Genomic DNA, 72,089 nt, shown 5'->3' with positions numbered 1-72,089 from the left:
AGTAAATCAGCCAGGGTTCCTGAGCTTAGTTAAAATGTAATAATTGCTCCTGAAATGTGTGGAGCTGCATATGCCTCCAAATACATCTAATGGCTATCTAGGCTCCCAATACCCTTGGGACCTTCCAACCACATGGCGTTAACATTGATTTCACCAGTTTCCTCATCTCCCCTCTCCCCTCCCCCCACCTCATCCCAGATCCCACCCTCCACTGGGCACTGCCCTGTTGAACTGTCCTACATATCCATCTTCCTTCCCACCTATCCGCTCCACCCTCCACTCCTCGGATGCTGCCTGACCGGCTGTGCTTTTCCGGCACCACACGTTTTGACTCCCAATACATTAGGTCACCAGAAACTGAAAGCTCAGGATTCCTTTTTAAGTAAGAAAATATCCCGTTGAAGTTCTATATGATTTGCAACATTCTTCAAATGTTCTGATGAAACACTGATGAAGGGTCATTGGACTGAAAGCTTCACTTTTCTCTCCACAGCTACAGTCAGATTTGCTGAGTTTCTCCAGCATTTTCTGGTTTTGTTTTAGATCTCTAGCTTTATTTTTGTTTATTCTCTCTATCTACTCTGTCCATGATTTTGAGACTTTATATCGGATCTCCTCTCAGCCTTCTCCTCCTCAGGGAGAACAGTCTCAATTTCTTCAATCTCTCCTGAGCACTGAAAGTCCATGATGAAAGAATGTTGTAGGACATAGGTGTAGAACATATTGTTTCAGCCAATTCTCTCAAAACTATGGATTATGATCTTAAAAGATTATGACAGAATGAATTGGTCCATGTGTTTCTCTGCATTGAATTGGCGCTGAATCCCAGACAAAATCCAGTGTACCTTGTCCTTGGTCTCTCAATGTTGGTTTCTCTCACTCTCGGTCTCTCCTTCCAGCCCCACTGACTCCTGCTTTATGAGTGTGTCAGCACCACTCTGATCATGAAACCCAAGACGATGCCTCTGAAGTGGATCTGCAGCTTAATTTTTATTTTTTAATTCATTTGGCTATCCAGCATTTATTGTCCATCCCTAGTTGCCCTTGAGAACGTGGTGGTGAGCTGCCTTCTTGAAGCACTGCAGTCCACCTACTGCGGGTTGACCCACAACACCGTTAGGGAGGGAATTCCAGGATGTGGACCCAGAGACAGTGAAAGAACAGCGATATATTTCCAAGTCGAGAGTGTGGTGCTGGAAAAGCACAGGATGTCAGAAACATCAGGTGAGCAGGAGAATCGACGTTTCGGACATAAGCCCTTCATCAGGAATGAGGTTTGTGGGCTGGGTGGCTGACAGATAAATGGGAGGGGGGGTATGGGACTGCGGGGCAAGTAACTGAGAATGCAATAGGTAGATGAAAGTAAGGGAGAAGGTGATAGATCGGAGAGGAGGATGGAGCAGAGAGATAGGAATATTGATGGACCGGTCAGGAGGGCGGTGCTGAGTTGGAAGTTTGGAACTGGGATAATGTGGGGGGAGGGGAAATGAGGAAACTGGTGAAACCCACAGTGATCCCACGTGGTTGTAGGGTCCCAAGATGGAATATGAGGCATTCTTCCTCCAGGGAAGGGATTGGCGATGGAGGAAGCCTGGAGGGGGTCTCCCTTATTCGAAGGGTCAACAACCAGGAGGCACAGCCTTAATGCCAGGGGCCGGAGTTTCAGAAGGCATGCAAAGAAAGCCTTATTCTCCCAGAGGATTTGGGGTATCTCGAACTCAATGCCTAAAAAGGTGTTACAAACGGGAAACCTTGAGCTACTTAAGAATGAGTTAAATGAGCCTTGCGAAAGCAAGAATACCGGCCAAGAGCTGGAAACTGGAATTGAAATACATTGATGCTTAATAATTAGAGTGGCTATGAGGGCTGGACAGCCTTCTACCTTTTCTCAATGGCACACCCAAGAATCATGTCAAAGAGTTTAGGACACATGCTCTCTCTAAATCTGATCTCTGCTATTTGACTGAAGCAGCTAGCCTGCTTAATAGGGTTGTAGTGTCATACAGACCCTTCAATCCAAATCTTCTGTGCCGACAGGTTTTCTAAACTGACCTAGCCCTATTTGCTTGGATTTGGTCCACATTCCTCGAAACCTTTCTTCTCCATGTACCATTCCAAATGTGTTTTAACTGTTGTAATTGTTCTTGTATCTACCATTTCCTTCGGCAGTTTACTCTATATTCACATCACCCTCTGCGTGAAAAAAGCTGCCCCTCAGGTCCCTTTTGAATGTTTCCCCTCTCACCTTAAACCTATGCTCTCTGGTTTTGGAATCCCCTATCCTAGGGAAAATACCTTGACTATTCACCCGATCTATGCCCATCAGGTCTCCCTTCAGCCTCCTATGCTCCAGGGATAGAAATCCCAGCCTATTCAGCCTCTCCTTACAACTCAAACTCTAGAGTCTCAGTAACATTATAGGTAATCTTTTTTGTACCATTTCTAGTTTATTAACACCTTCCTATAGCAGGACAACCAGAATTGTACAGAGTACTCCAAATGCCTTAACAATGTCTTGTACAGTTGTAACATGACATGCCAACCCCTGTACTCAGTGCTCTGACCAATGAAGGCAAGCATGTCAAATGTCTTCTTCACCACCCTGTCTACCTGTGATGCCACTTTCAAAGAAATATGAACCTGTACCCCTCGGTCTTCCACAACATTCCCAGGGCCCCAACACAAACAATGTTAAGTCCTGTCCTAGTTTGGCTTACCCAAATGCAACACCTTGTATGTATCTAAGTTAAACTGCATCTGCCACTCCCCAGACCATTGGCCTAATCAGTTAAGACCCCATTCTTGCAGGGAAATCTTGCCGAGGCTACTGAGTGGCTTAAAGTAGCACAAGTGGATCTGATCGAAGTGGATGGGAACATTCGCGTGGAAACGGGTCATTGGAGCAAGTAATCTTTGAGACTGAAAGAGATGGGGACACAGAGGAAAAGAAAACCCTTAATGCTCCAAACCTAACCAAACTTCCACCATCTATTACCATTTTGCTTCAAGGTCAGATGTCACACGACCCTAGCTTAGAGTCCAATAGGTTTATTTGAACTCACAAGCTTTCAGAGCGCATCTCCTTCATTAGGTGAAGACTTCAAATTTCAAGTAAACCTGTTGGACCATAACCTGGTTTCATGTGACTTCTGGGAGAAAGTGGGGATTGCAGATGCTGGAGATCAGAGCTGAAAATGTGTGGCTGGAAAAGCGCAGCATCCAAGGAGCAGGAGAATCGACGTTTCGGGCATGAGCTGAGGAAGGGCCTGACCTGCTGCGCTTTTCCAGCAACACATTTTCAGTTCATGTGACTTCTGTCCTTGTCCACCCCAGTCCAAAACCGGCACCTCCACCTCATTTTGCTTCAATATCAGGTCTGCGCTGTGGTCTCATCCTGCAGTGAACTGCACTACCATTCATGTGGGGGGGGGGGTATTATTTTTGCCTACTTTAGAGCAACATGGTGGCAGTGAAATACTCATCCTTAGTGGTCTGGACCGTGTCTTCCCTTTGTTCATTTCCCATGCATCTGTTTGCATAATAGATTCCAACAGCAGGGTGCAGTAATTACTGCAATCAGTCTTTGAAAGCTTTAATCTGATTGAAACCATGGGGAGCCAAATGAAGCAGAAACGCATCAAACTGAGAAATATCACTCTGTGTGCAGAGTGTGTCTCATGCATTGCCCAAGAATGCTGTGAGGTTGACACGTAATGTACGAGAAGGTGGCAGACGGATCTGCATTGGACCATTCTCGGCATTTCCTTGCAATGGACTGTTACGTTGAACAGCATTTTGACCTTTCCATCGATTGGTGTGAAAGAAGATGCCAGATAAAATCAGAGAAATGTGGTGAGGGGACTGAGATAGTCAGTCGGCCATACATCAGCACTTTATTCGTCCATAAGTCACCAAAATCTATTTGACATTGTCATATTCATGACTTTTGCTACAATGTACAAGCTGTTGAATTCAAACCGTGCAACACTGAATGTTTTTTCCTCGGTTTACAGCTATGACTATTGTTATGTCGAACTTTCCTGTTTCCTTTAAGCGCCTACCTTTCCAGCCTTGAAGAACCTGCCATTCAATGACTGCTTTTTCCTGTTTGATCATGGTATTTGAGAACTGCTGGCGAGATCAGCATTTATTACACATCCCCAAAAGACCTTGAGAAATAGATGGCGAGCTGCCTTATTGAAATGGGAGCAAATTACCGCAAATGCTGGAATCTGTACTGAAACCAAAGCAATGCTGGAAATCACGGCCTGTCAGGCAGCATCCATGGAGAGAGAAAGTGAGGACTGCAAATGCTGGAGATCAGAGCTTAAAAATGTGTTGCTGGAAAAGCGCAGCAGGTCAGGCAGCATCAAAGGAACAGGAGAATCGACGTTTCGGGCATAAGCCCTTCTTCAGGAATGAGGAGGGTGTCCCAAGCAGGCTGAGATAAAAGGTACGGAGGAGGGACTTGGGGGAGGGGCGCTCGGAATACGATAGGTGGAAGGAGGTTAAGGTGAGGGCGATAGGCCGGAGACGGGGTGGGGCGGAGAGGTCGAGAAGAAGATTGCAGGTCAAGAGGGCAGTGCTGAATCTGAGGGTTGGAACTGAGAAAACGTGGGGGAGGGGAAATAAGGAAGCTGGAGAAATCTGCATTCATCCCTTGTGGTTGGAGGGTTCCTAGGCGGAAGATGAGGCGCTCTTCCTCCAGGTGTCGTGTTGCCATGGTCTGGCGATGGAGGAGGCCAAGGACCTGCATGTGCTCGGCGGAGTGGGAGGGGGAGTTAAAGTATTCAGCCACGGGGCGGTTGGGTTGGTTGGTGCAGGTGTCCCAGAGGTGTTCTCTGAAATGTTCCGCAACTAGGCAGCCTGTCTCCCCAATGTATAGGAGGCCACATCGGGTGCAGCTGATGCAGTAAATGATGTGTGTGGAGGTGCAGGTGAAGTTCTGACGGATATTAGATTAGATTAGATTAGATTACTTACAGTGTGGTAACAGGCCCTTCGGCCCAACAAGTCCACACCGCCCCACCGAAGCGCAACCCACCCATACCCCTAACCTAACACTACGGGCAATTTAGCATGGCAAATTCACCTGACCTGCACATCTTTGGACTGTGGGAGGAAACCGGAGCACCCGGAGGAAACCCACGCAGACACGGGGAGAATGTGCAAACTCCACACAGTCAGTCACCTGAGGCGGGAATTGAACCCAGGTCTCTGGCGCTGTGAGGCAGCAGTGCTAACCACTGTGCCACCGTGCCATGCCGTTATGGAAGGATCCCTTGGGGCCTTGGAGGGAAGTAAGGGGGGAAGTGTGGGCACAAGTTTTGCATTTCTTGCGGTTGCAAGGGAAGGTGCTGGGAGTGGAGGTTGGGTTGGTGGGGGGTGTGGATCTGACGAGGGAGTCACGGAGGGAGTGGTCTTTCCGGAACGCTGATAGGGGAGGGGAGGGAAATATATCCTTGGTGGTGAGGTCTGTTTGGAGGTGGCGGAAATGACGAAGGATGATACGATGTATCTGGAGGTTGGTTGGGTGGTAGGTGAGGACCAGTGGGGTTCTGTCCTGGTGGCGGTTGGAGGGACGGGGTTCAAGGGCAGAGGAGCGGGAAGTGGAGGAGATGCAGTGGAGAGCATCGGCAACCATGTCTGAGGGGAAATTGCAGTCTTTGAAGAAGGAGGCCATCTGGGGAGTTCTTGGACTAAGGGGGACTGGACTGTGTCAAGGTATGCAGAAATGAGTTCGGTGGGGCAGGAGCAGGCTGAGACAATGGGTCGGCCGGGGCAGTCAGGTACCTTGACACGGTCCTGTCCCCCTTAGTCGAAGAACTCCCCACCCACATTCGGGACACCACCCATGTCCTCCATCTCCTCCATGATTTTCACTTCCCTGGCCCCCAACGCCTTATCTTCACCATGGACATCTAGTCCCTATACACCTCCATCCCCTATCACGAAGGCCTCAAAGCCCTCCGCTTCTTCCTTTCCCGCCGAACCAACCTTCCACTGGCACCCTCCTTCGACTGACTGAACTGGTCTCACTCTGAACAACTTCTCCTTCCAATCCTCCCACTTCCTCCAAACCAAAGGAGTAGCCATGGGCGCCCGCATGGGCCCTAGCTATGCTTGCCTCTTCGTTGGATATGTGAAACTGTCCGTCTTCTGCAGCTACACTGGCACCACCCCCCACCTTTTCCTCCGCTATATTGATGACTGTATCGGTGCTACCTTGTGCTCCCATGAGGAGGTTGAACAGTTCATCCACTTTACTAACACCTGCCACCCCGACTTCAAATTTACCTGGACTGTCTCAGACTCCTCTCTCCCCTTCCTAGACCTCTCCATTTCTATCTCAGACGACCGACTCAACATAGACGTTTACTATAAACTGACTGACTCCCACAGCTACCTAGATTACACCTCCTCCCACCCTGCCCCCTGTAAAAATGCCATCCCATATTCCCAATTCCTTCGCCTTCGCCGCATCTGCTCCCAGGAGGACCAATTCCAATACCGAACAACCCAGAACAACCTGGCCTTCAAAACCTATTACACCATTCACCATGATCACGGTTGATCATCCAACTCACTCCTCTGTTTGATCAATGGTTGAGAAAAAGCAAGAACAGGTAGAGGAAAAAGTGGATATTTTTTCATTCAGAGAAATTACAATGGAGACATGAAAAACTGATGCAGTTGTATCGAAGAAGAATCTGAGTATATCCCAGAAGGTTATTGTCTTAAAAACAAAGTTTTGATGAGGAAATATACCAAACCATTTGATCTATTTTACCCTAAGAAAAATACTGGAATCCTTGAAAACATTCAATGCTTTGATCCCAACCTCTTTCCGTAGCTGGGAATTCCACAATGTCATCATTCTCTCAGTGAATATATTTCTCTTCATCTCAATCCGAAATGGCCTACCCAGTGGTAAGAACTGTTGCCTCACATCGCCAGGAACCTGGGTTCAATTCTAGCCTCAGGTGACTGCCTGTGTGGAGTTTGCACGTTCTCTCTGAGTCTGTATGTGTTTCCTCCAGTTTCCTCCCATAGTCCAAAGTTGTGCATGTTAGGTGAAGCGGCCATGCTAAATTGTCCCATAGTGTTCAGGGATGTGTCGGTTAGGTGCATTAGTCAGGGATAAATGTAGAGTAATAAGGTAGGGGAATGGGTTTATGCGGGTTACTCTTTGCTGAGTCAGTGTGGACTTGTTGGGCCAAAGGGCCTGTTTCCACATGGTAAATATGCTATTCTTTGTGTTTCATATCCTTAAACTGGACTCAACAGTCTTTGGACCATCCTTTTTGCATTCACCTTGTCTAGACCTGTTAGAATCTTGTAGGTCTCTATGTGATACCCCCTCATTCTTCCAAGCTTCAGTGAATATACTCCTAACCAATGTTGTATGCTTCCATGAGAACCCCTCCCCCAATGGGAGACCTGCTTTGTGCATTTTTGGGGAAATCTTTGAAAATGTAAGAATACGTTAACAATGCAGTTGACAAAGGACACAAGATTATGGGTGTTAAAAATTGACACATAGAGTGCAAAAGGGAGGAATTTATGCTATACAGTTATACAATTCAAGTTTGGCCTCCAGTTGGTGTCCAGTTTTGGACACTAAGTTTCAGGAAGGACATCAGTGCTTTGGAGAGGGTGCAGAAAAGATTTCTTTGAATGATTCAGGAGCAAATTACTGCAGGTGCTAGAGGAGGTGCCTCCATCCTGCTTACCATCCAAGTGCAGAAACAGTCTTTCCAGATGAAACAACATATCACTTGTTCCTCCTCCAATTTTGGGTCTTGTATTTGCTGCACCCAATGTGGCCTACTCTACACTGGAGAAAGTAAACGCAGACTGGGTGACTGCTTTGCGGAAATTCTCCGGTCTGTTTGTAAGCAGGATCCTGGCCTTCTCATGGCTAGGTCATTCTAACCCAGTATTCAGCTCGCATGCCCACGTGTCTATCCTCGGCATGCTGCAGTGCTCCAGGGAATCACAGTGCAAACTGGAAGGACAAGATCTCATCTTCAAAACTAGGTACTTAACACCCTTCTGGGTTCAATATTGAGTTCAGCACCTGCAAATTGTGAATCCTTTCCTTCCTTTTCTTTTAACTTTGCTCGTTACATTCTCTGTCACCCTGTCACTCCCTCCCCTCACCCCAGTGGGACTGTTTGAACTTTCCAGTCTTGTTGTTAGACACATCATTGTTTTGCCATTCTCACATTCCTGTCATTTAATCTGAACTATCAGCATCTTTTGCCCCCCCTCCCAGCAATCAAACAAACCCTCCCCCCCCCCCCAAGCTATTGCACAAATGGCTGCCCCCTCACACTTCACCAGCTCTGATGAAGGGTCACCTAGACTCCAAGCGTTAGCTTCCTCTGTCTCCATGGATGCTGCCTGACCTGCTGTGATCACCAGCATTGTTTTATTTTCAGTACTATTAGAATGATTCAACGGATTGGAGGTTGACCATACAAACTGGGATTTTCCTTGGAGCATGAAGAGGCAAAGGGAGATTTTCACGGTGGTGTTTAAAATTGTTTATGATCTAGACAAAGTATATGAAGATAATTTTTTAAAATTTCCTAATAGCTGAAATATCATTAATCAGAGGGCAGAGATTTAGGTTGAATGGGAAAACAGCCAGAGACGCCATGAGGAAAATAATTCCCATGCAGCAAGTCACTTGTGATTTGGAATGAATTGCTGAGTGATGGAAACACGTGGAATAGCTTTTAAAAGCAACTGGTTAAATCCTTGAAAAGAGAAAAAATAAAGCATGGTTATGGGAATAAAGTTAGTGTGGGATATAATTGAACAGCTCTTGAAATGAAACTGACACAAACTTAATGGTCTGAATGCATTGCTGGAGTACTATACTGTTACAACATGAGGTAAACCCCTCTGCTAATTTAAACCTGGCACACACAGAAGCTCACCTCACACCATAATCTGTTAAATTTTCGAGAGGCAAAGAATTATCCCAGAGGTCACTATTTAAAGTAAAAATTAACAATTTTATTCCTTAAGTCCAACAGAGTGCATTAGAACATCAGCTATTTACAACTCCTTTCTCTTAAACCTATCTTTTACCTCCCATTCTACAATACAGGACTGATAAAAATAAATGAATTAGATTTCCAAAAACAAAATTCAACTTTCAAAACCAGCTAGCTGTCAAATTTTCTCTTTGTATCTTGTCGTGCAGATTTTCCTCTGTTGTCTTTTCTTCAATATTCTGCTTCACGGGTCTTTCATATGAACAGGTACCTTTCAGAGAGCTATCTATCTAGCAGTCTGTACTTGTTGGTGCTTGGCAGTTCTCCCCCTAACTGTTCAAAATGTCTGGTTTATACCCCAAAACATCGGATCATTTTATTGGTTTTGATATCATCAAAAACACTATATGCCAAATACAATTGTGTTTTGGTATCTTGGGGCATAATTTAAACTGATTGGCCGAATCTGAATTCGCTTTTGTTTCATAGCAACACAAGTCCAGTTATTTACTTCAACCAAGTGTTACATTTTTACTTGTTCAGGACACTCGGTGCTTTCAGTCAGTCCTTGTAAGCTTTTCAACTCTCTTAAAGGTACAGTACACTCCTACACTTTCATAACCAGTACCATTCCATGATTCTACAATACTTTGAATTATATAAAGTACAGTATTTAAAATTGGGCATAAGATTAACTTCTGAGAGAAGAGAGGCCTTTACATCTTAAGTGGAGAATGGTTGCCCATTGGGACCTTCCATAATAAGGACTCCTTTATGTAGGAATATACTGTTCATACACAGAAGAGCCGTGGCTTATAATGCATCCCGCAGTGCTGTACAAAAGTGTTAGTCATCGAGGTTGGAGACCAAACCAGAGAAGGAGATATGAGGATTACAGAGGAAAAAGCAGGAAAGTAGAGTTGAGGACTATCAAATAAGCCATGATCTCACTGAAAGTGGCAGAGCAGACTCAATGGGCTGAATGGCCTACTTCAGTTCCTATATCTTATGATCTTGTAGGAGAAAGTGAGGACTGCAGATGCTGGAGATTAGATTCCAAAAGTGTGACGTTGGAAAAGCACAGCAGGTCAGACAGCTTCCAAGGAGCAGGAGAGTTGACATTTTGGGCATAAGCCCATCATCAGGAATGTGGTGGGGGTGTGGGAGGAGATGATGGGGGCTGCAAGAAAAATAAAAGGGGAGGTGTGGCTGGGGAGAAAGTAACTGGGTAGGTGATAGGTAGATTAAGGTGGAGGGTGATGGTGATAGATCATAGCAGAGGGTGGAGCAGATAGGTGGGAAGAAAGATGGACAGGTAGGACAATTCAAGAGGGCGGTGCCGAGTTGCAGGGTTGGATTTGGTATGAAGTGGAGGGAGGGGACATGAGGAAACTGGTGAAATTGGCATTGATGTCATGTGGTTGGAGCGTCCCAATGTGGAAGATGAGGCATTCTTCCTCCAGACATAGGGTGGCTAAGATTTGGTGGTGGAGGAGGCCCAGGGCTTGTATGTCCTTGGCGGAGCCGGAGTGGGCGTTGAAATGATCGGCCATAGGGTGGTGGGGTTGTTTGGTATGTGTGTCTTGGAGATGTTCTCTGAAATGTTCCACGAGTTGGGATCCTGTCTCCCTAGCGTAGAGGAGACCACATTGACAGCAACGGACACAGTATATGAGGTGTTTGGACGTGCAGAGAAATCTCTGCTGAATGTAGAAAGCTCCTTTGGGGCCTTGGATGGAGGTGAGGGGGAAGATGAAATGTATGTTTTACTCCTCTTGCAGTGACAAGGGACCACAAGCAACCATTCACTCTGTGACTCCTTCATTAGGTCCACACCCCACCCCCTCACCAATCCACCCTCCAATCCCACAACTTCCCTTGCCACCTCAAGAGGTGTAAAATCTTTGCCTACACCTCCCCCTTCACCTGCATCCAAGGCCCCAAAGGATTCTTCTACATCCAGCAGAGACTTTCCTGTACATCTAAACACCTCATCTACTGTGTCCGTTGCTCTCGATGTGGTCTCCTCTGCATTGGGGAGATAGGACATCAACTCGTAGAGGTTTTCAGTAAGCATCTCTAGGATACATGCATCAAACAACCCCACTGTCCTGTGGCCGACCACTTCAACTCCCCCACTTACTCTTCCAAGGACATGCAAATCCTGAGCCTCCTCTACCGCCAAATTCTAGCTACCCAACCTCTGGAGGAAGGATCCCTCATCTTCTGCCTTGGGACTCTCCAACCACATGGCATCAACGTCAATTTCACCAGTTTCCTAATGTCCCCTCCCCCCACCAGATCCAACCCACCAACTCGGCACTGCCCTCTTGAACTGTCCTACATGTCCATCTTCCTTCCCACCTTCTGCTCCGATCTATCACCTTTACCCCACCCCCCCCACCCCCCAGCCACCTGCATGTAACTATTGTCTTCTTTGTCAGCTTACTTCCCCCCAGCTCCACTTCCCCCTCTTATTTATCTCTCAGATCCCTTTCCCCCTGCCCCCCAACATTCCTGATGAAGGGCCTATGCCCAAAATGTCAACTCTCATGCTCCTCAGATACTGCTATGCTTTTCCAACGCCACACTTTTCGATTTATGATCTTGTAGTCGATTGCTGTGTTTTTCTCCATCTCAGTGTGAAATAATGTTCTCAGTTTATGTTGGAGCTAACTTGGAAGATAAACTACAAACCAGATGTATCATTGCCTCACATAGACCTCTGTAGTGATAAAACAATTCATCTGGGGATGAGTGAATGTTATAATTACAGACCTTTGCCTCATTAAAGTGCAATCATGGTTACTTTGTGCTCTATTACTGAGAGAATGCCTGTTTTCCCATGGAACACTCAGAGTTTGAGTCATATAGTAAAGATAGAAGCTTTTAAGCAGCTGCAGAGTTGCGGTGGGGATCTGAGATAATATCTGAATTTTATGCATCGTCCGAATATCAATTTGTTTTTTATATTTCATCCTCTCCATCTTAGAGGTTTTTAAGCTCTCTAAAGGAACCAGCCTTCAAAATGTTTACTGATGCTGAAGGAAGTGATTTGTTTCATTATCACAAGGGGCCCACGAGGTGTGGAACATATTGCTTGCTCGTCAGTTCACAGAGAGTTTAAGCGTTAATAGACCTGCATTTATAGTGCTGCTGTGGCTGCAGGTTCATCACTACGCCAAACCATCTGCATTTGTTCAGTGCTGAGAGTGGTGCAGCAGATCTGTCAAAAGCAGCAGAAAGATCGACCACAGTCAGAAATGAGGGCATTTCCTAAGTGGAGAGAAACTAAGACATTTGGAGGAGCAGAGGTATTTATAGTTCAGAAAATACTGAAGGCTAATGGACAGGTACAGAAGTAACATTATTTTTTAAAGTTAATGGAACATTGACCTTTATCACAAAGACACTTCAAACAAAAATGTGGAAGATTAAGTGATAGTTGAACAGAACTTATGGTTAGAAATCATTCAGGGCATTGTATTCTGTCTGGACACCACCTCAGGAAGGTTATACTGGTCTCCAATAGAACTGGTAAGAAGTCTGATGGGTTAAAGGGTGACAACAGTGCAGGTTTCAGTTATTCAGTGTTTGGTGGTGTATGCCTGCTGATTGCACACTGTGTGTGATTTTTTTAAGGCTTCGTCTGGTCATTTAGAGAGTCAGAGGCTGAACTGAGGCTGGCTGTTATAAATAAGGGAGCAGATATTTTAAAGTGTTGGAAATACAGCCACTGTATATTAAGGAATTTGAGTATATCACTCCATATGCCCAATATCTGATCCTAACAAACAAACTGCACATATAGGGCTTGCATTCTTTTCAGTATAAGAATGTTTAAGGAAGGATGTAAATCTGAGGCATTAAAGGTATTTAATAAGGTAGATCAAAGATAGCTAGTTCCTCAAATGGCGAGTCCAGAACAAGGGGTCAGAACCTTTAACCTGGACCATTTCCTTTGGTTAATTTTCCCTCACTTCATCATATTTGGTTTGACTGAATTTCCGTTTTGTCAACCCCAAACCACACCGTGGACAGACATTTCAGTTTACACTTTGCTTATCTTTCAGGGTTATGGAGATAGGGTGGGGCAGGGGGTGCTCTTCGGAGGATCAGTGTGGAATCGATGGGCCGAATGGCCTGTTTTTAAAATGTAGCAATTCAATAATTCATTGTTCTACTAACTGTTCTACTTATTCCATGAAGATAGCGCTTAACATTTTTAACGGTTTTCTTACTACTTTGTACTTACATTTTTTGTTCCTTTGTACCTAAGATGGCAGTGTGTGGTGACAGTATACACTTTTCACCGTACTCCTATACTTTTAAACTTGAGTACACATGATAATAAAATCTAACTCTTAATCAAGTTTTAATGTCCTCCTCATCACGGTAATTAGCAGTTTTGCATTTATGAAGCTCCTTTCAGGACCTCAGGTCATCTCAGGGTGATACACATCCAATGAAACACTTTTTAGAACTCAAAGAGCACTGAATGTTTGCACATTCTCCCGGTGTCTGTGTGGGTTTCCTCTGAGTGCTCTGGCTTTCTCCCACAGTCCAAAGATGTGTACATTAGGTGGATTGGCCATGCTAAATTGCCCATAGTGTCCAGGATGTGCAGGCTAGGTGGATCAGGGTGGCGTGGTGGCTCAGTGGTTAGCACTGCTGCCTCACAGCACCAGGGTCCCAGGTTTGATTCTGGCCTCGGTGACCGTCTGTGTGGAGTTTGCACATTCTCTCCCTGTCTGCGCAGGTGTGCTCCAGTTTTCTCCCACAGCCCAAAGATATGCAGGTCAGGTGAATTGGCCATGCTAAATTGCCCATAGTGTAAGGTGCATTAGTGAGAGGGAAATGGGTCTGGGTGGGTTACTCATCAGAGGGTCTGTGTGGACTGGTTGGGCCAAAGGCCTCTCTTGCTCAGTTAGTAGTATTATATAAACACATTCTTTTAATATTAAGAACATAAGAAATAGGAGCAGGAGTTGGTCATCTGACCCATTGAGCTTGCTATACCATTTGATTGACTTTTTAATGGTCTCAGCTCCACTTACCTATCCACTCTTCATAACCCTTAATTCTTTTACTATTCAAAAACTATCTCTCTTTGCCTTAAAAACATTTAAGCCTCAACAGCTTCACTGAGCAGGGAATTCCACAGATTCACAACCCTTTGACTAAAGGAGTTCCTCCTCAATCAGGTCTAAAACTGCTTCCCCTTATTTTGAGGCCATGCCCCCTAGGTCCAGGTTCACCTGTTAGTGGAAACAACTTCTCTGGTTATAACTTATGTATTCCCTTCAAAATGTTATATGTTTCTACAAGATTCCCCCTCATTCTTCTAGTCTCAGTCTACTCAGTTTCTCCTCATCAGCCAACCCTCTCAACCCTCCTCTGCACCTCCTTCAGTGTCAGTACATCCTTTCACAAGTCAGGAGACCAAAACGGTACACAGGTGTGACCTCACCAGCACCTTCTACAGCTTTGGTATAATCTCCTTGTTCTAAAACTCCACCCTTCTAGCAATGAAGGAGAGTATTCTATTTGCCTTCTTAATTACATTCCTGATGAAGAGCTTATGCTCAAAACATTGACTCTCCTGCTCCTCGGATGCTGCCTGACCGGCTGTGCTTTTCCAGCACCACACTTTTTGACTCTGATCTCCAGCATTTTGTTATTACTTGCAACATTTTTCACAGAGTTCCCCTGATCTCCTGATAAAGTTCAGGTGTGCTCTAATGGAAGTAACTGATGAATACTTTTTACCAATAACAAGATAACAGGATATGACAACGAGGTGTTCTCTAAAGTATGTAGCAAACAATGGAGTGTGCCAGTTAGATTATCACGAGAGATGTTCACATGTGGGAGGCAATGGCCTAGTGATATTATAACTGGCCTGTAAATCCAGAGATCCAGGTAATGACTGGATTAGATTTCTTACAGTATGGAAACAGGCCCTTCCACCCAACAAGTCCACGCTGACCTTCTGAAGAGCAACTCATCCAGACCCATTTCCTTTTGACTAATGCACCTAACACTATGGGTAATTTAGCTTGGCCAATTCACCCTAACCTGCACACCTTTGGACTGTGGTTGGAAACCAGCGCACCCAGAAGAAACCCACACAGACACAGGGACAATGTACAAACTCGACGCAGACAGAGGTTGGAATTGAACCCGGGACCCTGGTGCTGTGAGGCAGCAGTGCTAACCACTGAGCCACTGTGCCAACCCCTCTCTGGAGGTTTGAATCCCACCATGGCAGATAGTGTCATTTGAACTCAGTAAAATCTGGGAGTAAGTGTCTAGTGATGACCGTGAATCCATTGTTGATTGATGGAAACTGCAATCCTTACCAGGTTTGGCCTACATGTGACTCCAGACCCACAGCAATGTGGTTAACTCCTAACTGGCCTTTGCGCATTTAGGGATGGGCAATAAATGCTGGCTAGGTCAGCAACACCCTCATCCTGTGAATGAATAAAACAAAAGTCCCATTTGATCCTATCCTTTTCCATTACCAACCCTCCCAGCTGTTAGTGACAGCACTGAGTTGGTTGTTAAATGAGCTCCAGCTCCTGCTTTGAAGCATATTCCTCAGAAGCCCGTTTCAACTCTTGGTCTTCCTGGATCTAGTAAGATACAGAGATAGAGATTTCCCTTTGGAGTGAATGTCAACAGAAAAATAGACCTTTGACACTTGTCTGAATATTTTACAAAATCATAGTGAAAAATCTGAAATACTCACCCACCTCACCTCCCCTCCCCACCAAGCCCGTTTCCACCCACCCCCACCATCCCCTCCCACCATGAGGGCTGATAAGTCATTTGAATTATTCAAGACTGAGATCTTCAGTTTTATGTTTGGAAGCTGTTTCATAACAAAGAAGTCAAGGAACATCCAAGCAAGAACCTGTACTCGTAAATTTAACTACACTGCTTGACATTGAAATAGTTAAAACCTTTACTAACCTGTCCTTTGAAATATAGCTGCTAGAAACCCAGATAATGTATTTTTAAAACATTCAGTAAGGATGCTTGATTGAGGTAAGCTGGTCAATCAGTATTACTGTAGCTTTGAACAATATTGTGCCTCTTAGAGAAATTAGCCTTTTGAGTTAAGCCACTCATGACTGAACGGCATTGTCTTGCTCCAGGCTAAACAGCAATAACCAACAAAATTCATCCCCTCTGCCTTGTAATGTTGGAATAAAAACATCTCTATTGATTAGAAGGTAAGTATTGGGGATTGTAAGAGATCAGTTGTAACATAGAATGACAGAGACAAAGAGGATATTGGTCAGATTAGGACTCGATGCAAGAAGCGAATGAGGTAATATCACATGTTCTATCGATTATTGGAATTGCTGTTATTAGTGATCGCATTAATGTAAAAGACAAATTGTCGCTGTCAATAAGGTTTGAGTTAATGGAGGGCTATAAAATGATATGGAGGAGAATGACTGTAAAAGGATTTGAGGAACAGATCAGTCAGATGTCTTGTAGTGCAATAGGTAGCATCTCTGCCTCTGAGCCAGAAGCTCTGACTTCAAGTTCTAATCCAGAACTTGATGGCCATTGGAGGTGTGTTCATTATGTGACCAAACAGGTTTAGTATCAACTTGCAAGTCCTTCCAACATACACCAGTGGCAGGAGGGAAGAATGCAGGATAGATTCCTGGTCAGTTATGTAATTCCATGAAAGTACAGTCTCAACCTTCACTGTACTGTGTTCCAGACTACACCATGTATGCTAAATTGCATGTTAACACAGCAACGTAAGACCATAAGACATAGGAGTGGAAGTAAGGCCATTCGGCCCATCGAGTCCACTCCACCATTCAATCACGGCTGATGGGCATTTCAACTCCACTTACCTGCACTCTCCCCATAACCCTTCATTCCTTGCGAGATCAAGAATTTATCAATCTCTGCCTTGAAGACATCCACTACGCTTCGTGGCAATGAATTCCACAGGCCCACCACTCTCTGGCTGAAGAAATGTCTCCTCATTTGTAACATGATAATACTTTTGTTCTTTAGAACTATCTAAGATGTTTTGGATAGATTCAGTCTGACTGATCCTTTAGCAGTACCATAAATTCCCCGGTAACCGGCACAACAGAGAATGGTGAGTGCTGGTAACACGATGTGCAGCCAGTACTACTCCTAAAGACCATCAGTGAAGGTTGATCAGATGGAAAGAGAGAGAGATGACAAATTGATCAGTTCCCAGAGTGATGAACCTTACTCCCACCAATTGCTGGTTGCATGCGAATACCAGAAAATGGGACATTGAACATAGAACATAGAACATAGAACAATACAGCACAGAACAGGCCCTTCGGCCCACGATGTTGTGCCGAACTTCTAACCTAGATTAAGCACCCATCCATGTACCTATCCAAATGCCGCTTAAAGGTCGCCAATGATTCTGACTCTACCACTCCCACGGGCAGCGCATTCCATGCCCCCACCACTCTCTGGGTAAAGAACCCACCCCTGACATCTCCCCTATACCTTCCACCCTTCACCTTAAATTTATGTCCCCTTGTAACACTCTGTTGTACCCGGGGAAAAAGTTTCTGACTGTCTACTCTATCTATTCCTCTGATCATCTTATAAACCTCTATCAAGTCACCCCTCATCCTTCGCCGTTCCAACGAGAAAAGGCCGAGAACTCTCAACCTATCCTCATACGACCTACTCTCCATTCCAGGCAACATCCTGGTAAATCTTCTCTGCACCCTCTCCAAAGCTTCCACATCTTTCCTAAAGTGAGGCGACCAGAACTGCACACAGTACTCCAACTGTGGCCTAACCAAAGTCCTGTACAGCTGCAACATCACTTCACGACTCTTGAATTCAATCCCTCTGCTAATGAACGATAATACTCCATAGGCCTTCTTACAAACTCTATCCACCTGAGTGGCAACCTTCAAAGATCTATGTACATAGACCCCAAGATCCCTCTGTTCCTCCACCTGACTAAGAACCCTACCATTAACCCTGTATTCCACATTCTTATTTGTTCTTCCAAAATGGACAACCTCACACTTGGCAGGGTTGAACTCCATCTGCCACTCCTCAGCCCAACTCTGCATCATATCTAAGTCCCTCTGCAGCCGACAACAGCCCTCCTCACTGTCCACAACTCCACCTATCTTCGTATCATCTGCAAATTTACTGACCCACCCTTCGACTCCCTCATCTAAGTCATTAATAAAAATTACAAACAGCAGAGGACCCAGAACTGAACCCTGCGGAACTCCACTTGTAACTGGGTTCCAGGCTGAATATTTACCATCTACCACCACTCTCTGCCTTCGACCGGTTAGCCAGTTTTCTATCCAATTGACCAAATTTCCCTCTCTCCCATGCCTCCTGACTTTCCGCATAAGCCTACCATGGGGAACCTTATCAAATGCCTTACTAAAATCCATGTACACTATATCCACTGCTCTACCCTCATCCACATGCTTGGTCACCTCCTCGAAGAATTCAATAAGACTTGTAAGGCAAGACCTACCCTTCACAAATCCGTGCTGGCTGTCCCTAATCAAGCAGTGTCTTTCCAGATACTCGTAAATCCTATCCCTCAGTACCCTTTCCATTACTTTGCCTACCACAGAAGTAAGACTAACTGGCCTGTAATTCCCGGGGTTATCCCTATTCCCTTTTTTGAACAGGGGCACAACATTCGCTACTCTCCAGTCCCCTGGTACCACTCCCGTTGCCAGTGAAGACGAGAAGATCATTGCCAACGGTACTGCAATTTCCTCTCTTGCTTCCCACAAGAGATAGCTGAACTTTCCTGTGTTTGACTTAGTTATTGATACCAAATGGGAGAAAACGAGGACTGCAGACGTTGGAGAATCAGCGTCAAAAAATGTGACCCTGGAAAAGAACAGCAGGTAGGACAAGTAGGGGGCAGGTAGGTGACATCCACTATCACCTTCCCAGCTACCTTCCCCCCAGCTCCACCCCCACCCCCCTCTTTATCTCTCAATCTCCTTCCCCCTCCTCATTCCTGATGAAGGGCTTATGCCTCAAACATCGACTCTCCTGCTCCTCGGATGCTGCCTAACCTGCTGTGCTTTTCCAGTGCCCCACTTTTCATCTGATACCACGTGGGGATGGATGCCCATACAAAGTTTTCAGCAAAGGTAGGCTCAATATTGAGGGCAGTATGTGGGTAAATTACACCGTGTTAGAGAACAAAGGGATCTAAGGGTACAGGTTCATTGCTTCTTGAAAATGGAGTCACAGGTCGATAGGAAGGTGAATGCTGGCTTTCATTGATCAGAGGATTGAGTACAGGGGATGGAATGTTTTGATGCAGCTGTACAAGATGTTTGGAGTACTCCATGCAGTTCTGGTCGCCCGACTATAGAAAGAATGTTATTAAACGAGAAAGAGTGCAGAAAGGATTTACAGGGATGTTACCTGGGCTGGAAGGTTTGTGTTATACAAAGAGATTGGATAAACTGGGACTTTTTCACTGAAGTGTAGGCGATTGAGGGGTGACCACATAGAAGTATATAAAATCATGAGAGGCATAGATAAGGTAGATAGTGGACAGCTTTACACCATGGTAGGGGAATCCAAACTAGAGGCCATGAGAAATGAGAGTGGCAATTTTTTCACACTGAGTGTAGTGAGTGTCTGGACTGGGCTGCCAGAGGTAATGGGTGAAGCAGGTACCATTGTACCATTTAAGAATCATTTAGACAGATACATGAATGGGATAGGTGCAGAGGAATATGGACCAAACTCAGGCAAATGGGACTAGTTTAAAATTGTGAAAACTAGGATGGCATGAGCAAGTTAGGCCAAAGGGCCTGGTTTCATGCTGTAGGCCTCTTCAACTCTACGACTCTAAGACTCGATTACTTAATAGTTAGTTATATTATATCTGAGACATGATTTTTTTTTGCCAGAAACCAGACTCAATCTCAGAGGAAGTTCGCATTACAACTACTGAAACATTTTGACACACGCAAGGTTACACTGGACACTTATCTTTGAACAAGCACAGAACTGATTATAGCTCCTCCTGGGAGAATTTCTATATAACCTGATAGGTGGAGTTTATCTCCTGCTATTAGTTAACCCTTTTGGGTACTACTGTCTTATAAAATAAGCAATTACAGCTCAGTCATGTTCTAACTAGTGAACAGCATGAGGGGCTGTTCCTCTTCCTGTGTATTCCATGTGGAGTCTTAATATTAGTTAATTTTTATCAAGTGTTATTTGTGTCAAAAAATGATAAAGCTGATTGAACAATATAAGAGCAGCAGAAAAGCTAAAATGTTCCAAAATAGCAGTAGATTATGCACTATGCCTATTCCTGGGCAAATATAATTGAATGGTAAATAGAATTATGACCTACTGTGAAAAAAAATTATCTATTATTGCAGAACAATTTTATTCAGTATTAACAATTCAATGAGCAATTGCCTTGAACATTTGAATGTGTAATCTATAAAGTCATTTGTTCGATTTAGGAAGCCAAAATTAATTAATGCGGGTACTCTTCAGTATTTGTTCTTGGATTATGTTGCCAATGTTGTAATTACTGACATTTTTTGTCATTCATAATGGGGATGACAGGATATTCTCCCTGTAAGTTATTGAAATGCTTGTTTTGATAGACCTCCCTCAATGGTGTGAGATTGAGAATTCCTTGATGTTTACACAGCAGCGATTAAAGAATGCTGACAATGATCTAATCGTGGTTTGAAGGAAGATTGGAGACTCACATTGTGTACTCACATTGTAGCCTCTGGCCTTCATGGGAAGGAGAGGTAAGGGTAAACATGCTAAACCATTTGACTGGATTTTTTGAATGCTGGCAGGGTCACGATTAGGTTAAAAACAATGACTGCAGATGCTGGAAACCAGATTCTGGATTAGTGGTGCTGGAAGAGCACAGCAGTTCAGGCAGCATCCGAGGAGCAGTAAACTCACGATTAGTTTGGGATATGATTTAAAAATTGTAATCAGAGAGGGGATCCCTGGATCTCAGAGGCTCTTGCGTTTTGATCTGTCACAATGGAGTACATGAATCATACTGCATCCTACCCAGTAAGCCAAAAGTTGCAGACTGCATTAAGCTGCACCCAATGTCAACCTGACTGAGGTTTGAACATTTTCAGATCTCATGGAGAGCAGACCTGTAGCCTCAAGTCTTCTCATGGCCTTAGTAGCCATGTCTAATAACAAATATAACAAATACAGTAGAACCTCGATTATTCAAACGAGATGGATGGGGAGCATTTTGTTTGGATGCGGGCATAAGAGATATAATTAGTAAGTTTGCAGATGACACCAACATTGGCGGTGTAGTGGACAGCAATGAAGGTTACCTCAGATTACAACAGGATCTTGATCAGATTTGCCAATGGGCTAAGGAGTGGCAGATGGACTTTAGTTTAGATAAATGCGAGGTGTTGCATTGTGGTAAAGCAAATCAGGGCAGGACTTATACACTTAATGGTAAGGTCCTCGGGAGTGTTACTGAACAAAGAGACCTTGGAGTGCAGGTTCATAGCTCCTTGAAGGTGGAGTTGCAGGTAGATAGGATAGTGAAGAAGCTGTTTGGTATGCTTTCCTTTATTGGTCAGAGTATTGAGTACAGGAGTTGGGAGGTCATGTTGTGGCTGTACAGGACATTGGTTAGGCCACTATTGGAATATTGTGTGCAATTCTGGTTTCCTTCCTACTGGAAGGATGTTGTAAAACTCGAAAGGGTTCAGAAAAGATTTACAAGGATGTCGCCAGGGTTGGAGGATCTGAGCTACAGGGAGAGGCTCAACAGGCTGGGGTGTTTTCCCTGGAGCGTCGGAGGTTGAGGGGTGACCTTATAGAGGGTTATAAAATCATGAGGGGCATGGATAGGGTAAATAGACAAGGTCTTTTCCCTGGGGTCGGGAGTCCAGTACTAAAGGGCATAGGTTTAGGGTGAGAGGGGGAAGATATAAAAGGGACCTAAGAGGCTACGTTTTCATGCAGAGGGTGGTACATGTATGAAATGAGCTGCCATAGGATGTGGTGGAGGCTGGTACAATTGCAACATTTAAGAGGCATTTGGATGGGTATATGAATAGCGCTGAAAATGTGTTGCTGGAAAAACGCAACAGGTCAGGCAGCATCCAAGGAGCAGGTGAATCGATATTTCGGGCATGAGCCCTTATTCAGAATCATACCCAAAACGTCGATTCTCCAGCACCTTGGATGCTGCCTGACCTGCTGCGCTTTTCCAGCAACACATTTTCAGCTCTGATCTCCAGCATCTGCAGTCCTCACTTTCTCCTGGGTATATGAATAGGAAGGGTTTAGAGGAATATGGGCCAGGTGCTGGCAGGAGGGACTAGATTGGATTGGGATATCTGGTCGGCATGGTTGGGTTGGACCGAAGGGTCTGTTTCCAGCTCTATGACTCTATGATTCTAAGTGATCGTTTGGATAATCAATCTGATTGTAAACAAGCAGTAATTTATGACTGCCGGTTATCCGAATATTTTTTGGTTATCTGGCAATGCCATTTAACTGATAACTGCATTGTCTAATGCTGTTTTTACAGGATCTTGTTCGGATAATCTGAAATTTGGATAATTGATGTTCGAATAATCGAGGTTATACTGTACCTAATTGTTATCATGTAATAAATCACATTTTGTTAAGACAAGAGCCTCTTCTTGTTAAGACTCAGTAGCGGTCAGTCCTATACAACAAACTAATTTTTAAAAATTCATTCATGGGATGGAGCATCACTAGGTGGGCCAGTGTTTATTACCCATCACCTTGAGAAGGTGTGCTGCCTTTTTGAACCACTGCAGTCTATCATCATCAGTACATCCACATTGCAATTAGGAAGGAATTCCAGAATTTTGACCCAACAACAGAATGGTGACATATTTGAAGACAAATGATGAATCACTTGGAAAGGAATTTGCAACTGATGGTGTTCTCATTAATTCCTTGTCCTTTTAGATAGAAAGGGTCACGCATTTGGAAGGTGCTGTATAATGAGCCTTGATGAATTTCTACAGTGTATCTTATAGACAGTACAAATATCTGCAACTGAGCATTGGTGGTGGCGAGAATGAATGTTTGTGGATGTATTGTCAATCAAATTAGGTTTTGACACACTGTCAATGAAAATAGGATTGATGTCAGCATCCTTCTATCCATGTATGTTACATGGTAATATATATTGGGAAATGTTGCTTAATACCGTATAGTAATTTAATAATCCATTGAAGCCAGGAGGTGAAATTTCTGTGTAGTTATATGTAATCATTTATAAAATTGGAATATTTAAAAGAAGGAAAATAATAATAGATATCAAGGCTGGACATGTTGGAGAAAACAATTCTTAAGACAGAGAATTGTTTCAAATTTAAATACTAAATCACAGGCTAAACAAGTAAGTATGTTATTGCGTTCAATAAAACCTACAGCTGATGTTGCAAATTCCAAAAAAATACATAGATTATTTTGAAGAAGTTCTATCAGCTTTTGAACAATAAATTATCCTGAGAATATACAGCACTTTTAAACGAACATGGTAAAACAAAACAATTCTGCATCTAGTAGAATCCATAGTAATTGCATTAATAATCTTTATAGATTAGTAGAAAACAGTAGTGGGTTTAGGGTTGATGATGGAGCTTTTTTAATCAGAAATTAAAATGATACAGAATTATTTTTTAGATTGCAATTCCTATATTGTGGAAACAGACTCTTCAGCCCAACAAGTCCACAACCCTCCAAAGAGTAACCCACACAGACCCATTTCCCTCTGACTAATGCACCTGACACTATGGGCAATTTAGAATGGCCAATTCACCTGACCTGCACATCTTTGGACCGTGGGAGGAAAACCACACAGACACATGGAGAATGTGCAAATTCCACACAAACAGTCGCCCAAGGCTGGGATTGAACCTGGATCCCTGGTGCTGTGAGGCAGCAGGGCTAACCACTGAGCCACCATGTTGTTGTTGAAGTTTCCAATTCTTTGTCAGATTGATTATAATCATAAAAGAATTAACTTTGGAGAAAACTTTTCAGCATGTGTGGGAAGTCAACATGAGGAATGCTTAAAGACAAAATCTCAGAGGACAAGAACAACCACATCACAGGAGAGCAGCAAAGCCTATCAACTTTATAAGATGTGGACACTAGAAAGAGCCATATGACATGCCACCAGAAAGAGTGGGCCAGATAGTAGATAGTAAAAGTGAGAATAAATACTGTGGAATGAAATAATCTCAGAAGCATGAGCATTGCCTAGCTGTTAAATGAATAAAGAAACATCTATAACACGGTTGTTAACTTACAGAGGATTTTAGAAATAGATTAGAGTTTTCAAGCAGCACAAAGTCCAATGTCTGATCACACAAAGATGTTAATGTGATCGAATCATCATCATTAGAAAAGACACCTCATTCAACAGGAATAAAGTCTTCAGAAAATGACATGCAAGGGAAGTCCTCCAGTGCAGAGAGATTTTACAAGCCAGGTATGTCAAGAAATGAGTCAAGGTTAATAGTCCTCAAGTCAAAGACCAGCCAATATTTCAAGTCTGAAGAGAACACATTCTGGAAGAATTGTGAAATCTTCAGGCAACCTGAATTTGCAAAGCTAGAGACTTGAGGAAAAGTGGGGAGGTGAGGTAGTGGTAAACATAATTATACTCTTGAATGTGTAAACATAAAGAATGGGATAAATAGCTGGTGGAGATGGAGGTTGGGGCTAACGTTGTCTGAGGCAATGGTTTTGAGAGGGTTTATGCTGGAGATCACATAAAGCTCCACTCAATTCAGTAATTCTCATGATGCACAGGCCTATATCTTCAGATGATCTCACAGTTTTTGTGAAATGTCTAATGAATATGAATGTCTAATGAATATGAATAAATTATTCACGATAGTAGTGGAGGTTAGTACAATTGCAACATTTAAAATATGAGTATATGAATAGGAAAGGTTTGGAGGGATATGGGCTGGGTGCTGGCAAGTGGGACTAGATTAAGTTGGGATATCTGGTCAGCATGGACGAGTTGGAGCGAGGGGTCTGTTGCCATGCTGTACATCTCTATGACTCCATGACTCTATGCACAGTGTCTTGGATGACAGCCTTTTTTTGTTCAGTCTAAGTTATGATTGTTTGTCTATCATTCTAAATCAATTAGACCCTGACACCCAGTGAAAGAAAAGGGGATTGGCAGCAGCAATGTTCTACTCATAAAACAACACTGTGATGGATTCAAGAGTTAATGCTTCAGATCCAGTGATCTTTCCTCAGAACTCAACTTTTTTTTGTTCTTCACTCATTCTCACTCGTGGGCCTCATTAGCATGGCTGGCATGTGTTGTCCACCCTTTAATAATGTTTTGAGTATAGTCACCCTTCTTCAGAACATGGGAATTAATATATTCTTTAATGTGTTTCCACTGATGTATTAACACAATTGTAGATGGTATTAAAGTGATCCATGGAATTGTGTTTTTCTGTCCTCATGTATCGTGTCTATCTTGTGTGTTGTGTGTCTGCACTCTATTCTTTTGACTATTTTAGTTTTCGCTAGACTGTCAGCACTCTGAATCTGAATCTCAGTCTCAACTTTATTGAGGGGTGATGATTGCCTAATCCTCAGGAGTTTCAATAAACTCTTCTACTTAGATTAAAACTCACTCGTGCAGTTTAGAGTCTCAATATCGTGTCTTTGACTGCCATCTTCGTTAACATATTCATTTTCTTGACACTACGCTAGATGAGTACATATTTTTCTAAAAGCGTCTGGAAGGGAGGGAATGGGGAATCTGCTCACTTCCAATTAAGGGCGAGTCAGAGGCTGAATATTATGCAACAAGTAACTCAATTATTAGACTCCCCAGAGTTCCTCCACCATCTGCAAGGCACTGTCAAAGTATGATACAATAATCCTTCTTGCCTGGATGATTACATCTTCAACAACACTCAAGAAACCCCACAGGAAGGAACAGATAACTCTGCCTCCAAAACTCTGTATCATCAAAAAATTCCTTGGCTTGTGTTTGACCCTGATGTAGACTGAGTGACCACTATGATTGGTCAATAAGTCCAAAATTGGTGTATCATGCAGGTCCTAATAAATTGAATCATAGAAATGCAGAGGCTGGAAATCTGAGACAAACCAGAAGTTGCTGGAGAAGCTCAGCAAGTCTGGCAGCATTTGTGGAGAGAAGTCAGAGTTAATGCTTCGGGTCCAGTAACCCTTCCTCAGAACTCAACTTTTTTTTGTTATTCACTCATTCTCATTCGTGGGCAATGTTGGCAAGACTGGGATGTGTTGTGCATTCTTTATCAATGCTTTGAGTCCAGTCATCCTCCTTCAGAACACTAGAATGAATATATATTTAATGTGCTTCCGCTGATGTTTTAACACAGCTGTAGATTGTGTTTAAGTGACCCAGAGAATTCTTCTCAATTTCTGGGGCACAGGAGAGAGAGTCAAGGATACTTGATCTGAGAATACTCAATGCTGATGGAGTGTGTGGTCCAAATACACATAGAGTACAGAGATTAAATGTAATTGTTGTAGCCCATCTGTACATGTGCAGTTGCACCTGTGATGTAATGCCATTTATCTAAAAGCTCTTGATGGTAAACAGAAACTATCCAAAGTCACTTCAAACAAAATATTTCTGATTTAAAGTAAGAATTACAATCATTATAGGCTCTTTAACTCAAACATGCAATGGTTGCCTCGTACCATCTGTGATTACAGTGTTTTATGTTTTAATTGAAAGTAAAATATATAATGGGTTCAAATTGGATTAATATTCTAATTCATATTAGATTCACAGCAAGGTGTTTCAGAAACAGATAAGCTGGCAACCTTTCCTTCCCAGACTTCTCCCCATAACTGAAAACCAAATCACCTCTCAGCAAAACACTGTCTAAACACGACAAGCATGAAATACAGGCTGTGCTTTCTAAGAGGCAAATCCAAGCAATGAATTAATTTCCTGTGATGTTCTATTTGTGTTTAATTTAAAAACTATGTGTGTTTTCATCTACCCTTTTAAAAGAAAAGTCCAGGTAAAGCAGGATTTGAAATAAGGTTAGAGTGTTGCTGGAAAAGCACAGCAAGTCAGGCAGCATCCGAGGAATTGGAAAATCAATGTTTTGGGCAAAAGCCCTTCATCAGGCTTTTGCCTGAAACGTCGATTTTCCTGCTCCTCGGATGCTGTCTGACCTGCTGTGCTTTTCCAGCACCACTCTAATCTTGACTCTAGTCTCCAGCATCTGCAGTACCTACTTTTGCTTAGAATTTGAAGTAAGTCAATTTCTGACAATTCTTTAAAATTCAAATCCTCCGAAAAGTCCTTTAGATTCATTAATGTTTCTTAGGGAAGGAAGCTGCCACCCTTAACTGGTCTGATCTATATGTCACTCCAGACCCACAGCAATGTGGTTGACCCATAACTACCCTCTGGGAAATGAGGCATGAGTAATAAATGTTGGTCTAGGCAATGACACCCTCATCTCGTGAATGAATAACACAATAACAAATTAAATATAAGGCCATCAGAGCAATTGTGATAGCAATCAGGTTATTGGTTTTATTGATGTTGGTTGAGGGATAAGTATTGAACAGGACACAGGTACCTCTACTCTTCAAAATTTCATTAAAAATCTTTCAGCTGAGAGGGCAGATATTTTGAGTTCAACAACCTGTCGACATAACAGCACTATCAGATTTTATTAATTTAATTGCAATCTGTCATAGAACTGATTTTGGAAGGTCTGAGCACATACAGTTCAGGAGAGCATTTGGATAAGAAACTCACCTGGACTCACTACATAAGCACAGTGGCTAAAACAGCAGGTCAGAGACGAGGGATACTGTGGCAACTAACTCACCTCCTGACACCCCAAAGTCTGTCTATCATCTAAAAGGCATAAGTCTGGAGAGTAATGGAATATTCCTCATTTGTCTGGATGAGTGCAGCTCTAACAGCACACAAGAAGTTTGACATCATCCAGGACAAAGCAACCTGCTTGATTGGCAAAGCATCTACAAACACTCAATCCCTCCACCACTGGCACTCAGTAGGAGCAGTATGTACTATCTACAAGATGCACTTCAGAAATTCACCAAAGCTCCTTCGACAGCACCTTCCAAACCCACAGCCACTTCCACCTAGAAGGACAAGGGCAGCAGGTAATTGAGAACACCACCACCTGCATGTTCCTCTCCAAGCCACTCACCACCTTGACTTGGAAATATACCATCGTTCCTTCACAGTCGTTGAGTCAAAATGCTGGAATTCCCTCCCTTCCGGCATTGTGGACGGCAGCAATTCAAGAAGGCAGCTCACCACCACCTTCTCATAGGGATGGGCTATCAATACTGGCCAGCCAGCTACGCCCAAGTCCCACAAATGAATAATTTAAAAAAGAATAAAAACGTCAACAGGCAGAGCCAATATGTTCTTGTCAAGGGGAAATCATGGTAAACTAATTGATTGGAGGTCCTTGAAGAAGTAACCAGTGTATGCATTTGATTTAGATTTCCAGAGGCATTTTGATAAGGTGCCTTATTAAAGGTTATCATGAAAAATAAAACTTGTGGTGTAGGAAATAACATATTGGCATGGATAGAAAGTTGACCAGCTAATAGGACACAGATAGGAACAATAAGTAGGTCTTTTTCAGGTTGGCAGGATGTCATGAGCGACGTGCGACAGGGGTCAGTGCTAGGGCTTAATTCTTTACAATTTGTATGAATGGTTTGACTGAAGGAATCAAAGATATGACAGCTAAAGTTACTGTTGACACAAACATAAGTAAGAAAGTGAGTTGTGAAGATAACACAAGGAGTTTACAGAGGCATATAACTATGTGATGGGCAAAGATCTGGGAAATGGAGTACAATGTGGGGAAGTGTGAAAATGTCCACTTTGAAAGAATGAATAAGAGCAAACTTTATTACCGAAATGGTGAGTAATGCTGAAATGCTGAGAGATCTGGATTTTATAGTACATGATTTACAGAAGGTTAGCATGCAGATACAGCAAATGGGTGAAGAGTGTGGCGCTGGAAAAGCACAGCAGGTCAGGTAGCATCTGAGGAGAAGGAGAATCAATATTTTGGGCATAAACCCTTCATAAGGGCTACCTGATGAAGGGCTTATAGCCGAAACGTCGAACCTCTTCCTCCTTGGATGTTGCATGACCTGCTGTGCTTTTTCAGTGCCCACTTTTTGACTCTGATCTCTAGAACCTGCAGTCCTTGCTTTCTCCTAGATACTGCAAATAATTAGGAAAACTGAGAGAATGTGATGGTTTATTGCAAAGGCAATTGAATGCAAGGGTAGTGAGGTTACACTTCAGTTATCCAGGGAATTGGAGAGAATGCATCTGGACATCTGTGTACAGTACAGAGAAACCTCAATTATTCAAAGGACACGAGCAGGGAGTATTTCATTTATTATTGAATTCCAGATAATTGAATGCCGGATGACATAGTTTAGCCAAGCATCTTGCCAGATAATCCGATATTCAGATAATCAAAGGCCGGATAATGGAGGTTCCTCTGTACTTGTCACTATACTTACAGAAGGATGTTAATGTGTTGGATGTTGTTCAGAGATGGATTACTCAAATATCAAGAATGAGTGATTTGCCTGATAGAGAAAGGCTCCATAGGCCATGCCTGTTTAAGGATGCTGTTGCTTTAAGAGGTGTATTTTGTTCTGGTTTCTTTTGGAGAGAGAGAGAGAGAGACAGAGACAGAGACAGAGATTAAGGGACAGGTGATGAGTAGTCCATGAGAAGATATACAACTTATGTGACTTTGGGTTGTTTATTGAAAGTTGGAACAATAGAAGCTGCCCGAGTGGGTGCGATGAAGCTCTCACAGATCCAGGGCTTTTAGTTAGCTTTCGGCAGTTATTGCTGGGGTCTCAGCAGGATTGGAAGGCAGTGAATCTCTCCCCGCTGCTACACTATCTCTGAAAATTGTATTTTGATATTCTTTCCTCCTGGATTGGAGAACTGCTTGTGAGACAATCTGTTTTGTGAATTTGCCTTTTTGTCACAGGCGTGTTTATGGATGCTGCTATGTTGGAACAGTTCCGCTTGGTAGTAAAATAACCTGTTATTCTGTTAATTTTTCTAATAGAACTAAGCTATCCAAGTCAGAAGAAGTGGTGGAGGCTCATACAATTAGAGCATTTGAAAGACATCTGGATGAGCAATGAATAGGAAGGATTTAGAGGGATATGGGCCAAGTGCTGATAAATAGGACTAGATTTATTTAGGCTATCTGGTCGGCATGGACAAGTTGGACCAAAGGGTCTGTTTCTTTGATGTATATTTTTATGACTCTAAATTCCTCTTTCTTTTGTTCTATTTTAGTCATTGTGTTTGATTAAATTGTATTTTGCTTAATATCAAGTAGTTTGACCAAACAAATTGCACCTGGAACAAAGCACCTCACATTTGCCTTTAAAATAAGAAAAAGTTAGGGTTGAGGCTACCTTTTTAATCGATTTTGAGGGGATCTGGTCTGGTCCATAACCCTGTATTCTCTAACTGAACCATTTAAGGTACTGAGGGGACTTGAACAGGTGAATTGGAAAAAGGATAATTCCTCTCGTGGGAGAGATCAGAGTTTAGAAATAAATGGGCGCCATTTCAAACAGATATAAGGAAACTTTTTTTATTCACCCAGAAGATTGGGAGACTTTGCAATTCCTTTCCTCAAGAGGCAGTGGATTTTTTTTTGTTCATTTATTCATTCACAGGATGATGGCGTTGCTGGCCAGACCAGCATTTATTGCCCCTCCCTATTTGCCCAGAGGGCAGTTAAGCATCAACCACATTGCTGTGGGTCTGAAGTCACACATAGGCCAGACCAAGTAAGGATGGCAGTTTCCTTCCCTAAAGGGCAATAGTGAAGCAGCTGGGTTTTTCCCCAACAATGGTCATCATTCAACTCTGAATTGAGGACATTTATAAATTCAAATCCCTCTATCTATCATGTCGGGATTCAAACTCAGGTCCCCAGAACATTACCTGGGTCTCTGAATTAATAGGCCAGTGACAATACCAGTAGGCCATTGCCTCCCCAGTGGAGACAGAAGCTTTAAAATATTTTTAAGGCAGAGGTACATAGATTCTTGATTATCAAGCGAATGAAAGACTATTTGGATGTGCCGGAATGTGGAGTTGAGGTTAAAAATCAGATGAGGTATGGTTTTATTGAACAGGAAAGCAAGCTTGAAAGGCCAAAAGGGCTGTTCTAGCACCTTGTTCGTATCTATATAAGAATTTAAATTCCACCAGCGAGAGTGAGGATTTAAATCCATGGCCTCAGAGATGGGGCAAGGTCTCCACTCGTGGTAATAATTCATAGCCCTAGAATCCCTACAGTATGGAAACAGGCCCTTCGGCCCAACAAGTCCACACTGACCCTCTGAAGAGTAACCCACCCAGAACTTTTCCCCTACCCCCTAATCTATTATTCTACATCTCCCCTGATTAATGCACCTAACCGACATGTCCCTGAATACTATGGAATAATTTAGCATGGCCAATTCACCTAACCTGCACATGTTTGGATTGTGGGGAGAAATCAGATTACCTGGAGGAAACCTGCGCAGACACGGGGAAAATGTGCAAACTCCACACAGATAGTTGCCCGAGGCGGGAATCGAACCCAGATCCCTGGCGCTGCAAACCACCAGTGCTAACAACTAAGCGACCTTGTTGCGCCTCAACTTCTGTTGCTAGAAGGTACACTTCTAATTTAAAGATTTCATAGGAAATATATGTCACAGTCTATCCCTAGGAATACAACCACTTACAAGATCCCCTTTAATAAAACATCATACTGACTTGGAAATTTCCTTCACTTCCATTGGGCCAAAATCCTGGAACCCCCTCCTCAGCAACATGGTGGGTATCTCTGCACCCCAATGACCACCGTGGGCGGCATGGTGGCACAGTGGTTAGCGCTGCTGCCTCACAGCGCCAGAGACCCGGGTTCAATTCCCGCCTCAGGCGACTGACTGTGTGGAGTTTGCACGTTCTCCCCGTGTCTGCGTGAGTTTCCTCCGGGTACTCCGGTTTCCTCCCACAGTCCAAAGATGTGCAGGCCAGGTGAATTGGCCATGCTAAATTGCCCGTAGTGTTAGGTAAGGAGTAGATGTAGGGGTATGGGTGGGTTGCGCTTCGGCGGGGCGGTGTAGACTTGTTGGGCCGAAGGGCCTGTTTCCACACTGTAAGTAATCTAATCTAAAAGGTAGCTCGACACAACTACTCCAGGGACAAATGGTGATCTCACCAGTGACGTCCACATCTCATGAATGGATATTTTTTGTTAAAATTTGAGTTGTTCTTGAACTGCCATTGTAGAGGACCTTGCTGTGTATAAATGTTGCAGATTTCCTTCCTGACAGGGCATTCGTGTCTCAGATGGATGACTGAAGAGTATTATCCAGAGACCCAGGTAATTTTCTGGGGAGCCAGGTTCGAATCTCAGCATGGCAAATTCACCTGACCTGCACATCTTTGGATTGTGGCAGGAAACCAGAGCACCAGAAGGAAACCCACAGGGAGAATATGCAAACTCCACACAGACAGCCGCCCTGTGGGAATTTGAATTCAATACAAATGTGGATTCAAGAGTCTAATCATGACCATGAAACTATTGATGATTGTAAGAAAAATCTATCTGGTCACTAATGTCCTTGCGGTAAGGAAAGTGTCATTCTTACCCAACATGTGACTCCAGATCCATAACAATGTGGTTGACTCTTAACTGCCCTCTGCACAATTAGGGATGGGCAATAAATGCTGGCCTAGTCAGTGACACCGTCATCCCATAAATGAATTAAAACAAAACTCAACACTACTGGTCATGGTCAATATAATTGATACTGGCTTTGGATTTGAGATTTCATCAGTGAACTGAAACCCCACTAGCTGCCATTGTGGAATCCAGATCTGCAGAGCATTAAGAATTAGGGTGAATCAGACTGAAATGCACTGGCTCATATGATAAGGCTGGTGGCATCTGCAAGGAACTGGAAGCCAGGTTAAAGTAATACCTTGAACAGGTAATCACAGCAAAGTTAAACCTGCAGACTTCAAGAGAATGATCTATGGAGGAGTCGGAAAAACTGGGGAACTACAGAAGTTGTGGGCACGCAGCGATTTGCCCCTGGGGTGAGGTGCCCCTGCTCCGAGGTGTGATTTGCCTCAGTCTCACAAGGATTCTGGGTAATCCAAGATGGAGGATGGGGCAGATTTCTGGCTGTAACAGCTACTCCTTTTATGAAGCGTTTTAGGTGCTGGAGGTGATTTCCTCGAATTCCAGGAGCAGCAATTACTGTTTTATATGCCGTTGCATTGTTTTGGAACTTTCGGAAATAAAAAGTCAAAGCAACAGCAGTTTTAAAAGGGAGAAGAAGAGACAAAGGAAGCACATGGTGAGGTCAGTACAGGAGAGAAAGCGAGAAAGAAACTGACACTGCCTTTGCTGTTTGAATTCATGTATTGCTGGACATCAGAGTGCATCTGGGAAAATTAACAAACAGTGGAATTTGCAACTGATCATGGAGGAACTGTTGGGTGAAGTTCACAACACAGAAGCAGATAAGTGTATTGTTGTTTTAAATGTGACCTACGGAAAGTCTGCAGTAGCGAGTAGAATGGGTTCTTTCCTGATTACATGTTTTTGCAGCTATGTCTTTTGATTAAACTTAAAATATAAGCCATAACTATGAAATTAACCTGGGGCAGTGTTTGTAGAGGAATAAGACGGTGTTATTTTCTGGGTCTGTAGATTGTGAAGCAGCAAAAACTCTACTTTAGTAGAGTGATTTGTGATTCTTGTCAGATGTGGGAGTTTAAAGAGAGTTTAAGGATTACAGCAGATTATATCTGCCATAAATGCTGTTGGCTGTGAATCTTATCAGATCGAATAGATCAGTTGGAGAGACAGTTAGAAGCAGTAAGGAATTTGCAACAACAATGGTATGTGATGGATGGCACTTATAGGAAGGGGGGAAAGTCTCAGATACAGTCACATAGATGGGTTAACTTCAGGAAAGATAAGAGAGGTAGGCAGCTGGTGCAGGAGTCTTTTGTGGATATACACATTTCAAACAAGTATGCTGTTTTGTAAAATGTAAGGGGGGATGGATTCTCAGGGGAACGTAGCGCGAACAGCCAAGTTTCTGGTATTGAGACTGGCTCTAATGCACCGAGGGGTACGTCGGGTTCCAAGAGATCAATTGTGTTGGTGGATTCTGTAGTCTGAGGTATAGACTGATGTTTCTGTGGCCAGCAGAGAAAAATCAGAATGGTGTGTTGTTTCCCTGGTGCCAGAATCAAGGATGTCTCAGAGAGGATGCAGAATGTTCTCACGGGGGAGAGCGGCCACATTGTCCACATTGGAACCAATGACATAGGAAGGGAAAAGGTTGAGATACTGAAGGGAGATTACAGAGAGTTAGGCAGGAATTTAAAAAGGAGGTCCTTGAGAGTAGTAATATCTGGATTACTCCCAGTGCTACGAGCCAGTGAGGCCAGGAATAGGAGGATAGAGCAGATGAATGCATGGCTGAGGAGCTGATGTATGGGAGAAGGATTCACATTTTTGGATCATTGGAATCTCTTTTGGGGTAGAAGTGACCTGTACAAGGGCGGATCGCACCTAAATTGGAAGGGGACTCATATACTGGCAGGGAAATTTGCTAGAGCTCAGGAGGATTTAAACTAGTAAGGTGGGGGGGACCCTGGGAAATAGTGAGGAAAGAGGTCAATCTGAGACTGATACAGTTGAGAACAGAAGTGAGTCAAACAGTCAGGGCAGGCAGGGACAAAGTAGGACTAATAAATTAAACTGCATTTATTTCAATGCAAGGGGCCTAACAGGGAAGGCAGATGAACTCAGGGCATGTTTAGAAACATGGGACTGGGATATCATAGCAATTACAGAAACATGGCTCAGGGATGGGCAGGAATGGCAGCTCAATGTTCCAGTATACAAATGTGACAGGAAGGATAGAAAGGGGGGCAAGAGAGGAGGGGGAGTGGTGTTTTTGATAAGGAATAATATTACAGCTGTGCTGAGGGAAGATATTCCTGGAAATACATCCAGGGAAGTTATTTGGGTGGAACTGAGAAATAAGAAAGGGATGAGCACCTTATACGGATTGTATTATAGACCCCCTAATACTCAGAGGGAAATTCAGAAACAAACAGACTGGGACTGCCATAGTGTTAAGGGTTTAGATGCAGAGGAATTTCTTAAGTGTGTACAAGAAAATTTTCTAATTCAGTATGGGGATGTACCTATGAGAGGAGGTGCAAAACTTGACCTACTCTTGGGAAATAAGGCAGGGCAGGTGACTGAGGTGTCAGTGGGGGAGCACTTTGGGGTCAGCGACCATAGTTCTATTAGATTTAAATAGTGATGGAAAAAGATAGACCAGATCTAAAAGTTGAAGTTCTAAATTGGAGAAAGACCAATTTTGACAGTATTAGGCAAGGACTTTCGAAAATTGATTGGGGGCAGATGTTCACAGGTAAAAGTACGGCTAGGAAAATGGGAAGCCTTCAGAAATGAGATAACGAGAATCCAGAGGAAGCATATTCCTGTCAGGGTGAAAGGAAAGGCTGGTAGGTATAGGGAATGCTGGATGACTAAAGAAATTGAAGGTTTGGTTAAGAAAAAGAAGGAAGCATATGTAAGGTATAGACAGGATAGATCAAGTGAATCCTTAGAAGAGTATAAAGGCAGTAGGAGTATACTTAAGAGGGAAATCAGGAGAGCAAAAAGGGGACAAGAGATAGCTTTGGCAAATAGAATTAATGAGAATCCAAACAGTTTTTACAAGCACGTTAAGGACAAAAGGGTAACTAGGGGGAAAATAGGGTTGATCAAAGATCAGCAAGGCGGCCTTGTGTGGAGCCATAGAAAATGGGTGAGATACTAAACAAGTTTTTTGCATCAGTATTGACTGGGGAAAAGGATATGGAAGATATAGACTGTAGGGAAATAGATGGTAACACCTTGCAAAATGTCCAAATTACAGAGGAGGAAATGCTAAATGTCTTGAAATGCATAAAGGTGGATAAATCCCCAGGACCTGATCAGGTATACTCTAGAACTCTGTGGGAAGCTAGAGGAGTGGTTGCTGGACCTCTTGCTGAGATATTTGTATCATCGATAGTCACAGGTGAGGTGCCGGAAGACTGGAGATTGGCTAACGTGGTGTCACTGTTTAAGAAGGGTGGTAAGGATAAGCCAGGGAACTATAGACCAGTGAGCGTGACCTCGGTGGCGGACAAGTTGTTGGAAGTAATCCTGAGGCACAGGAGGTAAATGTATTTGGAAAGGCAAGGACTGATTAGGGATAGCCAATATGGCTTTGTGCGTGGGAAATCATGTCTCACAAATTTGATTGAGTTATTTGAGGAAGTAACAAAGAGGATTGATGAGGGCAGAGTGGTAGATGTGATCTATATGGACTTCAGTAAAGCATTCAACAAGGTTTCCCATGGGAGACTGGTTAGCAAGGTTAGATCTCATGGATTACTAGGAGAGCTAGCGATTTGGATACAGAACTGGCTCAAAGGTAGAAGACAGAGGGTGGTGGTGGAGGGTTGTTTTTCAGACTGGAAGCCTGTGACCAGTGGAGTGTCATAAGGATCTGTGCTGGGTCCTCTATTTTTTGTCATTTACATAAATGATTTGGATGCGAGCATAAGAGGTACAATTAGTAAGTTTGCAGATGACACCAACATTGGAGGTGTAGTGGACAGCGAAGAAGGTTTCCTCAGATTACAACAAGATCTTGACCAGATGGGTCAATGGGCTGAGAAGTGGCAGATGGAGTTTAATTCAGATAAATGTGAGGTGCTGCATTTTGGGAAAGCAAATCTTAGCAGAACTTATACACTTAATGGTAAGGTCCTCGGGAGTGTTGCTGAACAAAGAGACCTTGGACTGCAGGTTCATAGCTCCTTGAAAGTGGAGTCACAGGTAGATAGGATAGTGAAGAAGGCGTTTGGTATGCTTTCTTTTATTGGTCAGAATAGTGAGTACAGGAGTTGGGAGGTCATGTTGCAGCTGTACAGGCCATTGTTTAGGCCACTGTTGGAATACTGTGTGCAATTCTGGTTTCCTTCCTATTGGAAAGATGTTGTGAAATTTGAAAGGGTTCAGAAAAGATTTGCAAGGATGTTGCCAGAGTTGGAGGACTTGAGCTATAGGGAGATGCTAAACAGGCTGGGGCTGTTTTCCCTGGATCGTCGGAGGCTGAGGGGTGATCTTATAGAGGTTTACAAAATTATGAGGGGCATGGATAGGGTAAATAGACAAAGTCTTTTCCCTGGGGTAGGGGAGTCCAGAACTAGAGGGCATAGGTTTATGGTGAGAGGGGAAAGATATAAAAGAGACCTAAGGGTCAACCTTTTCACGCAGAGAGTGGTGCATGTATGGAATGAGCTGCCAGAGGATGTGATGGAGGCTGGTACAATTGAAACATTTAAGAGGCATTTGGATGGGTGTATGAATAGGAAGGGTTTGGAGGGATATGGGCCGGGTGCTGGCAGGTGGGACTAGATTGGGTTGGGATATCTGGTCGGCATGGACAGGTTGGACCAAAGGGTCTGTTTACATGCTGTACGTCTCTATGACTCTATGACTCACATCCTCCCCAGGGATGGTTATGAGTCTTGGATTCTCGATTAACTAGTCCAGTGACATTATCAACACACCTCAGTTACCCCCATACCTGCTTGTAGCTTCCTCAATCAGACAGATCTACATGTTTCGTTGATGACTGGAAATGAACAACATGAGATGTTCATTGACCTTTAACTTGACATTTTATTCTTGCATTGGAGGTTCAATGCTTATCCCAGGTCAAGGACAGACACCCAAAGCCACTGTAAACTAATGATAGAAAGTGAGTCTACAGAAGATCTAATCAATTGAAAGACATTAGAACCATCACTAGGGTAATAAGAGTAAAGAACATTCAAAGGTTCACTTCCTACGCAGGTACTACAAAATAAAATTAAATTGCAGAACTGTTATTGACAAACAATATTAAATTCAGTGGAAATAATTCTCTAAGCTATTTCTTTTACTGGTCCTATTTCTTCATGATTGTCTATATTGACCCTGTCTTATGGGACAAGAAATCATGTACAAAGTCATATTGTTGTGCTAGTTAAGAAGAAAAAATCTGATTAGACATAACTTGCAAGATCAGGGACCACAAGCAGTAGAATATTTGCATAGCACAATTGATAAAGGACATAAGAATGCCCTTCTTATATTCGGTATGACAAGAGTTTTACTTTGTCCTGTGTTAATGATTCAATGTGTAGAGGCTATTGTTGTCCAATTCGGATGTGGCAGATTGATGAATTACCCAAGAACATAGCAGAAAGGATTACTTCTGTCTTTATGCCAAAATTCTTTTGAGCAGAAAGGAAATATTTTGATCACTTAGCTGACATTTAATAATTCACGTGATTTCACTGGCTCAGCTCACATTTCTAAGACATTTGTAATTTCCCTGGAGAATATAAGTGGTGGTGGGCTGCCTTCTTGAACCACTGCAGTCCATTGTGCTGGAGGTAGACCCACAATGACATGAGGGACTGAATTCCAGGATTTGGCTGAGCAACAGTGAAGGAGCAGTGATACATTTCCAAGTCAGGCAGGTGAGTGTCTTGGAAAGGAGCTTGTAAGTGTTGGTGCTCCCATGGATCTTATGCCCTTGTCCTTCTAAGCTGTAGACATCACAGATTTGGAAGGCACTATTGAAGAAGGTGAGGTGAGTTACTGCAGTATATTTTATAAGTGGTACACTGTTATGTCTGTGGAGTGAATAAATGCTAAGTAATGGTTTGGGTGTCAATCAAGTGTACTTCTTGAGTGCTGAGGTTACTCTACACATTCAAATAAATGGAGAGTATTTCATCATATTTCTGACATGTGCCTTGGAGATATGGGAAGGCATTATTTCAGTCAGCTGATATGTCATTTACCACAGATTTTCTAGATTTTGACCTGGTATTATAGCCACATTTATATGGCTGGTCCTTTTCAGTTTCTAGTCAATAGTAGACCCCCAAGATGTTAAAATGGAGGATTGAATAATGGGAGTGCCATTGAATGTCAAAAGGCAATGGTTGTATTCTCTCTTGATGGCAAAGATCATTGTGTCACAATGTGGTGTGAGTGTTATTTGCCGCATATCAGCTCAAGCTGGATGTTATCTAGGTCTTGTTGCATTTGGACATGGAGTGTTTCAGGAGCCAATAGAAAATACTATGCGGTGCTACCATAAAAGTGAGAATCTGTTTTTGTTTCAAAGTAACTTTGCTCTTGGCAAAACTGGGAGAAAGTGAGGACTGCAGATGCTGGAGATCAGAGCTTAAAAATGTGTTGCTGGAAAAGCGCAGCAGGTCAGGCAGCATCAAAGGAACAGGAGAATCGACGTTTCGGGCATAAGGCCTTCTACTGTGCAACTTAAAACAACTCAAAAGTTTATTTGCTTTCAGAATTCTGGCTTGTGTCACCTCCCGAAATTGGATACTGTACGATAGATACACATAGCCTGGACTGCAGTTGTTCAACAAATTAGTTTGTTAGCATTGTGTCATTGCAATCATAAAGAGCAATAAATGCTGCCCTTTTCTACTTTGTCCACATATCATGAATTAATAATGAAAGAAATGTCTACTAGCTTCAGATGAGAAGTATCAACACTTTAAGAAGTGCGTGACAAAATCATTCGTTCAGATAGAACAGAAAATGTTGACTAAAATCTCTCGATATGTGCGAATGATTGAACACCCTGGTCAAGGACTCGTCCATGCAGAATTGATACAATGCCAAAGTGGACTAACTCCCTTTGTACACCAGGAAAGGAAGTGATGTGTTTGTAGGATTTTGGTCCAGTTGCAATGTGCCATATGTGCAAACATATTGGAAGTACATATATTAATACACAGAACGCTCACTGGACTTGTTCAGAAGTAACAGGTCTAAACATTGCACCTGTTTCAACTTAACAAAGTCGTTGATACCCATTCCCTGGGCTGTGCCATGACCAATCAAAGACAACCCAGCCTGGTTTAAGAGTCTGGCAGTTAAATGTCCATCATCATTAATTCTTTATGGCAACACCTTTAAGAATCAGAGTTCACTTGCCACCCAACTATCATTTTACAGTCATGCGTTGTGAGTGGTGATTGTCTCTGTTGGTTAGTTCAGTTGACTGCACTGCTGATTTGCAACGCAGAATAATGCCAACAATGTTTTAGAATTTAGAACTAGGTTTTATTTCACACTTATTCAAGTTGAAGAGTGTGGTGCTGGAAAAGCAGATCTGATCGGGCAGCATCTGAGGCACAGGAGAATCAATGTTTCGAGCATTAGCCCTTCTGACATTGATTCTCCTGCTCCTCAGATGCTGCCTGACCTGCTTTGCTTTTCCAGCACCACACTGATTGACCCTGATCTCCAGCATCTGCAGTCCACACTTTCTCCCATCTGTATTCAAGTATAAGAGTATTGTGAAACGTATACAAAATCACCTTTGTCTCATGCCAGCCTAGGTACAAAAACTCGAATTTAAAAAAATCTTAGACACCAAACCAAAAGAAAAGAAACAAAAACAGAAATACAAAAGAAAAGAGGCAAAAAGGATGGGGCAAGTGTCCAGATCTAAAAGTCTTATCTCCATAAAGTGATCTCATCTATGTAAGGTAAGTGAGCCTCCCTTCTGTTGTGACTTCTTTCCTTACCTCCTTAACCTTTCCCCTTAATTGAGGAATGGTGACCTTCAGATGAAAGAGACCACCCCAGTGAGAAAGCAACCCTGTAGTCTGTTAGACTGTGATGGCTTGCTTTTTACTTTTGACCTGTTGCATTGGTTTTCTTGTGAATTGTCCTGATGAGTGCAAGGTGAAAGGTTTTGATAAAATGTGACCTTTTTTTCAGCAATATTCATGTGTTGTCCGCGCTAACAAATATTGGCAAATGATCACTCATTGTCATGAAAAACCACAGCTGACTCCAGATCCACAGTTGTAAAGCGTGGCGCTGGAAAAGCACAGCCAGTCAGGCAGCAACTGAGGAGCAAGAGAATTGATGCTTCAGGCATAAGTGAAACATTCCTGATGAAGGGCTAATGCCAAAAATGTTGATTGTCCTGTTCCTCGAATGCTGCCTGACTGGCTGTGCTTTTTCACCGTCACACTTTTCAACTGTGGATCTGGACTCAGCTGTGGTTTTTCATGACAATGAGTGATCATTTGCCAATATTTGTTCATACAGACAACACATGAATATTGCTGATTTCCTGAATCTGGAGTCCTCACTTTCTCCAGATCCATAGCAATGTGGCTAACTATTAAGCTGAAGAGGACTAGTAATTCAAGATCAATTATGAATGGGCACAAATGGATCTGAAAGATGAAAGGCAATTTAGAAGGGAATCAAATGCTGGTCTTACCTAGAATGACCATATCCCATGAACGACTCGAATAAGAAAGGTTTAATTCACAGTTAGAGAAATGTGAGGGCCAGAAACATTCAACTGGATGTGAAAATCCAATGACAGACAACCCATGATGATGAAAATAAAAACAGAAAGTGCTGGAGAAACTCAGCAGATCCGGCAGCATCTGTGGAGAGAAATACAGTGTTAGTGTTATGAGTTCAATATGGTTCTTCTTTGGAACTGAGCACTTCCTGTTTCTCTTTAAAATTTCCATTAGTATGTTGCTTTTCCACCACAGAACTGTTATGATACAGAAGGCTACCATTTAGTCCATCGTGTTTCGACTGGTTCTATAACCTTTTGCCAATTTCCTGCCTTAACCCAATACCTTTGCACATTATTCCTTATTCAAATAATTATCCAATACACTCTTGAATGTCTCAATTGAACCAGCCTCCACCATATTTCCAGGCAGTGCCTTCCTGAACCTAACTATTGGTAATTTTTTTTTCTCAAATCACGTTTGTTTCATTGTACATCAGTTTAAATCTATGCCCTTTATGTTCATGTTCCTTTTACAAATATCTCAATGGAACAGATTCTCCCTATCCAGCCCACTCAGAGTTTTGAAAACCTTTCCTCCAAGGCAAACAGCCCCCATTTAGAATAGCATAGTGTGGAAAGAGGCTAATCAGCCCATTGATTCAACACTGAAGAATATCCCACACTGATCCAGCCCCAACCTATCTCCGTAACCCTGCGTTGCTATGACTAACCCACCTGATCTGCATATCCCTGAATACTACAGGCCAATTTAGTACAGTCAATTCCATTAAACCTGTGCAAATGATTGATTAGAATCCCTACAATATGGAAGAAGGCCATTTAGCCCATCCTGCCAAACAGCATCCCGCCCAGACCCCTACTCTATCCCTGTAACCCCACACTTATGATGGCAAATTCACCCAACCTACACATCTCTGGATACTATCGGCAATTTAATGTGGCCAATCCATCTAACCTACACATCTTTGGACTGTGGGAGGAAACTGGAAGACGCGGAGGAAATCCTTGCGGACACGGGGAGAAAGTACAAACTCCACGCAATCGCTTGAATAGAACCTGGGTCCCTGGCACTATGAGGCAGCTGTGCTAACCACTGAGCCAACATGCCATTCCAGAAGGGACTGGAACACCTGACACAAACTCCATACAGACAGTCACTCAAGGCCGGAATGGAACCTGGATCCCTGGCACTGTGAGGCAACAGTGCTAACCACTCAGTCACCACAACACCCTCTTCAACCTTCTTCAGTCTGTTGCCATAACTGATGTTTTGCATTTCTGGAACTATTCTTGCACATTACCTGATGAGAAAAATATTTTCAACTTATCAGTGAATTTAAAAGGTCCTCCTGCTTTAGGGCCAGCCCGTAACTCTTCTACTGATAATTTTTGTCATCATCCAATATTGACAAACAATCTCTTTTTGAGGTTTTGTCAGTTTGGACTTTTGGAAGCCCCTGTGACATTGCTCCAAGATTCTACTGAATTTCGTCAGGATCAAATGTGCAATACAATCCCAACCATCAAAGTGGTTTGGGATAAAATAAAGTAATTGAGATGTTAGGACAGCCTTATGAATGCCAACTGTGTGATGAGGAATAAACCACTGGGACTCAGAGCATGACATGCTGAATGGTACAATAATGCATCTCTCCTCCGATGATGTTTCCAAAAGACATGAACAGATCAGTGTGACAGGAACGTATCATAGGATGGAACTGAGACATTTACATCAGAACTTTCTGAGGGAATGCCCATATATCTGTAAGTGCAGGTTGTGAAAATATATTTCTGAGCTTTAGTTGTCTAACCTCCAGTGTCAGGAATGTGGAATTACCATAATTACTGTCTTATATATGTACCAAACTCATAAATATTATTCAAATGTATGCAAATTGATGTCAAAAATATGCCTTTATTATTCTCAGTTTCACAATGGAAACAGCTGGTGATCTTTCTCTCTGTTTATTCAGCGCAGCCCTTAAAAAGAAAACAAATTCCCACAATGAGAGAGAGATTTCCTCTGTGTGCTGTGTATTTGAAGCTAAGCTACACTTTAAAAAATTGAGTTTCTTCAGTAAAAAGCTGCTGACTATCTGAATCTACTTAACCTTCCACTGCAGTTCCCCACAGTTATAAATATCAGTGTCCAGCTTATTCAGCTTCTTTTATTTGATGTGAAGAAACAATAGAAAGCACTGGACACTGCACAGGTTCTGGGCCTTGATGATAATTCAGACGCAGTGCAGAAGATCATTGTCATTCTGTTTCTATGTCATGTTAAAGCTGCTATCCATGCTGAAGGCTTGTTCTATCTGAGTAACTACTGAGGGGGTCTACACAAAGTGAGATTAAATAGAGGCATTAAATAGAGTTCCAGTCCATCCTGGCTGGATATCAGTGAATCCTGCTGCTATGTAGAATCTTAGAATCATATAGCACAGAAACAGACCGTTCGGTCCAAATTGTCCATGTTGACCAAGTTTCTTAAACTTGAACTAGTCCCACTTGACTGTGTTTGAGTCATATCCCTCCAAATCTCCCTATCCACGTCCCTATCTAAATGTCTTTTAAGTTTTATAATTGTCATCACCTCTACCACTCTCGCTGGCAGTTTGTTCCATTATACCCTCAACTTGAGTATGGGAGTTGGGAGGTCAGGTTGCAGCTGTACAGGAAATTGGTTAGGCCACTGTTGGAATATTGCGTACATTTCTGGTTTTCCTCCTATCAGAAGGAGGTTGTGTAACTTGAAAGGGTCCAGAAAAGATTTCCAAGGATGTTGCCAGGGTTAGAGGATTTGAGCTATTGGGAGAGGCTGAACAGGCTGGGGCTGTTTTCCCTGGAGTGTCAGAGGCTGAGGAGTGGCTTTATAGAGGTTTATAAAATCATGAGGGGCATGAATGAGGTAAATAGACAATGTCTTTTCCTGGGGTGGGGATGTCCAGAACTAGAGGGCATAGGTTTAGGGTGAGAGGGAAAAATTTAAAAGGGATCTAAGGGACAACTTTTTCATGCAGCGGGTGGTGCGTGTATGGAATGAGCTGCCAGAGGAAGTGGTGGAGGCTGGTACAATTGCAACATGTAAAAGGCATCTAGATGGCTATATGAAGTGTTTAAAGGGATGTGGGCCAGGTGTTAGCAAATGGGACGAGAATAGGTTAGGATATCTCTTTGGCGTGGACAAGTTGGAATCTAGATTAGAGTGGTGCTGGAAAAGCACAGCCGGTCAGGCAGCATCCGAGGAGCAGGAAAATCGACGTTTCAGGCAAAAGCCTCTCATCAGGAATGATTCCTGATGAAAGGCTTTTTCCCGAACGTCAATTTTCCTGCTCCTTGGATGCTGCCTGACCTGCTGTGCTTTTCCAACACCACTCTAATCTAGACTCTGATTTCCAGCATCTGCAGTCCTCACTTTTGCCTATGCACTGGTTGGACCAAAGGGTTTGTTTCTATGCTGTGCATTTCTGTGACTCTGTGCCATCTAGTTTTGGACTCCATACACTGGGAAAAAAAATCTTGGCTATTCAACTTAGCTATGCCCCTCATGACTTTATTAACCTCGACAAGGTCACCTCTTCTAAGTCTTCTAAGCTCCAGGGAAAATCATCCCAACTATCTACCCTCTCCTTATAATTCAAACGCTCCAGTCTTGGTAAAGTCCTTGTGTATCTTTATTTGTACCCATTCCAGTTTAATGTCATCATTTCTATTGCAGGACAACCATCATTATATACTCTACTCTATATGCGGCCTTACCTCACACAGCTGTAACATGATGGTCCAACTCCTGTCCTCAGTGATCTGACTGAGGAAAGCAAGCATAACAAACACCTTCTTCACCACCTTGTCTACATCTAATGCCACTATGTGCCTGCACTCCTTGGTTCTCATTGCTCAATGCCACCCCCCCGGGCCCTACCAATAACTATAAGTCCTGCTCTGGTTTGTCTTACTGAAATGCAACACCTCACATTTATTTAAATTAAACTTAATCTGCCATTCCTTGGCCCACTGGCCTAGTTGATCAACAGGCAGTTGTACTCTTCAATCACCTTCTTCCTGGACGTCCCACAGAGATGCAACAATCAAAGAGGCACAACAGCACCTCTTCTTCCTCAGGTGGCTCAGGAAATTTGTCCTGCCCACAAGGACCCTCATCAACTTTCACAGATACACCATTGAAAGCATACCGTCCGGGTGCATAACAGCCTGGTATGGCAACTGCTCTGTCCAGGACCATAAGAAACTACAGGAGGTTGTGTGCACAGCCCAGACCATCACAGAAACCAACCTACCATCCATGGACTCCACTTACATGGCCTGTTGCTGCAGAAAGACTGCCAACATTATCTAAAACCCCTCCCACCCTGATAATGCTCTCCTACAACCTCTTCCATCAGGCAGAAGATACAAAAGCTTGACCACATGCACCAGAAGGTTCAGGAACAGCTTCTTCCTGGTCATTATTAGACTGATAAATGGACTCGCTACCTTCTAATAATGTCAATCTTGCTAGTATTTATCTTGCCTAGCACACACCCTGTGCAGTGTAACCTATATGTCTGTCTAATTTACAGTGCCAGAAGTTACACAACACTAGGTTATAGTCCAACGAGTTTATCTGAAATCACAAGCTTTCAGAGTCTCACTCCGTCTTCAGATGAACTGACTTGTGATCTCAAATAAACCTGTCAGACTCTAACCTGGTAACTTCTAACCTTGTTCACCCTGTCCAACAATGGCACCTCCATATCATGCTTTATAATCAGTTTAATTCAGAATAAATATAGTTTTAGGGCACTGGGGAGAACTCTGCTCTGCCTCAAAATACATTTGCTTGAATATTTGATTTTTGTCTGCAAGGTTGCTAAATTAACTGAGTTGTGTATTTTAGTAATGTGTACTACAGACTTTAATAACATGCCAGCATTTTGGAGAGGTTGTGAGAAATGTTGGTTTTGTTGCCCAAACCTACTTCATAGATTGGAATCCGGACAGTTTGGAAGCAGGCCATTTGGCCTTTCAAGACCACACTGTCCCTCTGAAGAGCATCCTATCTGGACCCACCACCCTCCCCTCACCCTGCATTTCTCATGGCTTATTCACCTAGCCTGCACATCCCTGGACACTATGGACAATTTCACATTGCCGCTCCACCTAACCTGCACATCATTGGATTGTGGGAGGAAATCGGAGCATCCAAAGGAAACCCACGTAGACATGGGGAGAATGTGCAAACGTAGCACTGACAGTTGCCCTCTGGTGGAATTGAATCCCCGTCCTTGATACTGTGAAGCAGTGCTAACTACTGTACCACCAATATCTCCCCAATATCTCACCAAGGCATACATTACAGTATTGTAGATAGCAAACTTTAAGAACATTCCAGCATTTCATAGATTATAGAATGCATGGTTAGTAAGTTTGCAGATGACACCAAAATGGTGGCACAGTAGACAGTGTTTGATTTTGATTGATTTATTGAAACGTGTACCTATTTACAGTGAAAAGCTTTGTTTACCAGCAGTACAGGCTATCATAGTAAGCAAGGAAAAACAGATCATAGGGTGAGTCCAACAGGTTTATTTGAGATCACAAGTCAGTTCATCTGAAGACGGAGTGAGACTCTGAAAGCTTGTGATTTCAGATAAACCTGTTGGACTATAACCTAGTGTTGTGTAACTTCTGGCACTGTAAACAAATGAGGAGGTCATTGTCACATTGTTGTTTGTAGGAGCTTGCTGTGCGCAAATTGATTACATACAAGGTATAGTGGTAGGAGTGGAAATATACTTTTTGGTCCTTAGAGCTTTCTTTGTCATTCAGTAAGACCATGCTGACTGTAACCACACTCCATATTTCCAATCATTGTTTTTAATAGGCATTTTATTCAATAATTAATATCCAAAAATTATTACAAGTTCAACACTTCAGAAAGTTCAACGACTAGGCTGCAAAATGCTCTGAGACAGCTGGAACTCTTGAAACATGCAAAAAATGCTCAAGCTCTTTCTTTGTGGGCAATCTTTACCCAAACAGCCTTCTCCTGAACTGGAAGGTTACTGACCTGAAACATTAACACTGGACTGACCCTTAAGTTTTATTTTTGGCAAATTGTCAGATTTGTCGAACTTCAGCAGGGATTTCACACTGCGAGGCTGAGTGAGATCTCTTGCCTGATCTTCTCAAACCTGCCTTATTAACAACATAACATGTCAATGTTTCACCCTCTTGGCCCAGTCCTGGCTCAACTCTACCACCTGCTGCTCCCAAAAGAACATGCCATTTGTTAGATATCGGCTGAAAGACTGGCATCCCTTGCTCTAGCAGCATTTCAAAATCCCACTGTGCACCAGGATATACATGAGCAATCCTGCAATGCCCTTTGGCATAACATCTCAGCAGCTATAAAACCACACTGCTCATGTCACAAAGCTGACATTCTCTCACATATACAGTACCAGTCTCTCACCCTTGACCGTGTTTCACTCCCAGGCCTTACCTGTCCTTGGATACTCCCTGTCTGCATCTGGGTGAAGCCAGCTTCATTCCCGCAAGCCAGTGCCCAAGCTGCAGCACTCACCTTGCATGGAGGTGGGGGGGTGTAGTTCCAGGACTTTGACCCAGTGATAGTGAAGAAACGGAGCTTCAGGTACAAGTCAGCCTGATGTGTGTCTTGGAGGAGAACTTGCAGATATCTGGAATAGTGAGTTGATGCCATAGTGCGGTTCATTTTAATGCTTTTCTTCGACAGCAAAGAATTAGGTTTTGCAAAGAACTTAAGCTGTGTGGGTTACTCATCTGTAATCTTAAATTAACTGGGGACAATTGCTACCTCCCATGAAACAGAGCCAGTAGGAATGTTGAGACACATCCTTCGTTTCTAGTAGTGGTTAGTGAACAACTGTTAGTGTAGACTTGGAAATTTTCCTGCATAATTGGAGCTTGCCAACACGAGCTTGCAAAGCCTCTTCAAATTAGAAATGATATATCGAGGGAGGACAAGTTTCATCAAATATGTATTTGGCACCTTGTGTTATTTGCAGTATTTAGGGAGCTGTGATTTTGTTCAGGATTATCAGAGTTCGCACTTACTTACAGAAAATATGTTGCCTTTTGGCTTTCTTGTTATCGCTCCAGCTTCTTTAGGAGTATTGGAGAGCGACGGGTAAGTTATCTGACATGGTTATAAATGCCTTCTGGCATTCACTTTCTAAATGGTGCAAGAGAGAGCAAAGCTGATTAAGATATAACAAACTCGCATTTGTACAACATTTCTCACATTCATTGCACTGCTTAAAACAATTCACTACAACAGGATTGATCCAACAGTGTAGACTATTCTGAAGGTTTCCGAAGGGAAGTCAATAGACAATAGGTGCAGGAGGAGGCCATTCGGCCCTTTGAGCCAGCACCACCATTCATTATGATCATGGCTGATCATCCATAATCAGTATCCAGTTCCTGCCTTACCCCTTTCATTCCACTATCTTTAAGAGCTCTATCCATCTCTTTCTTGAAAGTATCCAGAGACTTGGCCTCCACTGCCTTCTGGGGCAGAGCATTTCATATATCCACCACTCTCTGGGTGAAGAAGTTTCTCCTCAACACTGTTCTAAAAGGCCTACCCCTTATGTTTAAACTGTGTCCTGAGTCACTGGACTGGAAACACTAACTTTGCTTTCTCTCCACAGATGCTACCAAACCTGCTGAGTTTCTCCAGATTTGTTTCAGATTTCCAGAATCTGCAGCTCTTTCTTTTATAATACTCAGACCATGCTGCCACAGTCTGTGTTGTGGCATCCCAGGTTGGTCCTTTAGGGAAAAGAATCCTGTCCTTTGTACCATCTCTTGCCCAGGACTTCCAGGTCTTTGCCAGAGGATCACACAGCCATCTTCCTTATTCCTGATGAAGGACTTATGCCCGAAACGTCGATTTTCCTGCTCCTTGGTTGCTGCCTGACCTGTTGTGCTTTTCTAGCACTACACTTTTTGACTTTGTCAGGATCTGCAGTCCTCACTTTCTCCCAGTTGACTAAAACCTTACTGTGAAGCCTCTTCCAAGGATGCTCAGCTTGAAGAAATTCTCCTCCTCACATACATTCCTGATGAAGAGCTTACGCTCGAAACATCAACTGTCCCACTCCTCAGATACTGCCTGACCGTCTGTGCTTTTTCAGCACCACACTCTCGACTCTGATCTCCAACATCTGCAGCCCTCACTTTTTCCATCTTCCCCTTGTCTGACATACTACCACTGCCCCTCAATGAGCTGGGCAGCTTCACAATGCCAGCGCTTGCCTAGGTGCCTTTTAAAGGTGGTGTTGGTGCCAGGATGCCGGTCGTTTGGTAGATAACTGCTGAGTGGTAATTCATTCTGATAATGGAGCTCCATAAGATAGACAATAGGGATGCCACGAGATGGGGTAAGAAATCAATTTGGTCTATTTGGTAAGATTCAACAAGAACTTTAGCCCAGCCTCACACCGAGCATCCCTCCAAAGTAAACAACATAACTCACACTCCACCAGTAAGAACCCCTGTAAGATTAAAAAACCTCTGTATCAGATTACCAACTCTATTTGAATGCATTCCTGGAGATTCCATCACATGTCCTCTTGCCCCCACAAGCTTCCATCATTGATTACTCAGCAGGTCTATTGCTGCGAGGAGAAAGTGAGGACTGCAGATGCTGGAACATAGAACATAGAAAAATACAGCACAGTACAGGCCCTTCGGCCCTCGATGTTGTGCCGACCAAAGCCTACCTAACCTACAGTAGCCCAATAACCTCCATATGCTTATCCAATGCCCGCTTGAATGACCATAAAGAGGGAGAGTCCACCACTGATACTGGCAGGGCATTCCATGAACTCACAACCCGCTGAGTAAAGAATCTACCCCTAACATCTGTCCTATACCAACCTCCCCTTAATTTAAAGCTGTGTCCCCTAGTAACAGCTGACTCCATACGCAGAAAAATGTTCTCACTGTCAACCCTATCTAAACCCCTAATCATCTTGTACACCTCTATCAAATCTCCCCTAAACCTTCTTTTCACCAATGAGAACAGCCCTAAGTGCCTCAGCCTTTCCTCATACGATCTTCCTACCATGCCAGGCAATATCCTGGTAAACCTCCTCTGCACCTGTTCCAGTGCCTCCACATCCTTCCTATAGTATGGCGACCAAAACTGTACACAATACTCCAGATAAGGCCGCACCAGAGTCTTATTCAACTGCAACATGACCTCAGGACTCTGGAACTCAATTCCTCTACCAATAAAGCCCAGTACGCCATATGCCTTCTTCACAGCACTATTTACCTGGGTGGCAACCTTCAGAGATCTGTGTACATGGACACCAAGATCCCTCTGCTCATCCACACTACCAAGTAGCCTACCATTAGCCCAGTAATCCATCTTCTTGTTACTCCTACCAAAGTGAATGACTTCACACTTAGCTACATTGAACTCCATTTGCCACCTTTCTGCCCAGCTCTGCAACTTATCTATATCCCACTGTAACCTGCCACATCCTTCTTCGCTGTCCACCACTCCACCGACTTTCGGATCATCCGCAAACTTGCTCACCCAGCCTTCAAGCCCCTCCTCCAGGTCATTTATAAAAATGACAAACAGCAATAGTCCCAAAACAGATGCTTGTGGAACACCGCTAGTAACTGCACTCCAAGATGAACCTTTACCATCAACTACTACCCTTTGTCTCCTTCCAGCCAGCCATTTCCTAATCCAAACCTCTAATGCACCCTCAATGCCATACCTCCGTAATTTTTGCAGTAGCCTACCATGGGGTACCTTATCAAACGCCTTGCTAAAATCCATATACACCACATCTACTGCTTTACCCTCGTCCACTTCCTTGGTCACCTTCTCAAAGAACTCAATAAGGTTTGTGAGGCACGACCTACCCTTCACAAAACCATGCTGACTATCCTTGATCACATTATTCCTATCCAGATGTTCATAAATCCTATCCCTTACAATTCTCTCTAAGACTTTGCCCACAACAGAAGTGAGACTCACTGGCCTATAGTTACTAGGGCTGTCCCTACTCCCCTTCTTGAACAAGGGGACCACATTCGCTATCCTCCAGTCCTCTGGCACTATTCCTGTAGACAACGACGACATAAAAATCAAGGCCAATGGCTCCGCTATCTCATCCCTAGCTTCCCAGAGGATCCTAGGATAAATGCCATCAGGCCCAGGGGACTGATCTATTTTCACCCTTTCCAGTATTCCCCGGACCTTTTCCCTACATACCTCAAAGCCATCCATTCTAATCACTTGTGACTCAATATTCACATCAGCAACAATGTCCTGTTCCTGAGTGAATACTGACGAAAAGTATTGATTTAGTGTCTCTCTAATCTCCTCTGCCTCCACGCACAACTTCCCACTACTATCCGTGACTAAACCGATACCTACCCTAGTCATCCTTTTATTCCTGACATACCTATAGAAAGCCTTAGGGTTTTCCCTAATCCAACCAACCAAGTGCTTTTCATGTCCCCTTCTCGCTGCTCTTAGCTCTCTCTTCAGATCCTTCCTACCTGGCTAACTCTCAATCGCCCCAACTGAACCTTCAGGCCTCATCTTTACATAGGCCGCCCTCTTCCCTTTTACAAGGGATTCCAATTCCTTATTAAACCACGGCTCCCTCACAAGACCCTTTCCTCCCTGCCTGACTGGTACATACTTATCAAGGACACCCAATAGCTGCTCCTTGAACAAGCCCCACATATCGTTTGTGTCCTTCCCTTGAAGCCTATTTTTCCAATCCACGCATCCTAAGTCATGCCTCACTGCATCATAATTTCCCTGCCCCCAGTTTTAACTCCTGCCCTGCAGTGCACACTTATCCCCCTTCATCACTAGAGTAAAAGTCACCGAGTTGTGGTCACTGTCCCCAAAGTGCTCACCTACCTCCAAGTCTAACACCTGGCCTGGTTCATTACCTAGAACCAAATCCAGTATGGCCTCACCTCTTGTTGGCCTGTCTACATATTGTGTCAGGAAACCCTCCTGCACACATTGGACAAACACCGACCCATCTAAGGAACTCGAGTTATAGCTTTCCCAGTCAATATCTGGGAAGTTAAAGTCCCCCATAACAACCACCCTACTACTTTCACTCTTCTCCTGAATCATCCTTGCAATACTTTCCTCTACGTCTCTCGGACTATTAGGAGGCCTGTAGAAAACTCCTAACAGGGTGGGTGACCTCACCTTTCCTATTTCTAACCTCAGCCCAAACTACATCAGATGGCGAGTCTTCCTCCATCACCCTTTCTACTGCTGTAATACTATCCTTGACAAGCAATGCCACACCTCCCCCTCTTTTACCCCCATCTCTGACCCTACTAAAACATTTAAACCCTGGAACCTGCAATAGCCATTCCTGTCCCTGTTCTACCCACGTCTCTGTAATGGCCACAACATCGAAGTCCCAGGTACCAACCCACGCTGCAAGTTCACCTACCTTATTTCTTATACTTCTGGCATTGAAGTATACACACTTCAAGCCACCTTCCTGTTTACAGGCACCCTCCTTCAAGATCGATGCCTTGTTCCTAACCTCCCTACACTCAAGATCCTGTACCCTAAAGCTACAGTCCAGGTTCCCATGCCCCTGCAGAGTTAGTTTAAACCCCCCCAAAGAGCACTAGCAAACCTCCCCCCCAAGGATGCTGGTGCCCCTCAGGTTCAGGTGGAGACCATCCTGTTTATAGAGGTCCCACCTTCCCCAGAAAGAACCCCAGTTGTCCAGAAACCGGAATCCCTCCCTCCTGCACCACCCCTGTAGCCACGCATTTAACTCTTCTCTCTCCCTATTCCTCGACTCTCTATCACGTGGCACGGGTAACAGACCAGAGACAACAACTCTGTTCGTTCTAGCTCTGAGCTTCCAACCTAGCTCCCTGAAAGCCCGCCTAACATCCTCACCCCTCTTCCTACCTATGTCGTTGGTGCCAACGTGGACCAAGATCTGGGGCTGCTCCCCCTCCCCCTTAAGGACCCGGAAAACACGATCAGAGACATCACGTACCCTTGCACCTGGGAGGCAACATACCAAACGTGAGTCTCTGTCGCCTCCGCAAAACCGCCTATCTGTGCCCCTCACTATTGAGTCCCCAATAACTATCGCTCTACCCTTCTCCACCCTTCCCTTCTGAGCAATGGGGATAGGTTCCGTGCCAGAGGCCTGAACCTCGTTGCTTACACCTGGTAAGTCGTCCCCCCCACAAATATCCAAAACGGTATACTTGTTATTGAGGGGAACGACCGCAGAGGATCCCTGCACTGGCTGCTTCCTCCCAGTCCCCCTCACTGTCACCCATCTATCTGCCATCTTTGGAGTTACTACTTCCCTAAAGCTCTGATCTATGACCACCTCTGCCTCCCAAATGATCCATAGTTCATCCAACTCCAGCTCCAGTTCCCTAACACAGTCTTGGAGGAGCTGGAGATGGGTTCACTTCCCGCAAGTGCAATCAGCAGGGACGCTAATGGCTTCCCTCACCTCAAACATCTTGCAAGAGGAACATTGCACTGCCTTCGCTGCCATCCCTCTAAAAGGTAAACTTTAAAAAGAAAACTGGATCTAAAGAAAGAAACAAGCAAAATGCAGCGCTTACCTGCTTACCACAACGGCTCTACCTCTGTAGTGCCTCGGGTTCCTCGCCTGCACACTTTTATAGAGAAAAACAAACCTTCCCAGGCAAGCTAGCGCGACACCAGCTTCCGGGTCCGCTAGGCACTTAAAAAAAACTTTGAATTTTAACCGTTAAAAAAAACAATAACAATACCGCGACTTAAAATAAACACCATCAGACAGCCGTTACCTGCTCCGCCGGTAACTCCACCTGGAGATCAGAGTCAAATAGTGTGGTGCTGGAAAAGCACAGCCTGTCAGGTAGCATCCGAGGAGCAGGAGAGTCGACGTTTCAGGCATTGGCCCTTCATCAGGAATATGGGGGTGATGTAGGGGGATGAGAGATAAATAGGGGAGTGGGGGTTGAGCTGGGGGGAGGTGGGTGAATAGGTGAATGCAGGTGGTGGGGTAATAGTGATAGGTCAGTGAGGAGGGCATCCTGCCTTCCAGCATTAATAGTGGAGAAACCAAACGAAATCTTCCTTAATTGAACAGCTGATTCATAACTGCCAATCAAACAGCAATCTTCCGCCATCTCAGAGATGCCTGCTTTTAATAACCCAAAGCAATGAAAGAATATTGGAAAAAAAACCATAAAAGGAATGGAAGTTGGCCATTCAGCCCATAAAGTCTGTCCCACCATTCAATGAGATGGTGGCTGATCTGATACAGCTTAACTCCACTTTCCTGCCTTAACTCCGCAACCCTTTATTCCCTTAATGATTACACTGAACACATCATAGCAAAGCCCCCATTATCCAGAGACTGTTGGTTTTGCTATAACATATGTTCCTTCAACGTGAATTGGCTATAATGTGATTGAAGAATTTAGACCATTAATTGTAGAACGCAAACTTTCCTCACCTTTATTGGCTTTAATGAAATTACAGTCCCATTGGTTTAAATATTACATAATTTTCTTGGAACATGGGATCACAGGGGAATGGAACTATCGCGTTATGTCAGAACAGACTGTTCCAAGCATCAGGAATTCTCATGCATCTGGCACCCAAAATTCAGAAAGAGAAAACTTGATGCTTGGGATCCTAATAACAAGGACTTTTCTAGAACAGGCAATTTTAAGGGAATACTGGATTTAATGATTCATTAAAGCTGGTTTGAAGTTTTGACAGTACACCTTCTTGGATGGCATGGTGGCTCTGCAGTTAGCACTGCTGTCTCATGGCGCCATGAACCTGGGTTTAATTTCAGCTTCAGGATATTGTCTGTGTCGAGTTTGCACAACTCCCCCTTTGTTTACATAGGTTTCCTCCCACAGTCCAAAGATGTGCAGATCAGGTGGATTGGCCATGCTAAATTGCCCATTATATGCAGGCTGGTGGGTTAGCCATTGGGAATGAAGGGTTACAGAGATAGAGTAGGAAGGATGGGATGCTTATTGGAGGACTCGATGGGCCAAATGGCCTGTTTCCACACTCTAGGGATTCTATGATTTTCCTATTTGTTTGCAGTAGGGATTCAGTGGGAAACTGTTGGTTTATGCCACTTATTTTTGAAACATATAGCATATTGCTTGCATTTGCCCGCAAAAGGACACATAAAGTAAAAGCTAGAGCAAGCCATGCCAGACTGCTTCCTGGGTTAGCAGGGCTCACTCATAAAGACAGACTGGATCAGTTGAGATTATATTTGCAGGAGTTTAGAAGAATAACAAGGGATCTCATTGAAACCTTACAGAAGCTGAACAGGACCAGACAGGATAAATGTGGGAAGGATTTTCCTCATGACCAGGGAGTCCAGAACCAGGGTCGAGGGGTGCTTAGTCTAAGGATATAAAGTAGGCCATTTCAGATTGAGATGAGGAGAAATCTCTTCACCCATAAAGGGGTGAACCTGTAGAGATTCCCTACCACAGAAAGAGGTTGAGGCTTTCAAGAAGGAAGTAGGTATGGTTCTTAGAGCTAAAAGGATCAAACGACATGGGGAGAAAGCAGGAACAGGTATGGAATTAGATACTTAGTTGTGATCATATTGAATGGCAGAGTAGGCTCGAAGGGCCGAATGGCCTACTCCTGCTCCTATTTTCTATGTTTCTACATTCTGCCAGGTTCCGCCAGGTTCACGGGGGGGTAGGGGGGAGGGGAAGTCTGTCTGTCAAGTAGTCCTGACTGGATGGCGAACAAAGGTGGGCAGCTTATATTGGTCAGATGTGACCCTTAGGGACGATGGTCCACTTTATTTCTGCTCATTTGATTGAAGCTAAAATTCTATCCGAAAGTATTTACTGGCCTTAAGGCTGCATTCAAAACGCTAAAAAAAGTGGAGAGCAAAATAGGGTGCAATATTCATTTGTCATATTCCTACCACTGGAATAAAAGGGCTGGCTCTGCTCCAGTTGCACATGGTTGCTAATCTTCTGGTATCTGAAGTGAAGAAATGACAAGATGTAAGCAGCTTTAAAAGGAACAGATTTAGTTCTTGGACCTGTGCTTTAGATTAGGCAGCATAATATTGTAGATAGGATTACAGAGGAAATTACAATTAAGAGCCATCGTAGTTAAGGCTGTAAAAACGATGAGCATTAAAGAACTACATTTGCTTGAGTTGATTCAACCCAAACGGAACTGATCCAAATCAGAATATTTATCTCTGAAAATCAGTGCAATTCTACCAGAAATGTTTATAGAATGAAAGTTTTATTTTTCCTTCTTACTGTGGAGGTGCATTTAACTGATATTGCAAGTCTCTATTTCCTGTTTTTTAATGACTTTCAACCCACGCAGTATGGGTCTCAATATGGAATTGCAGCCAATTCCAAATAAGTTTTTAGGAGTTATGAAGACTGATGGCCACAGAGACCTATGTTTTTCTGATGATTCCATGATCTTCCTGGGGCTGTTTCATCAGAAGTAGTCCTCATTGAGTGACGTCATGAGGTGATAATAAAAGTTGACGGATAATCTCCACAGGGAAAGAAGATGGCTGTACTTAAACTTCCATCTGGTCTGGACTTGACTCCAGCCCTGCATTGAACTTGGTTGGCTATTAACTGCCTGACAAATTGTCCTTGCAAGTCTCTGTCCCTGCATTGTCCTCTGTTTGAGGCAATGGTCTGAGCCAAAATGCACATCCATTTTCTTTTGGAAAATAAGTGGATATGAATCAAAAACAGAGTCAGAAGTCACATCACATCAGGTTATAGTCCAATAGGTTTGTTTGAAATCACAAGCTTTCACAGTGCTGTTCCTTCATCAGGTGAAGGTGAAATGACTTCGCCTCATAAAGCAGCAACACACCAAAAGCTTGTGATTACAACTAAACCTGATGGATTATAACCTGGTGTCATGTAACTTCTGACTTTGTCCACCTCCCGTCCAACGCCAGCATCTCCACATCAAATCAAAACAGGGTCAACACAGGTCAAATGCAGAAAGGTTGAACCTGAAATGACATGAAGTGTAGATTAGACGTGAGAGATTTGTAGAATGGTAAAGCACAGAATATGCTGCAAGCACATTGCATGTTCATTCAACCAAATGGCTATGTCAGAATGTGAGTTGGGGAGCAGGTGGGGGGGTGGGGAAGTTAACAATGAGCTGTAATCAGTTAACGTGTCACAGTACATCAACAGCATTGTGTGCAGTTCTGGAATCCATATTACAGGATGGATGTAACAGCACTGCAGAAGGTCCAGAGAAGATTGATCAGGACGTTGCCTGGGCTGAAATGTTTCAGTTATGAAGAGAGTCATAGAGTCATAGAGATGTGCAGCATGGAAACAGATCCTTTGGTCCAACCCATGCCGACTACATATCCCAACCCAATCTAGTCCCACCTGCCAGCACCCGGCCCATATCCCTCCAAAAACTTCCTATTCATATACCTATCCAAATGCCTCTTAACTGTTGCGATTGTACCAGCCTCCACCACATCCTCTGGCAGCTCATTCCATACATGTACCACCCTCTGCATGAAAATGTTGCCCCTTAAGTCTCTTTTATATCTTTCCCCTCTCACTCTAAACCTATGCCCTCTAGTTCTGGACTCCCCGACCCCAGGGAAAAGGCTTTGTCTATTTATCCTATCCATGCCCCTCATAATTTTGTAAACCTCTATAAGGTCACCCCTCAGCCTCCGATACTCCAAGGAAAACAACCCCAGCCTGTTCAGCCTCTCCCTGTAGCTCAGATCCTCCAACTCTGGCAACATCCTTGTAAATCTTTTCTGAACCCTTTCAAGTTTCACAACATCTTTCCGATAGGAAGGAGACCAGAATTGCATGCAATATTCCAACAGTGGCCTAACCAATGTCCTGTACAGCCACAACATGACCTCCCAACTCCTGTACTCAGTGCTCTGACCAATAAAAGAAAGCATACCAAACGCCTTCTTCACTATCCTATCTACCTGCGAGTCCACTTTCAAGGAGCTATGAACCTGCACTGCAAGGTCTCTTTGGATTGGACAGACCACTGTCGTTTTCCTTAGAGCAGAAGAGAATGAGAAGGGACACGATTGAGATGTATAAAATTATGAGGGGCATAGATAGGGTCGACATGAAGAAACTGCTCCCCTTGATGGAGGAATAAATGGCAGAGGCAAAGATTGAAAGTAAGAGGCAGGAGGAGAGAAGAATGAGGATATTTATTTTCACTGAGGGTGGAAATCTAGAACTCACTGTCTGAAAGGTTAGAAGAGGCAGAAACCTTTGTAGCATTTAAAAAGTATCTAAATGTGACCTTGTGATGCTAAGGCATACAACGTAGGCTTGATGGGCTGAAGAGCCTTCTTCTGTGCTGTAGACTTCTCTGACTCTTCACCAGTGAATGAAAGAGGTTGGGACAGTGGATGTTTGTAAGGCAGAAGTTGCTAGATTATTGAATTATGAGAGAATTGAAGGCGGGACGTCATGGAATTGTGGAGTTGAGGCCACAAGCTGATCAGCTCTGATCTTATCAAATGATAGCCGTGATGTGGAGACGCTGGTGTTGGACTGGGGTATATAAAGTTAAAAATCATGCAACACCAGGTTATAGTCCAACAGGTTTATTTGGAAGTACCAGCTTTCAGAGCACTGTCCCTTCATCAGCTACCTAACGCTAGTACAGAGGAACCTCGATTACCTGAAGGACAGGTGCGGGGAGTATTTAGTTCAGTTAATCGAATTCCAGATAATCAAATGCCAGATAAGTTAGCCAAGCATTAGGACCTTGCGATCTTGTTCGGACAATCTGAACTTCAGTTAATAGAATGCCAGATAATTGAGGTTCCTCTGTACTTCTAAATAAACTTGTTGGACTATAACCTGGTGTTGTGTGGTTTTTAACTTTATCAAATGATAGAATTGTTTTCAGGGGCTGAATCACCTACGCTTAATGTGAATATTAGCGTAATCATAGGTTCATATGGCTAATGAGCAAATTCGCAGCTCCAGTGAACACCATATGCATTTTGATTTTCTACTCTTGGGCACAGTCTTGAGGGAATGATGGAATTTTGGGAGCTGGTTAGAGAGTCAGTAAATGCTCTACAATTTCCCTTTTTGAGAAGGCCCACAATGTATTATGGCTCTTAAGGAAGGATTTATCAGCCCTTCTCTTGGCTTCAAGGGCCTGAGGGACACAACCTTGCTCACTTTGAACTCCTCGCTGATCAGAGTCTTACTCAACAGTGCCATCACAGATATGGTGGCTGCACTCAGTACTACAACCCACCTGAGATTTCAGTTGAAGCACAGATGAGCAGAGGGATGTGCATTGGGGAGATGACAATAAGGGCAGGAGGGGGACACTCTTCATAGGTCATTCCACTGATACTCTTGGGATCTTTCCATGACAGACCCTCACTTATAAACCTTCCATGAACTAGACAGAGAATTGACTTGGTGCAATCTCTATGACGAGCATCAATTACCCACTTAATTGAATCAGTAGGCAATAGAGATTCTCCAAAGGACATTACCAGGTGAATTTGGGAAGGTGTTATGGTCCCTGTTGTGCAAGCACCTTATGACCGTGGAGTAACTCTGCAATCATTTCACGGGACTGCTCCTCAGTATGTACAAATAGCATAGTGTGGGTGGAGTTAAAGCACAGATGGAGAAAAAAAAATTTGGAAAAATAAACAGAAACCTGGAGTCTAGTCATTTAAATGTTAGAATCATGTACAGTTGACTGACCAGCATTAGGTGGTAGTTTATGATACAGTTTTTCAATAAGGTAAGTTGAGAGCTTCATATAGGTCAATCTGTTACAATGCGTGTGTCATCATCCCGAATTCACTGTAACGCAATTGACGAGTTGGCGACGCTGTTTCTATAGTATGAACATTTAAAATATGTGTTGGCTGTAACACGATTACAACGCCAACACTTCATGTGCTGTTTCTGAAGCATGATTTTTCTGTAATGCAGAGTTGCACAAGAATGTAGCCTTTGTGTTTTAGAAGATTTGACTGTATATCTCTGAATGCCTCATCTTCCACCTCAGAACCCTTCAACCCCAGTGCATCAATGTGGACTTCATCAATTTCCTCATTTCCCCTCCCCCCACCTTACCCCAGTTCCAACCTTCCAGTTCAGCACCATCCTCATGACCTGTCCTACCTGCCAATCTTTCTTCCCATCTATCCACTCCACCCTCCTCTCTGACCTATCACCTTCATCCCCCCCCTCCATCCACCTACTGTACTCTTTGCTACCTTCTCCCCAGCCCCACCCCCCTCCCATTTATCTCTCCTCCCCGGAGGCTCCCTGCCTTCATTCCTGATGATGGGCTTTTGCCCGTAACATCGATTTTCCTGCTCCTCGGATGCTGCCTGACCTACTGTGCTTTTCCAGCACCACACGCTTGACTCTGATCTCCAGCACCTATAGTCCTCACTTTTGCCCTGTAGATCTCTGATTCCTATCCATTGCAGTATTTACACTCATCATGGAACGAAAGGTATTGTAAAGAAACTCTGGCCTGAATACAAAGTTTGGCCTTGCTTTCTCCTTGGCCAGTCTGCCTTAACCCTAAATCCATAGATGTGGAGATAACACCACCCCATGGAACAGTCCCGGACTGCCACTCTCCCAGTTGATTCAATGACTCTCCAACATCAAACTCACCACTTGAGAGGTCAAAGCCTTCCCTCCAGTATTTCCTTACACGTCTCAATGCAGTATTTTCTCTTAAATACTTGTGGAACAATATGTGTGCAACATCTTAGCGCAATGACCTACATCTTAGTGCAATGATCTACAGTAGGGGATCATATAGCAGTAACGTAACTAGATTATTAAACGAGAATTCTGCGCTGATTTTCTGGGGTCACGGGTTTAAACCTCACCATTGCAGATGGTGAAAATCAAGGTTTGATTTTATTCACCTGTGGAAAGTGAACATCGTTGGCTGGCTGGCGTACTTATTGCCTGGCACGAGTGTGGTGCTGGAAAAGCACCACAGGTCAGGCAGCATCCGAGGAGCAGGAAAATCATTTATTGCCAGTTCTGAGTTGCCCTTGAAGAAGTGTTAGTCAGCTGCTTTCCTGAACTGCTGCAGTCCATATGCTGTAGGTAGACTCACAATGCCCTCAGGGAGGGAATTCCACAATTCAATTAATAAAAGTTGAAATAAAAGGAAGTTTAATTCATAAATCCAGAATTAAAAGCAAGTTCAGTATTGACCATTGCTGATTGTTGCAAAAACCCATTTGATTCATCTGCTCTTACCTGTTATGCCTAATGTGTGACTTTGTTGACTCTTAAATGCTCCTTGAAACATATTAACAAGCTGCTCAGTTATAACTATTGCTACTGAGTCTGATAAAATGATGGAAGCGAAACAGACCACACATCGCCAACAAAGGCACGATATTGCTGTTCCTTCAGTGTCCCTGGGTCAAAGTCCTGAATCTCCATCTCTAACAACATTCTAGGGTGTATCTACATCCTGAGGATGGCAGAGGTTCAGGAAGACAGCCCACCAGCGAAAGCTACATGATAATTTCATGGATGGGCAGGGAACACAGGGATACAGACTCTTAGAAAATAGGCAACAGGTTTAGATAGAGGATCTGAAGCAGCGCAGGCTTGGAGGGCCGAAGCCTTGAATATTTTTCGGCCAATTAGGGATGGGCAATGAGTGCTGACTCAGCCGGCGATGCCCCATTCCGTGAATGAATTTTATAAAGGTGCAGTACAAATATAAATTGTCATGTATAAATTTGTATCTTTATATCAGCAATGACTTCAGATTCCCACTGGTACAGGCTGACTTACATTGAAATCGACCACAGAAACCAAATAGAACGTCCTCTAAAGTACAGTCAGTTGGGAATTACATATTTCCAAAGACCTTCTCCAATAGTCCTTTAATTAGCTGAAAAGGAGTCATAAATCTCCGAGTAATGAGCTGGAATTGGAGACCAAGCAAATTAATGTAATTATCGCACAATCCCCAGCTGTGATTGAAACAGTGAATAACCTTCGTTCATCAGGAATGCAACCCCTAAAATTTAAAGAACAAAACTAAAAATCACAGCATATTTTCGCACGTCCAACCTTGCAGTCGTATGTTAAGACTAACGACTCCACTTTGACAGGTAGCTTCAAGCATCCTAGTAAAGGAAACACCAGTGGAAATGTTTACAGACAAGGTTTACAGCGAGACATCATTTGCACAGCCTCTCTTTTTCAATTATGTCATCTGTCGATGCTTATTAAGAACTAGAATTGCAATTGAAAACATGGATTAAGCGTTTAATTGCAAACTACTTCCAGATCACAGTGCACACAAACCTCCTGCTAGTTTCCAGTTCAGATTTAAAAAGATGTTGAATTGGGAGTTGCATTTCAAAATCAGAAAGGAACATCTTACCCCTCAGTTTAACACAGCAAGATGTCAATTCTGGTGCAGCAAAACATCTCTTTGCACATCAAAGGAACATTCTGAAAAAAAAAGGTGGTCAAAAGCTTGTCAAAGAGGTGTGTCTTAAAGGGTGTGTCTTAAAGATAGTAAGATTCTGGTAGACATCAAAAAGAATTTGGAGGCTAGTTTCAGGCTGAGACAGTGTCCTATTGTACATATGGGATCAAGCTCTATTTAGTCTCCTGAGGACTACCTCTGGGATCTAAGGTATTTTCTACAATAAAACAGGTGCTGTGAATGCTGGAGATCTGAAATCAAAAAGAAAGCATTGGAGAGACTCAGTAGGTCTGGCAACATTTGTGGGGAGTGAAGCAAAGTTTCAAAACCAATATGGCTTTCTTCAGAAAGCTCTGCTCGATGGTCTCTGCAAGAATTCATTTTTTGTGTGGTTTTGCAGCTACATACATTCTCTCAGTGGTAGACCCTGGTAGAGCTTCTGCACCTTACCAGTTCTGTCAACATAATCATGTGACATTTAAATCATCATGACTATGCACTCTGTCAAAGTCTCATGATCCCAGAGATGGCTGAACATACTGGGAACATACTGAACATCATAAACATACTGGGAAGAGGTTTCAACTTTGCTGCGATGATTTGATTTGATTGGACTTGATTTATTATTGTTACATGTACATACAGACAGTGAAAAGTATTGTTTTGCATGCTAGCCAAACAATTCATACCTTACATAAGTACATCAGGATAATAGAACAGAATACAGAATACCCCCTGTATAATGTTCCAGCTACAGAGAAGATGCAGTGAAAGGTCAATGTTAATATATGAGATGTCTGTTCCTGAATCTGATAAACTGGGGTTGCAAATTAACTACCTGTGATCGAAAAGACAGAACTCTGTGTCCACAAACCAGAGATACAGGTATTTGCATATGCATGGGTTCATTTAATTGCAGTAATGCAAAAAAATGGGATACAAATGTACAAACAAGTGAATCAAAGGCTATCAATGACAAGGAGAATAGTGGAGTTGAGGCCACAAACAGGTGAGCCATGATCTTTTTTTTTAGATTAGGTTACTTACAGTGTGGAAACAGGCCCTTCGGCCCAACAAGTCCACACCGACCCACCGAAGCGCAACCCACCCATACCCCTACATTTACCCCTTACCTAACACTACGGGCAATTTAGCACGGCCAATTCACCTGACCTGCACATCTTTGGACTGTGGGAGGAAACCAGAGCACCCAGAGGAAACCCACGCAGACACGGGGAGAACGTGCAAACTCCACACAGTCAGTCGCCTGAGGCAGGAATTGAACCCAGGTCTCTGGTGCTGTGAGGCAGCAGTGCTAACCACTGTACCACCGTGCCGCCCACTAATCTTATCGAATGATGGAGCAGTATAAGCTTTAGAATGGCCTGTTCCCCATTTGTACATCTTCATGTACATGTAGAATCATCCGTTTACTTTCCCATAATTTCAGCAGGAATGAAAATCTGTGTCATAGAGTCATAAAGACGTACAGCATGGAAACAGACCCTTCAGTCTAACCCGTCCATGCTGACCAGTTATCCCAACCCAATCTAGTCCCACCTGCCAGCACCCGGACCATATCCCTCCAAACCCTTCCTATTCATATATCTATCCAAATGTCTCTTAAATGTTGCAATTGTACCAACCTCCACCACTTCCTCTGGCAGCCCATTCCATACACGTACCACCTTCTGCATGAAAATGTTGCCCCTTAGGTCGCTTTTATGTCTTTCCCCTCTCACCCTAAACCTACGGTCTCCAGTTCTGAGCTCCCTGACCCCAGGAAAAAGACTTTGTCTATTTATCCTATCCATGCCCCTCATGAATTTATAAACCTCGATAAGGTCACCCCTCAGCCTCTGATGCTCCAGGGAAAACAGACCCGGCCTGTTGAGCCTCTCCCTGTAGCTCAGATCCTCCAATCCTGGCAACATCCTTGTAAATCTTTTTGAACCCTTTCAAGTTTCACAACATCTTTCCGATAGGAAGGAGACCAGAATTGCACGCAATATTCCAACAGTGGCCTAACCAATGTCCTGTACAGCCACAACATGACCTCCCAACTCCTGTACTCAATACTCTGACCAATAAAGGAAAGCATACCAAATGCCTTCTTCACTATCCTATCTACCTGCGACTCCACTTCCAAGGAGCTATGAACCTGCACTCCAAGGTCTCTTGTTCAGCAACACTCCCTAGGTCCTTACCATTAAGTGTGTAGGTCTTGCTAAGATTTGCTGGTTTGTGCAGTGAGTTGCATGCGCATGAGCAGCAAGGTAAAAAAAAATCTGCCCTGTGTTGCCACACACAGTTAGATCCCTGCTAAATACAAGAAAACATTAAAGTATTGACCTTGCAGTATTTCATGCCATTCATGGTCTAATTCTTAGCCTGGCACTAAATAAGATAGTGCCAGGCATGTGCCTTCTACCCACAAATACCTCATACATGCACATGTCCTAAATTGTGTGTATCCCATACTTGGAAACTTCATAAATGTAAGCTCACTCACACATTGGAGTAGGGAGAGGGGATACTGGAACAATGGTATTGTCACCAGGTTGGTAATCCACAAACCCAGGCTAAAGTTCTGAAGACACAGATTGGAATCTTGCCATGGCAGATGGTGAAATTTGAATTTCATTAACAAACCTGGAATTTAAAGGAAATAGTCTAAAAGGAGCATTTAAAGCACGGTGAATTACCATAAGATCCGATGTATTCCACTCATGTCCTTTCGGGAAGAAAATCTGCCATTCTTACCTGGTCTGGTCCACATGTAACTTCAGACTCAGAGCAATGTCCTTGTCTTTGAACTGCCCTCTGAAGTGATCCAGTAAGTCATTCAGTTCAAGGGCAATTTGGGATGGGCAGCAAACCTCCTTGCCAGCAAGTTTCACCATCTCATGAAATGATGAAATTTGTAATTGAGCTTATTAAAAACAGTAGGCCTTAAATTATTTTGCATTTATTCATGGGATGAGGACATGAGGGTGGCTCAGTGGTTAGCACTGCTGCCTCACAGCATCAGGGTCCAGGTTTGATTACACCCTCAGGCAACTGTCTGTGTGGCGGTTGCACATTCTCCCCGTGTCTGCGTGGGTTTCCTATGGGTGTTCCAGTTTCCTCCCACAATCCAAAGATGTGCAGCTTAAGTGATTTGGCCATGCTAAGTTGCCCATAGTGTTCAGGGATGTGTAGGTTAGGTGCACTAGTCAGCGGTAAATGTAGAGAAATAGGGTAGGAGAAAGGGTCTGGTTGGGTTACTCTTTGGAGAGTCAGTGTGGGCTTGTTCGGCCAAACAGCCTGCTTCCACACTGTAGGGATTCGATGATTCTATGACGTTGCTTACTACATCAGCATTCGATGCCCATTCCAAATTGCCTAATGGGTGCGGTTAAATGCCATGGGTCTGGAGTCACTTACCTAACCGTGTAAAATGGTCAAACCAATGTGTTTTTATTACAATCAAAAGTGGCCACATGTTCACTGTTAGGCAAACCTTTTGAAATATAATTTTTAACTTGTATTTCAGCTTTCTATTGATTTCAGATTTCACTGTTTCTCATGGTGTGGGATTCAAACCCGTGCTTTTGGAATGTTAAACTGGGGTTCTGGTTTACTAGTCAAGTGACAATACCACTCCGTCACCGCCTCCAAAGGACTCTGTACTGTGAAGAAAACAAAATAGTTTGCACACTCCAGATTTTCATATCACTCATCAAGCCATATAATTTGCAGCTTCTCCTCGATTTACAACATCGGTAGGTGGCACAGTGTGGCAGTTCCTAACTGGAGGGATTTTGATGTCCTTGGGGAGATGAATAAGGCGCTGAATAATTCACCAGCACTTTGTCTGTTCTAAGTGGTTCCTTGTGCCAAACAATGTTATCACAGTGTGACATTCTCGAAAGCTCTCATTTCTTTTGTAATTAAACAGCTCGGAGGGGGCTAGCATAGTCTCCTTGTCTTTTCTTGTTGCCTTTTAATAGAGAGAAGAAGAAAGCGATAAGAGTGGAAGTCACAAAATCAAATTTCCGACACGATAACACCTTCTTTATACGAGCAAAGAATGCGCGGAGTAATCGTCCTTCATTTCCTAAAGTGTCTCTCATAAGGTCACCACTAATCTTACTCCTGCTGCTTGCCTTCCCCTCCATCAGTGCTTTCTCAAAATAGAAGCAATGTGACAATTGTGTTTCAGTAAACAGGTCTTGAATTGTATCTTTGCTTACTCCAGGTCATTGCAAGTCTTGGTGGCTCAGACAGCTTGAGCCATCACTAGTCATAGGATTGTGCAGGACAGAAGGACGGGCATTTGGCCCATCATGTCTGTGCTAGCTCTTCAAAAGAGTCACTCAAGTGGCGCCATCAATCCTTACTCTTTCTTCTGTGGGAGGTGTAAGAGAGGTTGCCAAAATTTTGAAGCATTTGGATGAGAGTAAATAAGCAGAGACAGTTTGTAGTGGCAGATGGTTCAGCAACAAGAGGAGACAGGTTTCTAGATTACTAACAAAAGGGCTGGAGGCAGTGGAGGAGAAACACTTTGTTTTATTCTATCATTGGATGTAAACATCAATGGTAAAACCAGTATTTGTTGCCCATCCTTAAATGCCCAGGAATTGAATGGGCTGCCTTACCATTAGTCAGGACAGTTGAGAGTCATGGCTGTGGGCCTGGAGTCATATGCAGCCCATTCAAAAATCATTTGATAACCTTCCCAGCTATTACATTGTTGTTGTGTTGCAATAATATTACCAGACCATATGGAGGCATTAGAGAGAAGCAACTGGTGGTGATTATGACCTGAGGCCCACCAAGCCTCAGGGGAGGAAAGAGGTTGAGAATGAGAGCCCTTCATGGTAACCTTAAACCAGTCATGGGAATTGAATGTACACTATTGGCATCGCATTGCTCTGTCAAGCAGCAAACCAGCCAACTGAACACAACCAATTTCCAGATATCAGATCATATTTGTTTTGAAAATCAATCATATGTTCAGGACATCCTTACTGAAAATATTTTACATTCTAGATATATTAATTCTTCTCCCTTCTTCCTACTGCAAAGGTTGGACTTGAACACTTACCTCTAGAATCCAGGTCTCTAGATTAAACGTCCAGGGACATTATCATTACATCTTTGCTTCCCAGTGAATCGGTGCAGTCTAGAAAGTACTGGTTGAAATGGTGATGGAATGGAGATTGGTGATATATTTTCAAGTATGTCTAATTTTCTTGGCAGAAGTATGGACTGGAAGAGGATAGTAAAAGTATGGGACTAAATTGGACAGCTCTTTCAAAGACGCAGCATACCTCTGATGGGCTGTATGGCCTCCTTCTATTTTGCAAGTGGATGATAAAATCTGACATGTTCAACCCACTCACTTGTAGCTTCAACGTAGTTAGGGTGAGGAGAAAATGAGGACTGCAGATGCTGGAGATCAGAGCTTAAAAATGTGTTGCTGGAAAAGCGCAGCAGGTCAGGCAGCATCAGAGGAGAAGGAGAATCGACATTTTGGGCATAAGCCCTTCTTCAGGATTCCTGAAGAAGGGCTTATGCCCGAAACGTTGATTCTCCTTCTCCTCTGATGCTGCCTGACCTGCTGCGCTTTTCCAGCAACACATTTTTAAGCTATAGTTAGGGTGAGGTACATGGTGACCAAGGAAGCAGCTTGGTCATTCTAGTATTACAAATGGTGCTGTATGCAACAGTTTTTATCTCTCTTCAAGCTGTTGTCCTGGTCAGTCAGGTCTCCAGGGTTTGAGAACAGGCAGTTAAACGCAGATGAGGTGAGTGACCAATGCTTTTCCATAAGACCACAGGACATAGGAGCAGGAGTGGGCTATTCATCCAGTGGTTCTGCTCCACCACTCAATGCGAACATGGCTGATCTGATCATCTTCAACTCCATTTTCCTGCCTTTTCCCCATCACCCTTAATTCCTTTATTGATTGAAAATCTGTCTATCTCAGCCTTGAATATAGTTAACGATCCAATCTCTATAGCCCTCTGTGATAAGAAATTCCACCATCTCACTAGCCTCTGAGAAAAAAAATCCTTCCTCATCTCCATCATAAATGTGCAACCCTTTATTCTGAGATGATGCCCTTTAGTTCTAGACTCTCCTACAGGGGAAAGGACCTCTCCACCTATCTCTTCAAGTCCCCTAAAAATCTTGAACGTTGCGATAAGGTCATCTGTTAGTAAAGTTAGATTGCATGGGATCGAGGGTGAGCTAGTCACTTGGATGCAAAATTGGCTTGATGATAGGAGAAGGGGAGAGGGTTGTTGTTTGGACTAGAGGACCGTGACCTCAAGGAGAGCTGCTGGGTCCATTGGTGTTTGTCATTTGTATAGACTTGTTGCATGTGAATATAGGAGGCATGGTTAGTAAGTTTGCAAAGACACAACAATTGATGAGGTGGGGGAGAGTAAAGATAGTTAATTCAGAGTATAGCAAAATCTTGAACAGCTAAGCCAATGGGCCAAGGAGTGGCAGATAGAGTTTAAATTAGATAAATGTGAGATGTTGCATTTTGGTAAGACAAATCAGGGCAGGTCTTACACAGTTATTGGTCTGGGGAGTGTTACTGAACAGAGAGATCTAGGGGTGTAGGTATATTGTTCCTTGAAAGTGAGGTGACAGGTAAACAAGGTGGTAAAAAAGGCGTTTGGTCAGAGCATTAACTGTAGGGGTTAGGCCACTACGTTGCAGTTACAAGGACATTGGTCAGGCCACGTTTGGAAAAATGCATATGATTCTGGTCACCCTGTGATAGGAAGGATATTAGTAAAAACTGGAAAGGGGGCATAAAAAAACTTACAAAGATGTTACCAAGACTGGAAGAGTTGAGTTATGAGAGGCTAGATAGGTGGAGACGTTTTTTTCTCTGGAACGTTTGATGCTTCTAAAGATTTATAAAATCATGAGAGGTGTAGATAAGGTGAATAGCCAAAGTCTTTTCCCTAAGGTAGGGGAGTCCAAAGCTAGAAGGTATGGTAAGAAGGAAAAGGTTTAAAAGGGAACTGAGGGGCTACTTTTTCACACAAAGGGTGGTGCAATTATGGAACGAGGTGCCAGAGGAAATAGTAGAAGTGAGTACAATTACAATATTTGAAAGGCATTTGGATAGGTACATTGATAAGAAAGATTTAGTAGGATATAGATTAAACACAGGCAAATAGTTCAGTTTGGGAAACCTGGTCAGCATGGATGAGTTCAGCTGAAGGATCTATTTGCAAGCTGTACACCTCTGTGACTCCATGACATCTCCTGTATAGTCTCTCCATACCTGGTATCGGCCTAGTGAACATTCTGTCCTTAGATAAGAAGTCCAAAACAGTTCACAGTATTCCCACTGTGGCCTGACTAGTGCCTTGTGTAAGTTTAGCAAGAACTCCCTCCTTTGATGATTAGATTCCCTACAGAGTAGAAACAGGCCCTTCGGCCCAACAAGTCCACACCAACCCTCCAAACAGTAACCCACCTGGACCCATTTAGAACATAGAATATAGAACATTACAGCACAATACAGGCCCTCGACGTTGCTGCCATACTAATCTGAAGCCCATCCCACCTACACTATCCCATGTACGTCCATTTGCCTGTCCAATGACAACTTAAATGCACTTCAACTTGGCGAATCTACTACCGTTGCAGGCAAAGCATTCCATACCCTTACTACTCTCTGAGTAAAGAAACTACCTCTGACATCTGTCTTATACCTATCTCCCCTCACTTTAAAGTTGTGTCCCTCGTGTTTGCCGTTCCCATACTTGGAAAAAGGCTCTCCCTGTCCACCCTATCTAACCCTCTGATTATCTTGTACGTCTCTATTAAGTCACCTCTCAATCTTCTTCTCTGTTAACGAGCACAGCCTTAAGTCCTCAGCCTTTCCTCGTAAGACCTTCTCTCCATACCAGGCAACATCCTAGTAAATCTCCTCTGCACCCTTTCCAAAGCTTCCACATCCTTCTTATAATGCGGTGACCAGAACTGTACACAATACTCCAAGTGTGGCTATACCAGAGCTTCGTACAGCTGCAGCATAACCTCCTGGTTCCGGAACTCAATCCTTCTATTAATAAAGGCCAAAACACTGTATGCCTTCTTAACAACCCTGTCAATCTGGGTGGCAACATTCAGGGATCTGTGTACATGGACACCGAGATCTCTCTGCTCATTTGCACTCCCAAAAATCTTACCATTAGCCCAGTACTTTGCATTCTGATTACTCCATCCAAAGTGTATCACCTCACACTTGTCCACATTAAACTCCATTTGCCACCTCTCAGCCCAGCTCTGCATCCTATCTATGTCTCTCTGCAACCTACTACATTCTTCGTCACTATCCACAACTCCACCAACCTTAGTGTCGTCCGCAAATTTACTAACCCACCCTTCTAAGCCCTCATCCAGGTCATTTATAAAAATGACGAACAGCAGTGGACCCAACACCGACCCTTGTGGTATGCCGCTAATAACTGGACACCAAGATGAACATGTTCCATCAACTACAACCCTCTGTTTTCTTTCAGCAAGCCAATTACTGGTCTAAACTGCTATGTCTCCCACAATCCCATTCCTCCGCGTTTTGTATAATAACCTTATCGAACGCCTTGCTGAAATCCATATACACCACATCAACTAGTTTACTCTCATCTACCTGTTTGGTCACTTTGTCAAAAAAGTCAATAAGATTCGTTAGGTATGACCTACCCTTCAAAAAACCATGCTGACTGTCCCTGATCAGATTATTCTTTTCTAGATGGTTATAAATCCTATCTCTTATAACCTTTTCCAACACTTTACCAACAACTGAAGTGAGACTCACTGGTCTGTAATTACCAGGGTTGTCTCTACTACCCTTTTTGAACAAGGGAACTACATTTGCTATCCTCCAGTCCTCAGGCACTATCCC

Source organism: Chiloscyllium punctatum, chromosome 9, assembly GCF_047496795.1.
Source record: "Chiloscyllium punctatum isolate Juve2018m chromosome 9, sChiPun1.3, whole genome shotgun sequence".
Taxonomy (NCBI): Eukaryota; Metazoa; Chordata; class Chondrichthyes; order Orectolobiformes; family Hemiscylliidae; genus Chiloscyllium; species Chiloscyllium punctatum.
The sequence above is the reverse complement of the archived record's forward strand: the minus strand, read 5'-3'. Positions refer to the sequence as shown.